Source organism: Medicago sativa, chromosome 8 (assembly GCF_051527215.1).
Source record: "Medicago sativa cultivar Bolivia chromosome 8, Bolivia_mono, whole genome shotgun sequence".
NCBI lineage: Eukaryota > Viridiplantae > Streptophyta > Magnoliopsida > Fabales > Fabaceae > Medicago > Medicago sativa.
This window is the reverse complement of record NC_140756.1, coordinates 13,107,542-13,179,630: the sequence shown is the minus strand read 5'-3', so window position 1 is coordinate 13,179,630 and position 72,089 is coordinate 13,107,542. Positions and strand designations below refer to the sequence as shown.

The window sequence follows — 72,089 nt, the reverse complement described above, 5'->3', positions numbered from 1 at the left end:
ATTATTATTATTTTCACCATTATCAGGTATTTAAAATTAAATACCACTATTTAAACACTACTAATGTGTGTGTTCTATTTTATGTGGGACCCCCACACTCTATTTTTTCAATTCACACAACACTAGATCAAAGTTTAATTCACACTCTATTTCTTTCCATCTTCACACCAATGTTCCAACAGAATGTGATACTGTGTTGAATCTTATATACACGTATGAAATTAGACTACGTGAGCACGAAATTACACTGAAACGCTAAATGTAAATGTGATATAACTTGTAATTCAAGTTAAGCCTCTTAAGCCTGTTCAAGTCCCTTCTCCATATATGCCAATCTCTTAAGCAATTTTATTAGCATTAATGTTTATATGGCCAAGGTTGGGGCAGTTTTATTAGAATTTTAGCGTGGATTTAGTGAAGGCAGTGGCAGATGTTGCTATATTTGTTTTAGACGGTTGTTTGGTTGTTATTTATGTTATACACAGCACTGTTTGAATATTATGCTGATTTTCGGTTTCATGATGACCTCAGCGATAAAGATTGTGAAAAATGTAAAGTATAGCAACTCATTAGCTTGTGTTATTGTGAAGTAGCTGCTGTCACATGCTCTGCTTGATTCAATTTTTTACGAGGAAACTATACATAAGTTAGGTAATTATGCATCACTGCACTTCAAAGCTGAATCTAACATTAGATAAGTTGAATTCCACCTAGTTTCTACATCAAGACACACAAGAACTTTGGACTCGGTGTTTGAATTTTGCAAACCTATGAGGAGAGGATCTGGTATATTTCACTGCACCTCTGAATTTTAAAACAGACTTCTCAATATCTTTCAACCCTTCCTTCACAACGAGGTTTAGGATATGCGCACAACAGCGCAAATGTATGTACTCCCCCAACATAAGTAAGCTATTACAAGATAATAGCTTCTTCTTCACATGTTGAATTCCAAGATCGTTTGAGGAGGCGTTATCAAGTGTGACAGTCAAGATATTATTAAGTCCTCATCCTGTCAAACAATTATCAATAGTGTTCGCCATAACCTCTTGACAAAAACTTAAAACCCTTTTTTGCAAGGTCCAGTTACTGTCAATAAAGTGGGCAGTAACACACACGTAGCAGAGATTTTGGATAGATGTCCATGTATCAGCAGTTAGACAAACTCTTCGGGAGTGTTGGGCTAGAAAGATCTTCAGTTTCGCCTTTTCTACATCCCATAGCAACAGAGAATCATGTGCAAGTGTAGTGCAAGATATAAGATTGAACTTTGGGTTCAAGTTAGTTACAAATTCTTGGAAATCTTGATGCTCAACTTTAGTGAAAGGAAGTTCCAAGCCTATAAACATCTTCACAAGTAAATACCTCAATTTCTGTTGATCGAATTTAGGCACTAAAGGGGATGAGGACGAAACTGCTCTTTGCCTCTTGTTAGCTTCGTTATTCGGGTTATTCTTGCAAATCTTAGAATGTGATGCCATCGAACTAGTCCCACTTCAGTTCTGCGTAGAATAGTGATATAAAAAGCTAGGCAGTAGAATGAAAATGATATAAAAGTTCTAAAACAAAACAAAACACAATAAAAGAAGTAAAAGAACCAAAACAAAACAATTTTCAATAAATAATAATTGAGTTAGAACTTGTAATTGCAAACACAGTTATGGCTTCTTCACTATCCAACACAAAATCATTACTTCATACTCATTTGAAATAGTGAATTTCTCAGCAGTTTCTATGGAAAGTAATGAAAAATTGATCACATTCATTTGATAGAGTATTTAAAAATTTATAAAAGACTTTGCTATCTATATAAGTGAATACGCTTGTCTCATTTTTGCATTCAAACAAAATTACTCCTATGTAAATACTATCTATGTAAATCCAAACAAGAACCTATAAATTATATCAATTGTCCTCTCTGACTCCCACTTCTAAATACCAATCATAGTGTTCAAAAATTAGTGAATCTACAAAGAACTCCTTTTCCTAAATAATCATAGTGGTCAAAACCAAGAAAAACACTAGTAAAGGCTTCAATAAAATTTAATGAGACCATCAATTACCAATAGAGACACAAATAGAGACACAATAAACTTTTTGTTTCGTAGGATTTCCCATAATTATTCTCTCTTTTACATCATCATAATTTAAACATAACCTCTTATTTCAACTAAAATTAGTGTAGAAACTCTTATTTCCTATAACCTCTTATTTATAAGCTTATATTTTGGTTTATTTATAAAATCATTGCAGGGTAAAAGCAAATGAAAATTAAACTACCAACACATTAAATACTAATTCCTTCAAAAGAAAGAAGGTTTTCCTTATAAACTATAATTTTCAATCCAGCTGACTCTCCTTTGACCTTGATCTCCTCAATCCTTTGGGTACTTAAATCATACCAAGCTATCTCCTCATCATCTTTTATGATGAATACAAAGCTCTTTATGCCTACCCCAAAAGGACGCATTATGCAAGGTGTAGGTCCAACAACAAAGAGTTTAATCCACGATTCTTTAACACCAAGTTCACCCAAAATCCATATGTCATAAAAACATGACCCCTTAATATGGGAGATGTAAGCAATAGACCCATGTATCAACACTAAGTACTTTTCCAATGTAGGTAACGAATAACGACATGGGAATGAGAATCCTAATTCAAAGGAAGACTTGTTGCTTAAGCGCTCATCCGGGGGTAAAGGTGTAGTAGAGAATATCTCATTGATAAAGTCAAATGACACAATATCATCAGATGGGCCTAACTTATGGCAAAATTCATTCAAGTTCACGGGATGACTATCATCTGGCCAAAAAAAACTTATCTCAATGCCATTGATTTTCCTCCAAGAGTTACTTTTGAGGCTATATATCTCCCAGAAAGGGTCATTCATCTTCACTACTAGTCTATCCCAAACTGCGTGATACTCATCATAATCCACATCCCACAAATAGCTATCCTTATCAGGTACTTCAACCCAATTACCTTCAAAGTCTGAGGGATAATATGCCGTCCGAATCAACTTATAGTCATATCTAACACGATCATAACCAAATGCCATAGGACGTGTCTTCAACTCAATGTTGTCATACATTTGAAAGCTAGGTGGGACAACCTTAAATTCTGTGGTAGCAGGATTCCACAACACAATTTTTGTGTTATCGTAATTTCCTTGGTAGAGACAAAGAGTGCCATTAACACTAGCAAAACCTAAAATCTCAATTTTTGTGCCATGAATTAATGGAGGTGGACAATCTAATCTCTCCCCATCCTCCAACTTCTCACCAACATATGTGCAGAAGGTGCAGGGAAAGGGAATCATTAGTGTCCTTTCCATTAGGATGAGAAGTGTATTTTCGTTGTCCTCATCGTGTTTGGATATGAAATTGGTGCGAAACATGCTCATAAAATCAGGGCTTTGGAAGAAAACGGAAAATGATTTTTTAACACATGTGAATCGTTTGAGGGATTTAAGAGGCAATTTGGAAAGAATAGGGATAGCAAGGTCGTTAGGAATGTAAGTAGTACTCACCAGCTTATGTGTTGCAGCAGCCATGGATTAAAATCTCTCTATGACGAAGGATAGAGAGGTTTGTATGCTTGTTGGATTGTGGTTATTAGATAAATTTGCAAATAATTTATAAACCAGAAAAGATATGTTTACTTAGTTGATAAGAAATTTTAAAATCTAAATGAATTTTATATTTCTTAATATATCATATCTTTTTACTTAATTGAAAAGATATTGTAAAAAATATTTGATTTTGTCTTTATAAATTCAGAGTATCTTTTCATTTCTTTTCTTAACTTTTTGGGAAGATTGTGTTTGAAAAGATATTGTAAAAATATTTGATTTTGTCTTTATAAATTCAGAGTAGCTTTTCATTTATTTTCTTAACTTTTTGGGAATATTGTGTTTTCTTGATTATTATTATTAATTACAGTTTTACTTTATTTTTTGAAAGATACATTTTTACTATATTATTTATCTAAAAGTTAATTATTAAAGTTTGTACCGAAATTGATATGAAGGATAATCGAACCTCAGACATTCAAAGTATCATATTCTAAGCTTTCAAATCAACACCACCAGAAAAATGATATAATATATTTTTTGTAACCTCCAACATTTTGCTTGAAGATATAATGATATGATTATTTTCTAAATTGTTATTTTTTTAATAAAGTTATACATATTTATTTAGGAAAGTTATGTACTGTTTTTTTTTTTTTTTTGACAAAAGGAAAGTTATGTATTGTTATATTGTTTGTATAAAAATTTGTAATATATTATCTTGCCACTAATAATTTATAAAATCTTATATTATAAAATTGGGTTGGAATATAGACTCAATTAATTTTTTTACGATGATCGTAAATAGAATTTATAAAATCTTATATTATAAAATTGGGTTGGAATATAGACTCAATTAATTGTTTTACGATGATCGTAAATAGAAAATAGTGAAATTGTTCTAAATTAATTCAAATGTATGAAAAATTTGGAAGAAAAATAATAATATTATATCAACTTTATAAAGGTAAAGATAGAGATACAAAAATTTTGATAAAATTTATTTGGAAAAAGAACGATAAAATAGTAAATCTTTAACCGTAGGTCAAAATTATAAGAAAGATATATAAAAATATTACCTTTTTTTAATTACTTTATCTGTGAAAATTGACTATTGAGGCAAGTCCGAAAAAGGAAAAGAATAAATAATATCTATTCATTGCATTCAAAAGTAAGAGAAATTTTTGTCTAGGTGCTCTGATACGTAACAGGATGGGACTTACTTTCATATCTATTCCTTACGTGTCTTTTATGAACTTTTTATGAATAAATATTGAACCAAATTATGAGATTTTCTGATAAGGCCTGCGTGCCAAGACTTTATTCATGTCGAACTATTTCCGCTGCGTATTTCCAGACTTTTATGATGTTGAACCTGGAAGGATATTTATTAATATCTATTTTATGACTTTAAAGTAGTATGTGACATTCCGTTTATGATTTAAATACTCTGATTTAATATGAAATTTTTATCTTGGGAAAACGGGGTGTTACATGTGGAGAAGTGGGGAATCCGGGGTTCGAACCTCGGCCTCTGCACAAATTATCCCTGGTAGCTACCAACTGATCTACACTTACGGGACGAGTTATCTTATCTTCTATACTAAACAATTGTGACACTTATTCTTTAATAAATTTCTATTTTTTCACACCACACTTACTCTTCAATATATGTTGCTGAAAAAAATTCATGATAAACTCACATTTTTTCATATTGCTTCTTCAATGTATTTTCTTATTACTTCTAATACCAAGTTGAAAGTTTTTATATGTTTGTTGTTCATTCATTTGTCATATATATATATATATATATATATATATATATATATATATATATATATATATATATTCTTGGTTTGTATCAATTGTTGGGAAGGTTCATAGATTTTGTAGATAGGTTATTTTATTGAGAATAACTTGTAACATAGGTGAACCGATGGAAATACAAAACTAGTCAAACTGCTAATTATCAAACAATACAAATTCAATCAATGCCTGTCTAACTTCTAAGTTATCTAATATAAAATCATCTGTTATAAGTTAAATTATAAGCTATCCTCTATTATTGTAACGTGAAATCAACAATAAGTTAATCCAAAAGTATACCAAAAAAATTAAATAAAAGAATATTGAATGTATTACCTTGGAATTTTGTTGAATATGCTGATATCATACAATTATTTAATATCATGTTATTTAATTATTTTAAAATAAATTTAAATTTGGAATTAATTTTGTTAACAAGATACCATATCCAACCAAAAACTTGTAACCACAAAAAAAAAATATCTAACCAAACTCTAATTACTGTCTAAAAAAAACTCCAGATATCAAAGATTTTTCCTAATAAAATACAATGAGTTAGTAAGTCATAATAAACATCAAAGGCCACATTATTGAATTAATCAATATGAAAACTATTTTATAATTTTCTTTAACTTTAGTGATACTATAAATTTTATGCAGAAACCAAGAAAGTCTTGGTCTTTGATCGCATTCATATTGTCACCTAACAACATGTTATTTTCTTGAGCGTTATTTTATATCAGTGTCGTGATATATAATAAAAATGTTTAGATGGGATGACTCAAGTCTTTTTAACTTAATCAAGATTATAGATTCTAATCAGACATATACATGCAACAACGTTAAAACTAATTTGTCAGTCATTTGGATCCACAAGACTCGAGGGATTGATTTTTCCATATGTAGCATTATTGTTTATAAAATCCAATAAAAAATATATTTTTATTGGTGAACCTAAAGCAATGGTTTTAGTAGTTGCCCTACCTTGAGCCCTGCAGCTAAGGGTTTATGAAAAACCACCATGAGTGGTGGGGCACTGTGGCCTCAGGCGGGTGTTGCCATGTTGGGCACACCATTATAGTATCTTATCTATGTTTTGTTTTGATCATATGATAGTGACAACATCTTACTTTAATGTTAAAGTGAAGACTGAAGCAAGTCTCGGACGCTCGGTCATGGTATTCAAATTAAACAATCTGCTCAATTTGTTTTTTTGTGTTGTTTTATCTAAAGTTAAGACTAAGGTTGCTTTCAGACCATAAAAAAACAAAAAATAAGACTAAGGATGATGCGTTGACCGTGAAGATGTATAGAATGCAACAATATATACTTTGTTCCTGTTCTGTTTTCTTCAAAAGTGTTCAGTAGTAGGTCCTTCTTCCTTGTAACTGGTTGTGATAGCTAATCAGAACATGTCTACCTCTTTGAAAAAGTACGATGTGTTCATCAGCTTTAGGGGCCAAGACACACGCGAAACGTTCACAAGCCATCTTCATTATGCTCTCTGCAAGAAGAATATCATGGCATACGTTGATGATAATCTTGTAAAGGGAGATCAAATTGGTGAAGCACTTGCTCAAGCAATCCAAGACTCACGCATATCTCTCATCATTTTCTCAAAAAATTATGCAACCTCAAAGTGGTGCTTGAATGAACTTCTCAAAATACTTGAATGCAAAAAAATTCATGGTCAAGTAGTTATACCTGTCTTCTATAACACAAGTACATCACAAGTACGTGATCAAACAGGGAGTTACGAGGAACCATTCAAAAAATACGAGAAAGAAGCCATCAACAATGAATCCTTTGCAGGCACTGTTTCTCAGTGGAGAGCTGCTCTTACCGAAGCTGCCAATATACCTGGATGGGACTCTAAAAGTCGTACCTACAAGTAAGCATTAATTTTCTTGTTATTACCTATTGAACATGTTGATTCTTCGAAACTAATATGGTAAAATAATTATATTTCTTCCAATAATCCTTTACAAGAGAAGGCCTAACCAGTTTGAAAAGGGCTACCTGAATGGAAAAGGCTGAGTGAAGCATCTCCGAGAGACGATACTATGATGGGATTTGAATGGGATTTATAATACCTACATTAAGTAATATGGAATGCTTGGTGGAGAACTTAAATAATTTGATGCTTTCCCCTTAATAGAAGTGCTTAGCTAATTATGAATGACCTCTAAAAAAATTGTATCTTAGCTTTCCATCCCATCCTACCTACCAGCTACCACACCCAAGTATCCAGTGAAAGTGTCAAGAGTCAAGTGATATTAACAAGTCATCTCTTCAGTTAAAAAGAAACTCTTAAAAAAATTTATAGTGGTAGGTTATTTATATTCAAGATTCACATATACTCTTTATTCATTATTTCATATCTTTATTTATTGGCTAGGGACGATTCTCAAGTAATTGAGAGCATTGTGAATGATGTTTGGAAAAGGCTAAGCTCGATGTATCCTAATCAACTGAAACACCTTGTCAATAGTGATGAAAAAGGTAAAAATGTTGAGTCACTACTGAAAAGATATCGTAGAATTGGAATTTGGGGTATGGGTGGGATAGGGAAGACAACTATAGCCAGACAGATGTTTGCAAAACACTTTGCACAATACGACAGTGCTTGCTTTATGGAAAATGTACGTGAAGAAGTACAAAAGTTTGGACTAACATACGTCCGTAATAAGCTTTTCAGTGAGCTACTTAAGCGAGCAATCACTGCATCTGATTTTCTTGGAGCCGCATTCATTGAGAGGATGTTTAGCGGTAGAAAAGTTTTTGTTGTACTTGATGACGTGGCTAATGCTTCACAATTAGAAGATTTGTGTAAAGAACTTGATGAACTTGGACCAAACAGTAGGCTCATTATCACAACAAGAGATATGCAAACGCTGAGGGGAAAAGTTGATTGGATATATGAGGTCACAAAATGGGAATTTGAAGAATCTTTGAGGCTTTTTAGCTTAGGAGCTTTCAAGCAAAACCATCCAAAAGAGGGTTACAAACTTCTCTCGCAAAGGGTGGTTGAATATGCAGGAGGCGTTCCGTTAGCTTTAAAAGTTATGGGTTCACATTTTTATTCTAGAAGTTCTAAATTCTGGGAATCTGAATTGAAAAATTTGGAGAACAAGGGAGAATCCTTTCGTGAAATTCAAGAAGCGTTAAAATTGAGCTATAATGGATTAACAGCCCGAGAGAAGGAAATGTTTCTAGATATTGCATTCTTTTTCAAAGGTTCTGAAATAGAGTTTGTGAAAAGGATACTAGATGCCTGTGACTTCAACACTGCTAGCGGAATAGATATCCTTGAAGATAAAGCTCTTGTCACTATTTCAGATCAAACAATACAAATGCATGACTTACTACAACAAATGGCTTTTGATATAGTTCGGCAAAAGGAAGACGGCACTAGCAGAGACATGGGAAAACGTAGCCGATTGAGAGATAATAAAGAAGTTTGTGATGTATTTGAAAATAGCAAGGTAATTAAGGAGCGTCAGCCACATATTTATTGTCAAAATTTATTCTAGTAGTTGATCTGATACAGTTTTTGTTGTTTTTTTTTATTTTCCTTTTGACATGTCAGGGGACTCATAAAGTTGAAGGGATAATATTTGATTTGTCCCAAAAGGTAGATTTGCATGTTCGGGGTGACACATTCAACATGATGACTAAATTAAGATTTCTAAAGTTGCATGCCCCCTTCAGTGAGAACATATCAACTACCATATATCATCCTGAAGATATGATGCCATTTTCTGATAAATTGAGATATCTTGAGTGGAATGGATGTCCTTTGAAGTCTCTTCCACAACCTTTTTGTGCCAAGCTACTTGTTGAGATTCACTTACCTCACAGCAATGTAGAACATCTTTGGCACGGGAAGCAGGTGTGTAGCTTGTTTGTGTGCATTTGCGAATCAATTAATTGAAAATTGATGATGGATTTTTTATTTTTACTTGTGACAGGAACTTGTTAATTTAGTGAAAATCAACCTAAGGGAAAGCAAACAATTGATGAAACTCCCTGATTTGTCTGGGGCCACAAAACTGAAATGGTTGTATCTCTCAGGTTGTGAAAGTTTATGTGAAGTTCATCCAGCAGTTTTTTCCAAGGACACGTTTGTTACTTTGCTTGTGGATAGGTTCACATGGTTGGAGATTCGTATAATATTTGAGTTGGATTTAAGCAATACAGGTATTGAAATACAGCACTCGTCCATCGATCATTTTGGCAAGCTTAGGATGCTCGACTTACAAGGTTTAAGAATTACGAATCTACCGAAACAAATGCCTTGCATGAGATCATTTTTTATGCTTGAACTTTCCAGTTGCAACGTAGTAACTAAATCAAAGTTAGAAGCCATATTTGATGGTTTAAAAACGTTGACAATACTAAATTTGAACGATTGTGGTAACTTGGTTGAACTCCCCGTGAACATCGATTTCTTGTCATCGTTGTCTCAATTAAGGCTAGATGGAAGCAGTGTGAAGATGTTGCCTACAAGCATTAAGAATCTTCCAAGCCTAACTATTCTGTCCTTAGACAATTGCAAGAACCTTGGTTGTCTGCCGGAGCTTCCTCCAAACATCAATGAACTTCGTGTCAATAACTGTATCTCATTGGTGAAGGTTTCGAGTTTGAAGGCTCTTTCACATAGTATGAAGGGATGGAAGAAGGACATTTCATTCAAGAATAGCATAAAATTGGATGCACCTTCACTCGACCGTATTACGGAAGATGTCATATTAACAATGATGAGTGCCGCATTTCACAATACTACAAATGTTGATGAGCACGGATACAGTCATAACAGTGTTCATATTTGGTTACCGGGATGCACTGTTCCAAGTCAGTTCGAATTCCGAACAATAGGTTTCTCTTCCTCCATTACTATTGAACTTCCTCAAATTTCCAAATATGTTGGATTCATTTACTCGGTCGTTGTCTCTCCATCCTTTGGAATGGAGGAGCAAGATAATAATGTTGAAATCAGATCTGTATACTATTCGGAAAGTGGCAAGGGAAATTTTATAAGTAGTCATGATATTAAAGATGTGAGCCTGGATCATGTTATAATGTGCTATAATCCAACCTATTGCATTGGAAATGTATTTGAATTCTATGTTACAGATTCTAGTGGGTATCTTAATGGCTCTTATATTTTGAAAGAGTGTGGGGTCTATCCAATTTATTACTCAGAATTTCCAAGGTTTGCAGCCACCATGAATTTGGATGAAGACTTAAAAAAGGAAATTGAATTGGAGTTGTCACGGAGGTCCGAATCAGATTTGAATGAATCAATGCAATTTGAGTCTGATTCAATTGAAAGATATGTTGATGATGACGATGAGAGGGGATTAGGCAATGAGATTGACGAGTCAGTTGAAAGATGTGATGAAAAGGAAAGCACATGCATACAGAAGAACCAACAAGATTCGGACTCGAATGAAAAATGTAGCTATTCGTCAAATGAGTGCTTAATGGGTCTGAAAACTTTTCACCCTCTTTCACAAATCTCACATGTTATTATGTTCTAGTAATCTAGTCCTTCTTTCGTCAATGTCATAAAATTGTCCAGAGACTTCCTTGACTTGAAAATAAGTAACATCATTATTCATGGTATATATTTATAAAATTCTGGATCAATGATTACTATAAGCAGGTCCATTGATCTATTTTTGGAGATTAATCCGCCGCACATAGGAGCATGTCAGGACCTACAATGAAATCCAAAAGATTCTAGTATGTTTTTTTTCCTCCAATTGTATATTATGAACTCACAAGAAGATTATATGTTTTGTTTTTCTTGATTAACTGATGAATTGCATGTCTTGACTTGCAGAGACAAATGTGTCGTATGTGCATCCAGAGACACCAATTCAAGACATACTTCATCTTGTGATGGTGTCAATGACATGAATCATCCTTATCATAGGCACATTTTTAACCTTCCTTCTATTTAATTATAATAACTAGTTTCTCTCCCTTTAAAATTATTCTCAATGTTATTCTTTCGAATGACCAAGCAACATTAGATGCAAGCATTTTGAAATCACAAATATTTTTTTCATTTTGCATTTTTTATGTTGTGATTTCTGTTAAAATTATGTTTCTTTCAGGATGATTTTTCAGTTGTGGCCAGTTTGATACATTCAAGAGAAATAAACTCAGATCAGTTCTAGTTAGTCTCTGCTTGCCAATAGTTCTCACCATGGTTCTAAATTGCAGTTGCTTAAGCTGCAAGTCTTGATAATGTGGCAAAATGTGTGCAACTGTGGGAAAACCACTTAAACTTTTACAGGATTAAGGAAGTATATATATAGCTGATACAGGACAATTATTTTGTGTCAACACTACAATTGATGATCTGGCTCAAATAATTGTCAGCAGATTGGGTTGGATTGTTCACTTATAGCTGATACACATTGTTGTATTTCTATTTGATCATTGTAAGCATGTCATTTGAGGAAATTTTAAATGTTACTTTACTATTTCTCTTTCTGTGTATATATGGTTTTACTATATATTTATTTGGGTTCTAGCGGCTTTGTAAGTTGTGTTTGTTTTTCTTTTCAAAACCAGTAATGTAACGCCCTCCTTTTTATTTAATTATTTTAATTAGTTTTAGAATATATTTATAGATTTATATGATTAGTGTGATTTATATGATTTATGTGATTTATATGATTTTAGAGAAATTTATGAGACGTTGTGACTTATTTTATTGTTTAATAAAATAAGATTCGAAAATAAAATAAAAATTAAGTTGTGGGGTTATTTTGTGTAGAAATATATTTGTTAATTGATGAAGAGATATATTTGTTATTTAGTGTAGAAATATATTTGTTATTTTGTGTGGAAATATATATGTTATTTGGTGCAGAAATATATTTGTTAATTTGTTATAGATATATATATATATATATATATATATATATATATATATTTGTTATTTGGTGTATTATTATATATTTAGTAGAGAAATATTATTTATTAGAATATGAGGATTATTAGTTTGAGTGGAATTGGGGGTTAGAATAGAAAGAAGAATAAGTTGTTGGGCCTAAATAGATTTGGGAAGAATATTTTAGTATTATAAATAGAGAAGCTTAGGTTAGGAAGAGTTTACCGGAAACCGCTTTTTGGAGAAAGAGGAGAACTCAGAGAGAGAGAGAGAACCCTAGGAACGAAGAACGCTGCTTTTGATTTCAGAAAAATAATCTAAGGTAAGGGTGAGACTATCTTGCATTAATATTAAGTTGTTTACATCTAACAAAGTTGGGAAGAGTTTGTGAGATTAAGAGGATTAGGGTTTATGAGCGATTTTGATGATTAGATGATGAATATAATTGATATTCTTAGTGCTTAATAAATATTAACTCGAAGCGTAACAAACCCTTTTCCTTTTCTTCGTTCCTGTTGACCTTCACCGCATCTTGTAGTTTACTTTACTTCTTTGATTACATAATATACTTCTGTTCCTTCGATTTGTTATTCATCTTTGAAAATTACGTGCATGTTGAATTACAATTCTTAATCTAATCGTTTTTATCTATTTATTCATGAATCGATTATATACATATGCCATTCGATTTTGGTCACTGCCCTTTATAAATGTGTTTTTGGTTTTGTTATTTATATGATATGATAAATCTATACCTTCGTTGCTATCTAGTGTTAAGGCCTATGCACCGTGTATATGTATACTTCTTTTTCTTACCGAAAACCGTATATAGGCATGTTCACCATTAGCTAGTTATTGCTATTTTAATGTTATAAGCTTGCATATTGTATATATAATATATGATTATTAATACAGAATCATAAACGGGTTATTATATGTGGTAAAGGCTTAGGCACTATATATATATATATATATATATATGTATATATTCAATGGGAACTGTCAGTATGGTAGGTCCAAATAATATGTTCTATTTTAAAAGTGATTTTTTTTACAGAGATGATTATTATAATCAAAGTATTCCTACTATTTCTTTTAATGTATTTGATGATGTGTGTTGATATGTTAATTATTATTAAATGATTTTTTTGATGTATACTTGATGAGTTACTTGACAATGCGAATTAAATGTGATATTTAAAGATGTGTTACTATTTAAAGATCGTGTTGAAGGTGAGAAAAACACAAGAAGGGGGGTTGAATTGTGTTTTAGAAAAATTCTTCGTTTCTCCTAAAAACTGAACACACTGATCAGAAGCTAAGCGAGACAGCTTCTGAAGTGATAATCAGAATCTAAATGCAGCGGAATAAAACAGAGAGAGAGAGAAGAAGAACGACACAAAGCAATTATACTGGTTCCTTCCACAATCCGGAAGTAGTCCAGTCCCCCTTGCACTTCCAAGGAGATTTCACTATGAGTAATATCTGATTACAAATGCTCAAGCACACAAGCAAGAGACTTCCAATGCTCAAGCACACAAGCAAGAGACTTCCTTTGCTCAAGAACACAATCAAGAGACTTCCTGCTCAAGCACAACTGCAAGAGACTTCCTAACTAAACAAAATTACACAGAAAATTGTTTAAGGTTGAACACTTGATATACAATCAGAGGTGCTCACAATACAAATCAGATACAGACTCAATGGACTTAAGAATTTCTAAGATATGACTTTGAGACACAGAAATTCTAAGTGAATGCAGAACAATTTCAGCAGAGGTTTGGTACTTGTGAAAATCTTGTGAGTCTTTCGTTCAGCGTTCTTGCATTACCAATTCTCTAGGTCTTCACTCCTTTATATAGAGGTGTGAGAGAGACGTTGTGAGATTGCCAGCACACCAAAGAGTCGTTGTTGAAGCTTGATCTTTCACCAATAATCTTTTGCCTGATTTGGCTGTTGTCCTATGAAGAACAAATTTGAAATCCATTCCTTATCCAAAGGAACATCTATGCAGGCGAAACCGTATTCTGGAGCTGTTTTCTTGTCCTGTAGCGCGGACACAAAACAGAGTAGTGGAGAACGTGGTTGTACAATTCGTACAAAGTACAATGTCAACGCTTTCGTCCAAATTGCAAACACACGCCTTCAAACACCTTTGAAATGACCGTTGCAAACTCCACTAATCCTTTGTTTGTGTTTTCGAATCCAATAGACAGCTTTTGCATTGATAATTCTTCAATTCTTGATTCTTTGCAAATCCAGTTGATATTCAGCTTCTGGTGAAATGGCTTCTGATGAGGCAGCTTCTGATGATGCAGCTTCTGATGATATGACTTCTGCAGCTTCTGATGACGCAGCTTCTGATGATGTGGCTTCTGGACCTCTTGTCTTCAGAAGCACTATTCTTCAGGAGCAGCTTACTTCAGGAGCGCTATTTCTTCAGGAGCAGCTTGACTTCAGGAGCGCTTTTTCTCTTCAGTAGCAAGTTGCCTTCAGGAGCGTCCAAGCTTCAAATTTTTGTTGTTTCCATAGCTCTTTATTTGCTCATTCAGAACCAATGATGATGTAACTTTATAATTATGGTCCTGTACACTTGAACAAATATTAGCTAGTCCAATTTACAATTTTTAATACCTTGTTATCATCAAAACCCTTTAAGGTTCATTGTTAAACACATTTTGTTCCAACAATCTCCCCCTTTTTGATGATGACAAACAAAAGTATTTAAAATTGATCAATTGTTGTTAATCTAATTAACAATTTGACTTTGGGGTTCTGAGGTTTGTAAGCTCAGAATCTGAGGTTTGTAAGCTCAAACTCCCCCTGAGTCTGATAGTCTTTAAGGTGAGGTTTGTAAGCTCCCCCTAAGTTCTATCCAGGTTAATTAAATTCATTTTTCGCGCAATAATATTATCAGAGCTTAAAAACAAAATTGAATCATTGAAAGAATTAACTTATAGATAAGAAGAATGGTTCAATTAATTTTACTTGAATTTTGATACTCCTTCGTTCGTTCATAGCTTATACCAATAAGGTAAAAAAAATGATAGAAGGTTTTCAAAAATTTCAAATGCCATTAATGGGGCTCAGAGCCTTTAAATACTTGTCACATATACTCCCCCTTTTGTCATTATCAAAAAAAAATTAAAATAAATTTAAGCATAAAAGACAAAAAGATATGAGAAAAACTCAAACAGGAGAGAGTATAAAAGAAAGTGAACTAAATAAGTCAGAGCAAAATATATGAACATGTATATCAATTGTCAGAAGCAGCTAAACAGTCAGAATCAGTAAGCATTCAGAAGCAAGAGAAATAAGACAAGATGGTTTCAGAAGCAAGGACTAAGAAATTTTAAAACAGACAACAAACAAAGAAAAACACAAGGGTGTGCAACTAAGGGTTGGTTTGTTGTTGTTTCTTCATCTCTTCCATTTCTTCAATCTTCTTCTTCAACAGTTCTTCAAGTTGTTGTTGCCTCTGAAGAAGAGCTTGTTCCCTTTCTCTAGCTTCTTGCTGCTGCTGTGCCATCTGTTTCTTCAGAAGCTTACACAGCCTTGCTTCTCTGGTCAAGTAATCCGTTTCAAAGAAGAAAGGCTGGTTTGCCAGGAGCAGTGTAGAACTTCTTACTCTAAGACTCTGATTCACTTGCTCCATTAGCCTTCTGACTGAAGCTTGCTTGACTCTGATGCATTTGGCCTTGATTTCTTCAATAACCCCAGCTGCCCGGTTTTGAAGAGATGCCCAGGAGTCTTCATATGCACCTGTGTGATCAATTGTCCTTCTTTGATCCACCAGATTATGCATCTGATTCAAGATTGTGAGAAGCTCAGAATTAATATATCCAGATTCCAGGATGTTTGTGGGTGGATGATCAAGGGTTTCAAGATCAGAATCACTGATTTCTAAATCTTGAATGGGGTTAGGAATTGGAAAGGTAAGGTGTGTTTGTGTGTTTGAAGATGAAGGCTGGTCAGAGGCAATGTGTGTGGTGGAGGTTGAGGCTTGAACATTGATTAGAGAGATGTCAACATCCATGGGAGTTGGTTCTGGAGAGTGTTCAGGTAAAGGTTGAAACTCAGTTTCAGTTGGTGGTTGTTGTGGTGAAGCTGATGTTTGAGTGTTGAGTTGGGGGTCAATGGTAGCTATTGGTGATTGAGGGGGTGTTGTGGGTTTATGTGGTTCAGGTGTTTGTTGATGGGGGTTTTCTGAAACAACATTTTTAGAAGCAGCTGCTTCTAGAGTTGTTTCAGAGGCCTTTTCTGAAGTTTTGTCTATGGGTAATTCACCTGAGTAGTGGAGAGCAAGATTGTCTAAGACAGAAGTGTCTTCTATTTGTTCAGGTGCTGATGGTGAAGAGGGTGAAGTGGGGATAGAGGTGACTGGAATTTGGATTACCTGATCTGCAGGGTCAGCTTCAGAAGTGATCTTCTGTGGATCAGCAGATTGAGAAACTGCTTCTGAAGTTCCCTCTTCTGGAGCATTTTCAAAGACGAGCATCATATCGTCTTCCTCATTGTCTTCAGTAGGTTTACCAGCAATGGCTCTTACTTCAGCCAGTTTATCTTTGTAGAACCTATCACAGTCCTCCAATCCCAAAGCCTTGAGCTTTTCATCTCTTTGATGAATGTATTGAGCTTTTTGATCCTTTCTTTCTGATATAAGATCAGCAGCACGTTCATCTGCCATCCTTTTCCTTATTCGAGTCATCTCAACCATAGGACTCACAAGTTGAAGGGGAGCCTTCTTCTTCTTCAGCTTGGGATCAGCCTCCTCTTTCTCTATTTCTTCAAGAGCTTCATCCAGCTGCTCTTGAGTGATTACCAAGTCTGCCTTACCTTTTCTCCTCTTCTGTGGAATAGAAGCAGCACCAACCTTCTGCATCTTTCCTTTTTCCTTGATAAAAACAGGTTTAGCAGCTTCTGACTCAGTACTAGTTCTGGCCTTCTTTCCTTTAGTAGGAGCAGCTTCTGATTCAGAACTAGTTCTGGCCCTTTTCCCTTCAGGTGCCTCAGAAACAGCAGCTTCTGACACAGCAACTGCCTTGGCCTTCTTGCCTTTCCCTTTAGCAAGAGCAGCTTCCTCCTGAGACCTTGCATCTTCCTCCAAGACGTACTCAGCTACTGATTGAACTAGGAAATCAGAGTCACTTTCCTTAAAGATGGGAGGAAAGTCCCTGATTATCTCAGTTTCAGCAGTTGTCATCTCTAACCACTTTTCATCTTTAGGGGCTTCTTTGATGAACTTCATAGAGCATAAGCTCCTGCTACTGATAGTCCTTTCAGCAGTAGAGACTTCGAAACATTTATCAGAAGCACTCCTTGTCCTTTTTAAGAACTCCAGCACCCTTCCTTGATGAAAGATTTCAGAAAGCAATCTTCCATAGGGTACTTGTTTTCTTCCTCTTGTAGTGCTTTCGTTTATGGCCCAGCAGAGATGATCCATTACATATCTGGGGAAGTTTATCTTTTCAAGATTGGTCATGAAATAAATTGCTAGCTTCTGTTGGTTGTTGGGTTGGTCAGACCCTCCTGCTCTTTGAAAGAAGCAATCATTACTGAATTTCACCAACATTCTGTTGTGAATCTCCATCTCTGAAGGCTTGGCATCTTTCTTCCCACCCAGAAGAGAGTTGTAGTAACCTTTTAGCAGGACATCTTCCTTCCTGACTATTTCTTGGAATCTTCCCTCTGCATGCATCCTACAAGCTTTAGCTATAACGTCCTCAGTGATGGTTATAGGAATGCCCATCACTTCAGACCTTATTTCTAAGCTATCAAATGATGTAGGATTCATATCCATGACCATTTTCCCTTTCTTTGACCCCGCTTGTTTGCTTACGACTTTTGCAGGCTTTTCATTGTACACTTCAGCTTTTAACCAAAAGTCCTTGACCAAGTTCACATATGTTGGCCCATTTAGCATCTTGAAATACTCAGACATCATTTGAGTTTCTATCAAACCTTCCATGTTTACTTCATACTTCTTGAGTGAAGCAAAATCCACCGGTGACTCTACTTGAACTATTAAGGATTCCCATGGAATATCCATAGTCTTCTCTTTGTAGATGGACCCAGATTCTGATACGCTTTGCTTGTTTGATGTAGATTCTGAAACTTTTGAGCTTGATGATGCCATTTGATGATTTACGAAGATTTGAAGAAGATGAAGATTTTAGGGTTCTAAGGTTGAGAGAATGCGCTTACTTCGCAAGAGGTTTGAGAGCAAATGTGTTTGTTGTGAGTGAGTAGTGTGTGAATTGACAAAGTGTTAAAAGTAAAACGATTGCAATTCAAAAGAGACAAACAAACATAACATTAATGACAAAATTGGGGGCGCGTGAAAAGTACTTTCAAAGCTATTAAATCATCATTGCCCTTTTAGTTATACACCAACACATACAGGCCACGTAAGAAGTTCACAGAGTAACTACCAAGTTAGTGGGCCAGAAGTTACTTTTTAAAAGGTAACTTCCAACGTTTCCACTAATTCAACTATTCAGAAGCAACAAATCCAGCTTCTGGACTTCAGATGCTGACGTCATCATCAGAAGCGAGTTTTCCTCAGAACCTCCATAAAGAGCTTCTGATGGACTACTGCTTCTGAACTAACTTCAGAACCTAAAATCATATTCATGAGCAAGCAAGCATTTAATCAGATACGAAGTGCATGTTCAAATTTTTCTTTATAAAATCAAATCTTTCGACAGTTAAAGGCTTAGTAAATATATCAGCCCATTGATTTTCAGTATCAATGAATTGTATATCTAAAATTCCTTTTTGAACATAATCTCTGATAAAATGGTGTTTGATTTCAATGTGCTTCGCTCTTGAATGCAAAATTGGATTTTTAGACAAACAAATAGCAGCAGTATTATCACAATAAATGGGAATACTGTTAGCAGTTATCTGATAATCTTCCAACTGATGTTTCATCCAAAGTAGTTGTGTACAACAACTTGCAGCTGAAATGTATTCTGCTTCTGCTGTAGACATAGCAATAGTTGTTTGTCTTTTGCTAGCCCAGGATATAAGATTATCACCCAGAAATTGACAATTGCCACTGGTTGACTTTCTTTCAATCCTATCACCAGCATAATCAGCATCACAGAATCCAATTAGCTTATAATCTAAGGATTTCCTATAAAGGAGTCCAAGATTGGTTGTTCCTTTCAAATACCTGAAGATTCTCTTGACAGCAGTCATATGAGATTCTCTAGGATCTGATTGGAATCTTGCACACAAGCATACACTGAATAAAATATCTGGCCTAGATGCAGTGAGGTATAACAAAGAACCAATCATACCTCTATACAGCTTCTGATCTACTTTAGTTCCTTCATCTTCTTTGCTCAGGTTGCACGTAGGATGCATTGGAGTGTTCATCACTTTACAATCTTCAAGTTTGAACTTCTTCAGAAGCTCCTTTGTGTACTTTAATTGATGAACATAGACTCCATCTTTGCATTGATTGATTTGAATGCCAAGGAAGAACTTCAGCTCTCCCATCATGCTCATTTCAAATTCATCCTGCATTAACTCAGAAAATTCCTTGCAAAGAGATGCATTAGTAGAACCAAATATTATATCATCAACATATATTTGCACAACAAGAATATCTTTCCCAAGGGTCCTTCTGAAGAGTGTAGTGTCAACCTGTCCTCTCTTAAAATCATTTTTGATTAAGAAATTACTTAGTCTATCATACCAAGCTCTGGGAGCTTGTTTCAAGCCATATAGTGATTTCTTCAGTTTAAAAACATGGTCAGGATATTTAATATCCTCAAATCCAGGAGGTTGCTTGACATACACTTCTTCTTCTATGACACCATTTAGAAATGCACTCTTGACATCCATTTGATGTAATATTATGCCATGATTAACTGCATAGGAAAGAAGTAACCTGATTGCTTCCAATCTTGCAACTGGAGCAAACGTTTCAGTGTAATCAATGCCTTCTTGTTGACTATACCCTTGTGCAACAAGCCTGGCTTTGTTTCTTGTTACTTCACCTTGCTCATTCAGCTTGTTTCTGAATACCCATTTTGTTCCAATAATGTTCTTGTGCTGAGGTTTGGGTACCAGATCCCACACATCATTTCTTTGAAATTGATTCAACTCTTCTTGCATAGCTAGGATCCATCCATCATCTGAAAGTGCTTCATCAACTGTTGTAGGTTCAATCATTGAGATTAGTCCAATCATTGACTCTTCTTGTCTGAAATGTGATCTTGTTCTTCTTGGACTATCTTTGTTTCCAATGATTAGCTCTTCAGGATGTGAAGACTTGTGTTTGAATGTGTTTCTGGGAGGATCTTTTTGATGTGAGTCATCTTGTGCTTCATCAGAAGCAGCTTCATCTTGTGCTTCTGATGTGGGTTCAGCTTCTGGACTATCTTCAGACTCAGCTATCTGATCAGGTTCTGGAGTAGCCTCAGGAACCTGTATCTCTGCAAAACTTTCACCTTGCTTTGAAGTTTTATCTTCAAGCTCCTTGTCATCAAATTTAACGTGCATAGATTCTTCAACACAAAGTGTTTCTGAATTATACACTCTGTATGCCTTTGACCTTTCAGAGTAACCTAAGAAGATTCCTCTTTGGGCCTTGGCATCAAATTTCTTTAGGTAGAGCTTGTTGTTCAGAATGTAACATGTACATCCAAATTGATGAAAGTAAGATATATTTGGTTTTCTTCCTTTAAAGAGTTCATATGCTGTTTTCTCCAAAATAGGTCTAATATAGATCCTGTTTTGAACATAGCATGCTGTATTCACTGCTTCTGCCCAAAAATGTTTTGGTAAATTGTTTTCATGAATCATGGTTCTGGCCATTTCTTGTAAAGTTCTATTCTTTCTCTCTACAACCCCATTTTGTTGTGGTGTTCTAGGAGAAGAGAACTCATGGAAAATTCCATGTTTTTCACAAAAAGCTTCAAATGGCTCATTTTCAAATTCTCCACCATGATCACTTCTGACTTTCAAAATTTTTGATTCTTTTTCAGATTGAATTTGAGTGCAGAAGCTACTGAATACATCACATGCAACATCTTTACTCTTTATGAATTTCACCCAAGTCCATCTGCTGTAATCATCAACAATGACTAATCCATATCTACTTCCATATAAGGATGCAGTACTTACTGGTCCAAATAAATCAATATGGAGTAATTCTAAAGGTCTTGAGGTTGAAACAATATCTTTTGTTTTAAAAGATGATTTCACAATTTTCCCTCTCTGACATGCACCACAGAGTGCATCTGAATAATAGTCAATGTCTGGTAGCCCTTTCACAAGTTGTAACTTACTAAGCTTAGAGATTAACCTCCAGTTAGCATGTCCCAACCTTCTGTGCCACATCCATTTCTTATCATTCACTGATAGTAGGCACATCACCTTCTGATCAGCCAGTTCAGAAAAATTGATTTTATAGACATTGTCAACTCTCTTTCCTTTGAACACAATGGATTTGTCTTCCTTGTTGATTACTGTACAGTTGGGTTTTTCAAAAAGCACATCATAACCATTATCACAAAATTGACTAATGCTCAAAAGGTTATGTTCAAGACCATCTACCAACCATACATTATTAATTGAGGTAGAGGAGTTACCAATAGTTCCTGTACCTATGATCTTGCCTGACTGGTTGCCTCCAAATTTCACATTTCCTCCCTCTTTCATTGTTAGGCTGAGGAACATGGACTTGTCTCCTGTCATGTGTCTTGAGCAACCACTGTCTAGGTACCATGATCTTTGCTTTGGCACTGCTCTTAGACATACCTGCATCATTGACATTTTTAGATTTAGGTACCCATTGTTCTATGGGTCCTGGAAGGTTAGTACTTAAGGCTTTACTCTTCACTTCTTGTACCTTGTGCTGTGAGTTGGGTTGCTTCTGATTAACCATCACCTTAGGTTTTGGTACTTCAGAAGCAGTAACTGTCTTCTTCTGAAACTTAGACTTCAGAACCCCAGATTTTGGTTTCACCAGACTCTGAGGAATAGGTTCTGATCTTTTCAGGATCCTAACCTTTGAAGTTTTGGAATCAGATTTGATCATAGCCTTTGACTTAGAGTTCTTTGGCTTTGAAGTAATCTTAGCCTTAGAACTAGAAGCTTCAGGTTCTGATTGAACAACAGTTTCCAACTCAGCCCCTTCTGGTACAAAGAATGTTTTCAGACCTTCCTTGATGCATTCACAACAAGACTTTAGATTGGTTTTCTCCAGTTTCACTTCTGGAAAACCAATTCCTCTGCCATTGTTCTTGTAAATGCTATAAATTATAGAAGCCACTCTGCTTCTGTCAATGCCAGATATAATAAAATCTTCAAGAGCAATTTCATGGTTACTTAAAGGTTTTTCATTACACTTTTCTTGTAGCTTCTGACATAAGAACCTGAGCTGATCTTCATATGTTTTACACATGAAGTCAAAGCCCCTAAGTCCTTGTTCAGAAGCTTTCAGATCCAATAAAGTTGATTTTTGCTGTTGTACCAAATCAGCATATTTTTCTTTTAAATCCTTCAACTCATTGGTTCTTACTTCAAAATGTGTAAGAAGTTCTTTAAGTGACTCAACAAGTTCATCTCTGGGAATTTTGGAATATACCTCGTTTTCATCTTCTGAGTCTGAATCTGACCCAGCTTCTGAAGTTGCTGTTGCTACCAACCCAACAGCTACCTTTGCATCTTCATCAGCTTCCTCTTTATCAGATCCAGATTCACTACCCAAATCATCCCAGGTTGCCATTAAACTCTGCTTAATCTGCTTCTTGAATTTGCTTGGTTTGAATGTAGACCTCTTTGACTTGTCCTTTGACTTTTCTCTTTGAAGATCAGGGCATTCAGCAATGAAGTGACCTGGCTTCTTACAGTTGAAGCATCCCTTCTGATCTTCTTTCCTTGAGCTTCTGGAGTTACCCCTTCTGGAGAGAAACTTTCTGTTCTTCTTGGCCAGATATTGAAGTCTGTTTGAGAGCATGGCCATTTCTGCAGCATCTGGTTCAGAGTCTGAACTTGACTGTTCTTCCTCTTCAGATTCAACCACTTTGAGAGCTTTTGATGACTTGCCTTTGGATGGAAGAGCTATTGATTTACTCTTCTTAGTAGACTCATGTTCATTAAGACTTAACTCATGAACTTTGAGAGAACTAACAAGATCTTCGACACTTAAAGTGTTTAAATCTTTAGCTTCCTCAATGGCAGTCACTTTTGGTCTCCATCTGGCAGGTAAGCTTCTGAGTATCTTGCTTACATGATCAGAAGCAACATAGCTCTTCTTTAGAATCTGTAGACCAGAAACTAAGGTTTGAAACCTTGAGTACATCTCCTCAATAGTTTCATCATCCTTCATTTTGAATAACTCATACTGATGTACAAGCAGGAGAGCCTTTGCTTCTTTGACCTTCTTGCTCCCTTCATAATTTGAACAGAGAGAAGCAAACATAGCTTTAGCAGTGGATTTGTCACTCATCTTCATGTATTCTGCTTTGGGTATGGCAGTGACAAGAGCTCCTCTGATAATATGATGCTTCTTGTAAAGTTTCCTCAGTTCTGGAGTATGTTTCTTTCTATCCACAGCAGCTCCTTCTTCATCAAGGACTAAATCACCAACACCATCTTCCAGAATATCCCATAATTCTTCATCTAGGCTCATGATGTAACTGTAAAAGTTGGTCTTCCACCAAGAGAACTCTTCAGCATCTCCATTGAACTTTGGAACTTTTCCAATACTGGTTTTCTTACTATCACTATAATCATGTGAGACATGTTTATAGCTAGTATCACCAGGACCAGTAGGAGTAGGAGTAGACATGTTTTTCTCAGATCTTTGACTGTTGCACGGTTAAGTGTTACACAACAGACCAAGGCTCTAGATACCAATTGAAGGTGAGAAAAACACAAGAAGGGGGGTTGAATTGTGTTTTAGAAAAATTCTTCGTTTCTCCTAAAAACTGAACACACTGATCAGAAGCTAAGCGAGACAGCTTCTGAAGTGATAATCAGAATCTAAATGCAGCGGAATAAAACAGAGAGAGAGAGAAGAAGAACGACACAAAGCAATTATACTGGTTCCTTCCACAATCCGGAAGTAGTCCAGTCCCCCTTGCACTTCCAAGGAGATTTCACTATGAGTAATATCTGATTACAAATGCTCAAGCACACAAGCAAGAGACTTCCAATGCTCAAGCACACAAGCAAGAGACTTCCTTTGCTCAAGAACACAATCAAGAGACTTCCTGCTCAAGCACAACTGCAAGAGACTTCCTAACTAAACAAAATTACACAGAAAATTGTTTAAGGTTGAACACTTGATATACAATCAGAGGTGCTCACAATACAAATCAGATACAGACTCAATGGACTTAAGAATTTCTAAGATATGACTTTGAGACACAGAAATTCTAAGTGAATGCAGAACAATTTCAGCAGAGATTTGGTACTTGTGAAAATCTTGTGAGTCTTTCGTTCAGCGTTCTTGCATTACCAATTCTCTAGGTCTTCACTCCTTTATATAGAGGTGTGAGAGAGACGTTGTGAAATTGCCAGCACACCAAAGAGTCGTTGTTGAAGCTTGATCTTTCACCAATAATCTTTTGCCTGATTTGGCTGTTGTCCTATGAAGAACAAATTTGAAATCCATTCCTTATCCAAAGGAACATCTATGCAGGCGAAACCGTATTCTGGAGCTGTTTTCTTGTCCTGTAGCGCGGACACAAAACAGAGTAGTGGAGAACGTGGTTGTACAATTCGTACAAAGTACAATGTCAACGCTTTCGTCCAAATTGCAAACACACGCCTTCAAACACCTTTGAAATGACCGTTGCAAACTCCACTAATCCTTTGTTTGTGTTTTCGAATCCAATAGACAGCTTTTGCATTGATAATTCTTCAATTCTTGATTCTTTGCAAATCCAGTTGATATTCAGCTTCTGGTGAAATGGCTTCTGATGAGGCAGCTTCTGATGATGCAGCTTCTGATGATATGACTTCTGCAGCTTCTGATGACGCAGCTTCTGATGATGTGGCTTCTGGACCTCTTGTCTTCAGAAGCACTATTCTTCAGGAGCAGCTTACTTCAGGAGCGCTATTTCTTCAGGAGCAGCTTGACTTCAGGAGCGCTTTTTCTCTTCAGTAGCAAGTTGCCTTCAGGAGCGTCCAAGCTTCAAATTTTTGTTGTTTCCATAGCTCTTTATTTGCTCATTCAGAACCAATGATGATGTAACTTTATAATTATGGTCCTGTACACTTGAACAAATATTAGCTAGTCCAATTTACAATTTTTAATACCTTGTTATCATCAAAACCCTTTAAGGTTCATTGTTAAACACATTTTGTTCCAACACGTGTAGTTTTAAGATGAACTTGGAGTAAGGAAGGAAGGATGTCTAGATTATTAGAAGCTGTCCAGGAACCCTAAGTTAAGATGACTAAGATTATTAATGATGTGATATTGTTATATATGCACTATATGTATTATTTATGATGCTTATGTTGATGTGATGCTTAAGATGCTATTGTTATCATTTGATACTGTTAAGTTATGATGCTAATATGATGTGACTTTATAAGTGATGCATATGTTGTTGTTGATCTTATTTAAGATGAAAATGTCGGTCTAAGTCAAGAAGTTATAGGATGTTCATGAGGTTTCTAAGATGTAAGATGTTGAGTCCATGCATACTCATTCAAAGTTGAGGGCTTGATGCCCTGGAGCTTTTGCTCAACCACGACGATGGAGCTTTTGCTCAACCACGACGATGAGGGCTTATGCCCTAAGAGTATATTTATGCTCAACGACGATGAGGGCTTATGCCCTAAAATGGTACCACATGCATTTGCATTTCATGATGATTCAAGATGGTTTAAGACGTTAAGAGTTGCATAGTCGAGTTTAGATGCATTGTCAAGTCAAGTTGTTAAGTTGTGATGTTTTAACGAATTACTTTGTGATGTCTTTTAGTATGATGATATGTGACGATGACTGTGACTGCTATATGATGGTATATTGCTAAGATGAAATGATGATGTCTATGTATTTGATTATAGTTGTTAAATTATAAGATGTTTATGTTGTTAAATGTAATTTATGATTTATGAGCTTAATATTATTGTTTGAGAAATCTCACCCCTTCTGCGTATATGTTGCCTCGACCGTGGGTAATGTGCAGGTAATAAAGACTAGCTGTGTTCGTGAGTAGACTCCTCACATCGTGTCTAGGATGCTCTGATACGTAACGGGATGGGGATTTTAATACTATTTTCTGTTCCTTTACGTATTGCTTTTGAAGTTTAAGAATTATTTTTGAACTAAGATTTATGAGACTTTTATGATGAGGCCTGCGTGCCAAAGACTTTTATGTTGTTGAACTAATTCCGCTGCGAAGTTTTAAAGATTAAGCTGAATAATTTTGAAGGATAAATATTTATTTATTCAATTTATGATTTTTATGAAATGTGACATTCCGTTTACGATGAATACTCTGATTTATTTACGAAATTTTCACGTTGGGAAAACGGGGTGTTACAATTGGTATCAGAGCAGGTCGGTCCGTCCGGCCAAGTAAATGAGTCGTTGTGTCGTGTCGTCATGTTTTCTAGTTAGTAGTTATGTTTTTTATGTGATCATGTTTAACTGACTAACTTGATGTGGTTTTTGTGTTTTGTTTGAAGAAGTAATGACTAAATTTATTTTCTATTGTGCTTGAATTTCGAGGACGAAATTCCTTTAAGTTGGGGTGAGTTGTAACGCCCTCCTTTTTATTTAATTATTTTAATTAGTTTTAGAATATATTTATATATTTATATGATTAGTGTGATTTATATGATTTATGTGATTTATATGATTTTAGAGAAATTTATGAGACGTTGTGACTTATTTTATTGTTTAATAAAATAAGATTCGAAAATAAAATAAAAATTAAGTTGTGGGGTTATTTTGTGTAGAAATATATTTGTTAATTGATGAAGAGATATATTTGTTATTTAGTGTAGAAATATATTTGTTATTTTGTGTGGAAATATATATGTTATTTGGTGCAGAAATATATTTGTTAATTTGTTATAGATATATATATATATATATATATATATATATATATATATTTGTTATTTGGTGTATTATTATATATTTAGTAGAGAAATATTATTTATTAGAATATGAGGATTATTAGTTTGAGTGGAATTGGGGGTTAGAATAGAAAGAAGAATAAGTTGTTGGGCCTAAATAGATTTGAGAAGAATATTTTAGTATTATAAATAGAGAAGCTTAGGTTAGGAAGAGTTTACCGGAAACCGCTTTTTGGAGAAAGAGGAGAACTCAGAGAGAGAGAACCCTAGGAACGAAGAACACTGCTTTTGATTTCAGAAAAACAATCTAAGGTAAGGGTGAGACTATCTTGCATTAATATTAAGTTGTTTACATCTAACAAAGTTGGGAAGAGTTTGTGAGATTAAGAGGATTAGGGTTTATGAGCGAGTTTGTGCTTAATAAATATTAACTCGAAGCGTAACAAACCCTTTTCCTTTTCTTCGTTCCTGTTGACCTTCACCGCATCTTGTAGTTTACTTTACTTCTTTGATTACATAATATACTTCTGTTCCTTCGATTTGTTATTCATCTTTGAAAATTACGTGCATGTTGAATTACAATTCTTAATCTAATCGTTTTTATCTATTTATTCATGAATCGATTATGTACATATGCCATTCGATTTTGGTCACTGCCCTTTATAAATGTGTTTTTGGTTTTGTTATTTATATGATATGATAAATCTATACCTTCGTTGCTATCTAGTGTTAAGGCCTATGCACCGTGTATATGTATACTTCTTTTTCTTACCGAAAACCGTATATAGGCATGTTCACCATTAGCTAGTTATTGCTATTTTAATGTTATAAGCTTGCATATTGTATATATAATATATGATTATTAATACAGAATCATAAACGGGTTATTATATGTGGTAAAGGCTTAGGCACTATATATATATATATGTATATATTCAATGGGAACTGTCAGTATGGTAGGTCCAAATAATATGTTCTATTTTAAAAGTGATTTTTTTTACAGAGATGATTATTATAATCAAAGTATTCCTACTATTTCTTTTAATGTATTTGATGATGTGTGTTGATATGTTAATTATTATTAAATGATTTTTTTGATGTATACTTGATGAGTTACTTGACGATGCGAATTAAATGTGATATTTAAAGATGTGTTACTATTTAAAGATCGTGTAGTTTTAAGATGAACTTGGAGTAAGGAAGGAAGGATGTCTAGATTATTAGAAGCTGTCCAGGAACCCTAAGTTAAGATGACTAAGATTATTAATGATGTGATATTGTTATATATGCACTATATGTATTATTTATGATGCTTATGTTGATGTGATGCTTAAGATGCTATTGTTATCATTTGATACTGTTAAGTTATGATGCTAATATGATGTGACTTTATAAGTGATGCATATGTTGTTGTTGATCTTATTTAAGATGAAAATGTCGGTCTAAGTCAAGAAGTTATAGGATGTTCATGAGGTTTCTAAGATGTAAGATGTTGAGTCCATGCATACTCATTCAAAGTTGAGGGCTTGATGCCCTGGAGCTTTTGCTCAACCACGACGATGGAGCTTTTGCTCAACCACGACGATGAGGGCTTATGCCCTAAGAGTATATTTATGCTCAACGACGATGAGGGCTTATGCCCTAAAATGGTACCACATGCATTTGCATTTCATGATGATTCAAGATGGTTTAAGACGTTAAGAGTTGCATAGTCGAGTTTAGATGCATTGTCAAGTCAAGTTGTTAAGTTGTGATGTTTTAACGAATTACTTTGTGATGTCTTTTAGTATGATGATATGTGACGATGACTGTGACTGCTATATGATGGTATATTGCTAAGATGAAATGATGATGTCTATGTATTTGATTATAGTTGTTAAATTATAAGATGTTTATGTTGTTAAATGTAATTTATGATTTATGAGCTTAATATTATTGTTTGAGAAATCTCACCCCTTCTGCGTATATGTTGCCTCGACCGTGGGTAATGTGCAGGTAATAAAGACTAGCTGTGTTCGTGAGTAGACTCCTCACATCGTGTCTAGGATGCTCTGATACGTAACGGGATGGGGATTTTAATACTATTTTCTGTTCCTTTACGTATTGCTTTTGAAGTTTAAGAATTATTTTTGAACTAAGATTTATGAGACTTTTATGATGAGGCCTGCGTGCCAAAGACTTTTATGTTGTTGAACTAATTCCGCTGCGAAGTTTTAAAGATTAAGCTGAATAATTTTGAAGGATAAATATTTATTTATTCAATTTATGATTTTTATGAAATGTGACATTCCGTTTACGATGAATACTCTGATTTATTTACGAAATTTTCACGTTGGGAAAACGGGGTGTTACAAGTAATATTGATATGATTTTAGTATTGATGTAAACATCATGTCCTTGACATTTTATGATGTATATGATTTCAAAACCAGGAGGTTACTCCTTAAAATCTTGCTGGAGAATTCGTAAGTTGATCGAACAGAAACGTAAAAACTGGTGATGCTTTATTCTTATCAAATTTATTCAGGTTCCTTGAAAATTTATTGTCGAAATAAGACGCGTTTGATTGGAAAGTTGAGGACCAAGAATGGTTGAGAATATATCTTTTTTTTAAGCAAGGAATATGGTTGAGATTAAAAGCACATGAAACTTATTTTAAGTTTAATTTTTAATCAAGAAGATTTAATTTGTTTTGCTGTCATTCATTTGTCATATATCTATCTATTTTATCTTGGTTTGTATCAATTGTTGGGAAGGTTAATAGATTTTGTTTATAGAATTTATTTGCTTAGTCCATTCTCGTTGATACTGACACAAGGACGTTGCTTCCTCAAAAACAGATCCTGAAAACCGACCTTGAAGCCATAGTGAGGACATGGATCTCAAGTGTCTGGTCTGGGATCATCTGCGCTCTAGAAGCAACAAGCAAAGACCACGATGCTTCCAGCTCTTCCAGTGCTCCACCATTATTGCACAATAAAGGAGATAAGAAAGAGAAACATAACATGAGAGATCGCTTGCATCACAAGCAAGACAGTTAGAGGGCATTTTAGGCATTTATCTTTTCTACTTTGTGATAGTTATAGTTAGTTAACTCTCTTTGTATATATACAGTTTGTACTCCTTCATTCATCAATAAAAAATTTCCCTCTTTTGTTCATTTCATATTATGGTATCAGTTTCTTCTCTCTCTAATGAGAGGAAGTTTGTTACGATTCAGTTACGTTTCCTCCATTGAAGCTTCATCTTCAAGCTTCTTCGTTTCTCGTTTTTCTCTATTGTTTGTGAAGATTCTCTGTGTTCTTCACCATTTCTTCATGTTCTTGATCTCAATTTTGTTTTGAGATTCTTGTTTCTTCTTCGTTAAGCTTCGCGATTTGATTCTTCACAGTTTTATCTATTCCTCTGTTTTCATTTTCATCCTTGATTCTTCATCTTTTTCACGATGCCTCCTCAAATTGCTCTAGTAATTGTTCAACCACCACAACAGAAAACTGATTCTGCGTTTTACGTTCATCCTAGTGAAGGACCAAACTCTGTTGTTGTTACTCCTCTTCTCACTGGCTCTAACTACCTTGCATAGAACCGTTCAATGAAGCGTGCTCTTGGAGCTAAGAACAAACCATAGTCACAGAATTCGTCATTTCACTGGAGAACCGCGAATTGGTTCGCACGAACCGGTTCGCGGTTCTTTATCGAACCCGGTTCTTCAAAATTCGTGTTGAATTCGCAGAAGGTAAGGTACCGGTTGAATAGAAGAGCAAACCGTGAAAAATGTCCCGATTTCTCCCTTTTCCAGATTCGAATTTCAAAATCATGAGTCCAGAAAGATGTGGAAGAAACAATTTCAGGTTGCATGAAAGATTTAGGGGAGAAGAAGAAAGGAGCGTGTGTTTGTGAAGATGGAGATGTTTATCTTATGGAACAGACGAAAGGTTAGAGAGAGAGAGCTTTCTCTTTTTCTTCTTCTTTCTCGGTAAAAACAATAGGAGAATGAGTTTAGTGTATTAAAAATATTAATTAATTGTACTGCCCAATGAGTCCTTACAGTGACCATTCTGAATGCTAATTAATTAATCTCTTTGATTCCTTCAAAAACAATTACTACTCTCTTTGATAAAACGATGCATCAGTAAGTGAATTAAACAAGAAAAAGCTGTTAAGAAATTAATAAATCTAGCAAATAGATTGACAAAAATATATGTAGTAATTATATAAGGCTCGGATTTTGAATGAATATAAGGATATTAATATTTTTATACATGTAGTATTTTAACTAAATAATTTATTTTATTCACAACGAACCGAATAACATATTAGAGCGTACCGCGAACCTAATTAACGTACCGACTATGTATACCCCTAACGAACCCAATTCTTTGAGAGTGACGTACCGCGTACCCGAACCCGTACCACGTACCAAGGCGAATTGCGAACCAGGTGACTATGGAACAAACTTGCATTTGTTGATGGATCTATTCCAATTCCTACACTAGATGATTTGGATCGTGGTGCTTGGGAGCGTTGCAATCACTAGATTCATTCTTCGATTGTCACAAGAATTCTTCTAGATATTGCACTTTTTTCCATAGAAATAATCACACAATTGATTATTGTTACCAAAAGCACGGTTACCCCAATACAAATAAGGGAAATGCTTCTTCTAATGCAGTAACTTCTAACACTCATTCTGATTCTCAGGTTGCTACTGAGGGTTCATCTGCTATTTCTCAAACTGGTTTGACTCAAGAGCAATATATTCATCTTGTATCCTTGCTTCAGCAATCATCTCTTCTTCCTTCAACATCTTCCAGTAATCCTGCTAGCACTAACCATATCACTTCTCTCCCTCATCAGGTATAAACACTGTCATTTCTTGTTCTTTGAATGTTCAGTCACATAATTTGCTTATTGATTCAAGTGCTAATGAGCACATTTGTTCTTCTTTACAGTTACTTCATTCGTTTTATCAAATTAAAACCCATCAATGTCACTTTACCTAATGATTCATCTGTGGAACTGCTATATTTTCACCTTCCTTTCACATCACCAATGTTCTATATTCTCCACATTTTAAAGTTAATCACATTTCTACGTAAAGGATTGGTTCTAAACCTTCTTAGCATTATCCTTTTGTGGTAGTTGTTGTAGTGCCTCGAGTTATCCGAAGGGATTTAGATAGTCTACAGTATCGTTATCTTGTGTTTGTTTTGGCTTAGCCTTTGTTTGGGTTCGTTTAGCTATTTTTTGTCTCATTGGGTTCAGGCTTTAGTCCCCCAGTTTTTCTCTGCACCTTTTTTTCACTGCAATTTAATTTTCTATGTCTTTATCAAAGAAAAAAAAAATTATAAAAAATGAAGTAATTTAAAAAAAAAAAAAAAACTTAGGAAATTCAAAAAAAAAAAATTAATATCCACGAAAGAGAATAAAATATGGTGTGGTGGGTGTACAATAATTTTGATGAAACTTTTATATTAAAGGTAGAAAAGAGGGTCTATGTGTTATGTAGTGATTTATGCACAGTAGCAAGAGCCAAATTTGTATATTTTTTTAACGGTTGGTAGAAAGAGCCAAAATTGAAACCTAATCAATTTGTTTTTTGTGTTGTTTTTCTCAAGTTAAGGATAAGGTTGCGTTGACCTTCAAGGTGTATAGAACAATATATACTCTGCTGCTATTCTCTTTTGGTCAGAAGTGTGTTGATCCTTCCTCGGTACTAGTTATAGCTGATCAAAACATGTCTTCCTCTTCAGAAAATTATGATGTATTCATTAGCTTTAGGGGCCAAGACACGCGTGAAACATTCACAAGCCATCTTCATTATGCTTTACGCAAGCAAAAGATCAGAACATACATCGATGATAACCTTGAAAAGGGAGGTGAAGTTGGTAAACAACTTGCACAAGCAATCCAAGACTCAAGCATATATCTAATCATATTTTCTCAGAAAACTATGCGACCTCTACGTGGTGTTTGAACGAACTACTTAAAATACTCGAATGCAGAAAAAACAATGGTCAGGTAGTCATACCTGTGTTCTATAACATAGATCCATCACATGTACGTAAGCAAACAGGAAGTTACGCAGAAGCGTTCGCCAAATATGAGGGGGAAGTGATTAACAGCAATGAATCCTTTGCAAACACTGTTTCTAAGTGGAGAGCTGCTCTTGCTGAAGCCGCTAATATACCTGGATGGGACTCTCAATGCCGTAACTATAAGTAAGTGTGAATAACCATATATACTTTCATTTATTGTTGAAGATGATTTTGTGATAAACATGTTGATTCTCATCTCAAAATGATATGGTAAATTAATTATATTTGTCCCAGTAATCCTTTACAAGAGAGGAAGGAATGATGTTTACATGTAAAACCTTATTTCTAGTTTCTAGCAATACTTAAATCAGGGTAATTAGAAAATGGATTATGATCCTTAAAGTGTATAGTAAGAAAGTCAATGATTGTTATTTTAACAACCTCGTTATTTTTTGTGATGTACGATAATATTTACCTTTGATTTGTTAATTAACAATTGATGTTATTCACTTTACATTCTAAAAAGAGACAGATCCTTAGAAATTAACAACATTTAAAGAATATATCCCCTGAGATTGCTCTTGAGGGGCACAACTCACTCCAACAAATTCTAGTTAATGCATGATTGAAATAAAAAAATTCACACTATATTGAAAATTGATAGTGTTGGATATAGGTTTTTTTCATTTTTTTGGGCTAAAGGGGAAGTGGGTCTGGTAATCCATATCTCAGCTGGAGATAAATAAAGTCTGACAAATGATTATTTCATCTACCATTCAGACTCAGGGACGTTGGATCTCAGGGACGATAGGATTATAGGGATTTGAGTATATGGGGTGTCTACGTCTTATATCGACTAGTATAGATAGTTTGGTGGAGTACTTAAATGAATTGATTGTTTTTCCATAATAGCTAGCTTTTAAAGGAGGATTCTCAAGTGCTTGGCTACCTATAAGTTACAACACAAAAAAATTGGTATCTAAGATTTCCATCCCATCCTACTAATAGCCATCTCACTCTATTGTGTATGGTCGTCCATTGCATGAAGTGTTCGTTACTGTGAAAAACGTCAACAGTCAAGTAATTTTAACAAGTCATCTCTCCTGTTAAAAAGAAACTTCTAAATATCCAATGGTTGATCATATTCAAGATTCATCTCATATTTATTCTTTATTTTGTATTTTTATTGATTATTTATTTATTTATTTGGCTAGGGATGATTCTCAAGTCATTGAGAGCATTGTGAATGATGTTTGGAAAAGGCTAACCTTGATGTATCATAATGAACAGAAAGGCCTTGATCATAATGATAAACAAGGTAAAAAATTTGAGTTACTACTGGAAAGACATCCAAGAATTGGAATTTGGGGCATGGGTGGAATAGGGAAGACAACTATAGCCAGACAGATGTTTGCAAAACACTCTGCACAATACCACAGTGCTTGCTTTATGGAAAATGTAACTGAAGAAGTACAAAAGTTTGGACTAACATACGTCCGTAATAAGCTTTTTAGTGAGCTACTAAAGCAAGAAATTACTGCATCTGATTTTCTTGGAGCAGCATTCATTGAGAGGATGCTTAGCGGTAGAAATTTTTTTGTCGTACTTGATGACGTGGCTAATGCTTCACAATTAGAAGATTTGTGTAAGGAACTTGATGATCTTGGACCAAACAGTAGGCTCATTATCACAACAAGAGATATGCAAACGTTGACTGGATATATGAGGTCTCAAAATGGGATTTTGAAGAATCTCTGAGGCTTTTTAGCTTTGGAGCTTTCAAGCAAAACCATCCTAAAGAGGGTTACAAACTTCTCTCGCAAAGGGCGGTTGCATATGCAGGAGGCGTTCCGTTAGCTTTAAAAGTTTTGGGTGCACATTTGTATTCTAGAAATACTGAATTCTGGGAAACTGAGTTGAAAATTTTGGAGAACAAGGGGGAGTCCTTAAGTGGAATTCAAGAAGTGCTGAAAGTGAGCTATAAGGGATTGGCAGTCCGAGAAAAGGAAATTTTTCTAGATATTGCATTCTTTTTCAAAGATAAACAAAGAGATTTTGTGACAAAGATGCTAAATGCCTTTGGTTTCAACGCTACCAGTGGATTAGTCACGCTTGAAGATAAAGCTCTTATCACTATTTCATTAGGCAGTATGCAATTTATACAAATGCATGACTTACTACAACAAATGGCTTTTGATATAGTTCAGCAAAATGAAGACCGCACTAGCAGAGACCCGGGAGAATGCAGCAGGTTAAGAGATACTGAAGAAGTTTGTGATGTATTTAAAAATAGCAAGGTAATTAAGTAGAGGCAACCACGTATTTCTTGTTAAAAGTTATAGTTGATTTGCTTCGTTTTCACTGACTTTCTTTTGATTCGTCAGGGTACACATAAAGTTGAAGGCATAATATTGGATTTGTCTCAAAAGGGAGATTTGCATGTTCGGGCAGACACATTCAACATGATGACTAAATTAAGATTTCTAAGATTGTATGTCCCCTTGACCAAGAAGAGATCAACTGTCATACATCATCATGAAGAAATGATGTCACTTTCTGATAAACTAAGATATCTTGAGTGGAACGAATGTCCCTTGAAATCTCTACCACACCCTTTTTGCGCAAAGCTACTAGTTGAGATTCACCTGCCTCACAGCAATGTAGAATATCTTTGGCACGGGATGCAGGTGTGTGTGTGTGTGTGTGCGCGCCTGTGTGTGTGCGTGGGAATACATTTGTGAATCAGTTAATGAAAATTGATGATGGATTTTCCATTTTGACTTGTGATAGGAACTTGTGAATTTAGAAACAGTCAACCTAAGGGAAAGCAAACAATTGATGAAGCTCCCTGATTTGTCTGGGGCCACAAAACTGAAATGGTTGTATCTCTCAGGTTGTGAAAATTTATGTGAAGTTCAGCCATCTGTTTTTTCCAAGGACACGCTTGTTGCTTTGTTTGTAGACAGGTGCAAAAAGTTGGAGATTTTTTTTAGTGAGAATCATTTAACATCTCTAGCGAAGATCAATGTCGAAGGGTGCTCAAGTCTTAGGGAATTTTCGTTGTCCTTGGATTTGATTGAAGTATTAGATTTAAGCAATACAAGTATTGAAATACTTCACTCATCCATTGGTTGTCTGAGCAAGCTTAGGAAGCTCAATTTACATGGTTTAAGACTTAAGAATCTACCAAAAGAAATTTCTTGCTTGAGAACAGTGTATAAGCTTTTTCTTTCTAATTGCAATACAGTAACCAAATCAAAGTTAGAAGCCATATTTGATGGTGGTCTGGAATCATTGGGAGTACTAACTTTGAATGATTGTGGTAACTTGCTTGAACTACCCGTGAACATTGATTCCTTGTCATCATTGAAATTTTTATATCTACATGGAAGCAATGTGAAGATCTTGCCTACAACCATTAAGAATCTTTCAAACCTTATATATCTATGCTTGAACAATTGCAAGAAGCTTGGTTGTCTGCCTGAGCTTCCTCCACGCATCAATACGCTTCATGCTAACAACTGCATCTCATTGGTGAACGTTACGAGTTTGAAGACTCTTTCACAAACTATGAGAGGAGAGATGAGTTGCATTTCATTCAGGAATTGCATGAAGTTGGATGGACCTTCCCTCGATCGTATTATGGAAGATGTCATCTTAACGATGAAGATTGCCGCATTTCACAATACTATAGTAGTTGATGACTACTTCGACGATTATAACAGTGTTCGTGTTTGTTTACCTGGACGCAGAGTTCCAAGTCAGTTCAAATTCCGAACAATAGGTTCCTCTTCCTCCATTACTATTGAAGTTCCTCACCTTTCCAAATCTATTGGGTTAATTTTATCAGCTGTTGTTTCTTCATCCTACGGAATGAAGGAGCGTAACAATGATGCCATAATCAAATGTCAAAGCTATTCGAAATATAGCAGAAGACAGTATGGTGTGGGAAGTGTGCGTATACAGGATGATGAAAAAGATTTGAGCTTGGATCATGTTTTTGTGTGGTATAATATTCCATACAAGAGGGGTAACCTTGGCGCAACTGCTAAAGTTGTTGTCATGTGACTAGAAGGTCACGGGTTCAAGTCTTGGAAACAGCCTCTTGTGTAAAAAACAAGGTAAGGTTGCGTACAATACACCGAATGGTGGGACCCCTTCCCGGACCCTGCGTATGCGGGAGCTTTAGTGCACCGGGTTGCCCTTTGCCCTTAATATTCCATACAACTATAAGAATTATAAAGCAAAGGCATTTGAATTCAGTGTTACAACTAGTAAAGGGAAACATAATGGCTTTTATAGTTTGAAAGAGTGTGGGATCTGTCCAATTTATTACTCAGAATTTCCAAGGCTTGCAGCCACCATGAATTTGGACAGGGACTTGGAAAAGGAAATTGCATTGGAGTTGTCTCGGAGGTTTGGATCAGATTTGAATGAATCAATGCAATTTGAGTCTGAATCAATTGAAAGACGTGTTGATGATGACAATGAGAGGGAATTAGGCAACGAGATCAATGAGTCAATTGAAAGATGTGATGAGAAGGAAAGCACTTGCATACAGAAGAACCAACAAGATTCAGACTCGAATGAAAAATGTAGTTGTTCATCAAATGAGTGCTTAATGGGTATGAAAACTTTTCACCCTCTTTCACAAATCTCACATGTTATATCTTCTATTGTCCTTCTTACGTCAATGTCATAAAATTGTCCAGAGACTTCCTTAACTTGAAAATAAATAACATCATTATTCTTAGTATATACTTATAAAATTGTTTTATGGATCAATGTTTACTAAGCAGGTCCATTGATCTATCTATGGGGATTAATCTGCCGCACATAAAAGCATGTGAAGTCCTACTATGAATTCCAAAAGATTCAAGTATGTTTCTTTTCTTCCAATTGTGTATAATTAACTCACATGAAGAATATGTGTTTTGTTTTTCTTGATTGAGTTGATAAAATGCATATCTTGAGTTGCACAGACAAATGTGTTGTGTGTTATGTAAAATGCAGAGACACCAATTCAAGACAACATACTTCTTCTTGTGATGGTGTCAATGACATGATTATAATAGGCACATTTTTTTTACCTTCATCCTTCTATTTAATTACAATAACTATTTTCTCTCCCTTTAAAATAATTCTCAATGTTATTCTTTCGAATGACCAAGCAACATTAGATGCAAGTATTTTAAATCACAAATATTTTTTCATTTTGCATTTTTTTCTTGTGATTTCTGTTCAAATTCTATATGTTCTTTCAGGATGATTTTGCAGTTGTGGTCGGTTTGATACATTCAAGAGAAATAAACTCAGATCAGTTCCAGTTAGTCTCTGCTTGCCAAAAGTTCTCACCATGGTTCTAAATTGCAGTTGCTTAAGCTGCAAGTCTTGATATTGTGGCAAAATCTGCGCAACTGTGGCCATGCGTTAGGGAAACCTCTTAAACTTTTGCAGGATGAAGGAAGTATATAGCTGATTAAGGACAATTATTTTGTGTCAACAATACAATTGATGATCTGGCTCACCTATTTGTCAGCAGATTGAGTTGGATTGTTCATTTATAGCTGATAAACATTGTTTATGTATTTCTATTTGATTACTGTAATAATGCCATTTGAGGAATTTTAATTTTAAAATGTTGCTATACTATTTCTCTTTCTGTGTATGTATGGTTTATCATACGTTTATTTGGGTTCCAAGGCTTTGTAAATTTTAGTTGTTTTCTTTTTTAAAACTATACAGTTTATATGATTTTAGTATTTATGTAAAGCATCATTGCCTTGACCTTTTTATGATGTACTATATTTTATGTTTCACAATGAGTTCCACTGATTTATGAAGCTTGTGTTACCCTGTTCTCTTTGAATATTTGAAAGATTATTTTTTTAGATAATCGTAAATTAAATCATGATTAATATATTTTTAATTTTAAAAATATTATAACAACATAGATTGAATTTAAAAAATTCATATAAACTCTTCAAAGCCCTCCAAAATCATCCTCAAATACAATTTTTGAATTCTCCAAAATTAAAAGAATTTTTATATTATGAAGAAAAATAAACCCCCAAAACCCTCCCTTTTCAAAGTCGTCTATTTCTTCCACTTGCTCCTTTTACTACAATTTTTCTTAAACAAATTATCTTGATATCAATCAAAGAACAAGAGAAAATCCTTAATGTGTATGTATGCGAGCTAACGTATTACAAGGATAAAGCAGTATAAAGTTAGAACTTTAACCACTTGTTCAGTTGTTTCATGTAATCTCTGCTTTGAGCTATGGAAGGAACCACAAAGCTTAGAATACATGAGTGCCCTAAATTGTTTTGCATGGTTCCCAACGTTTGATATTTGGGATTGAAACGACCAGCAATCAAATAATCACATCCCCTAGATGAATGTAAGTAGGACTTGCTAAATTATGCCAAGAATCCATGGGATTTGAAAGTCAATTGTTTGGAGTAAGTATTGCAACATTGACTCATCGACGTAATCAACAATGGCATAACATAGTTCTATTAGAGGTCTAATACCATTCGATAAAATGATGCTTCGAGGATGAAATGAACAGAAAACTTATTCATGAACAGTACACATCTGCCTCAACTGTTAATAGGTGTCAGATTCAGTTACAGCCACCAATTGTTAAAACCTTGAATATTTTGATTTTGGAGTTAAACCTGAAACAGCTGTGCTTTCTGTCAAAAAATACTGAGGAATACTCCTTGATGATACTTATGCACAGACATCTGTTTCATGTTGAAGTGAGTCTGTGTGTATACTATATACCTAAGGTAAATACTTATTGATGCAAGGATGGCTTGATATTGGATTCAACAAACTTCATTAGTAGCTGATATATGATGTGGAACTAAATCTTCACATTAACCTGGATATCCAAACATCTAGGTTGCTTTTTTTTATCCAATCATTGTTTACCTAAAATTATTAAGTTCTTCCATACATTGGAAAATAATACCAGGGGTACAGGAGAAGGAAGATCATTGAAATAAAAAAAAAATAGTACAACTACCCAGTAACTTGAATTCAGAAAAGCAATTCCAGATCTTAGCAGAAGACTGGATTTAATATATTGTTCTTGCTTTTGTAAAAAAAAATACAGATTCAAATGGAGGGATAAAATAAAACAATTCTCATAAACAGAAAAACTTAACTACTAAAATATCAGAAACACATTTAAGTACATCACCATGAGTGCATCATGTTAAAAGAGTTCTTGTGAAAGTGTCTCTGGCTGTAGCCCATGCCTGAGTTAGTGTCTGCAATATCAGAAAGTCATTGTCAGATTGAAGATGGTGTAATATGCCATTGTGCATTTGTGTTGCAAAAATCAATAGAAAGCATACATTATTGATAGAAACTAAACTGAAAGTTACGTAAACGTTACCTGCTCTGATAAGGGAGCATCAGCATCCATGTTATGGGAGGTCACTTTTTCAGCAATAAGAGGTCCATTAGTTTCAAGTATAATCCTTCAAGCAAAAAATGAGGTGTTAAAAGAATAAATAAACTTTCATGGAAAAGACAATTTGTGGCTAATAAATGTATACATACCCTCCATCAACGATCTCGTCAAGACATAAAAGAATGAGATCCAAGTTCTCAAGTGCCTCGCTTTTGTCAACATTGCTCCTGTAAAAGGAACACAAATATGAGCAATACCCATCTGATTTTAATTCGGAAAACAAATAACAAAATACGACCATAAATACCTCAGCAAAAGGGTGACTGCATCAAAGAAACCTTGAAGAACAGATGACAAAATGAGCTCATTTTCATCATCACCACCGGTGACAAAGAAATGCAAGTCTTGCACAAATTTGTAAACAATGATATTGTTCTCGAGTAGTGTTATCTCAGCTGCAGACAATAATTTAACACTAAATCAGTCTTAAACGAAACATGATAACCATGAGTGCTCACATAAGTTTTTCTACAATAAAACAACAGATACCAATGGTATATTGAAGAGTGTGTTTTTTACTGCATCTTGATTTCCCGAAAGGGAAACAAATAAAAGAGCAAACACACCAGGGGTCTTGGGGAAGTTCATGTTCCATTCACATGTTAAAAATCACTAGAACAGATGCTGCTACCACTACTAGCAAATGCCTTGTGAACTTCTCAATCAGTTAATATAAATCAAAGGCCAAAAAACTGGTGCTACAGTAGAGTGCTAACTTGGATGAAATTTTTTTGATACATTCAAGTAAAGGTTTCTGTAAGAATTTTATTTCGCCTAATACACTCGAAAGGATGTTTGATTAAGCACTTCAAAATTGAAGGCGGTGTCATAAAGGCATGCAAACTTTAGTAAAGAATGACTAGGTCTTTTTCTTAAATTGTTAGGATGCTGGCTCATGAGAATGTTTCAAAATATAACTGAACCGTTTACACATATGCAAGACACCAACTGATTGGACTGAGATAGACGCAAAATCTACTTTCGTCTATGACAGAAGATAGTCATGAAAAGTCTTCATTTTATCATTACGTCAAGGTAACACAATGACTTATCGTCTTATGAGGTCAAGTATTGACAAATAAGTGAGAGAAAAAAAAATAGAACTATTGGCATGAACGTCGATAAGTAAAAGGATTTTTAAGACCAAACCAAAATGCATAATATAATAACCTAAAAACAAAGTTGCATATCCGTTACATCAAGAATTGTGTTGGATTGATACCCCTACAATTAAGCATTACACTAGAAAACAATATAAAATTAGTTGACTTCATATCATGTTGAGTATTTCTCAACATTGATGCTTACCTTCTGTCCTTGCATTTGTCTTAACAGTCTTAGTGAACACAAACTTCTCAAAAGCTAACTTTGAACTGTTTGTTGGCCAGTCATCTGAGTAATACTTGACTGCCACACGCTTCCCTTCAGAGTCTAAAAGAAGAATGTTTTTTATTGAAGGACACAAGCCCTACAGATATAAAAATATGGCAACATGTCAAAAAAGAACTGCATTTTTCAGACACTTGAAGCTCTCCCTTTTTCAAATTTGTAAAACTGATAATCATCAAAACAAAATGTAAGCAGAATTGATGCGGAACAACTTGTTCAATTTCACGCGCTATTCATAAAAGAGCAATTTTCAATAATCAACACTTTCCTCTTATTCGTTCCTAATTCCTGGCTACGAAGCACTCCCAATGACACCAGATACGACAATGACACATGGACACCAATAATAATTGGGAAAAAATAACATAATTGAATGTAATCACATGTTTCGGTTTCGAGTCACCGACATATGTCGGACACTGGAAACGTCTTTGATTAGAAGTTTCGGTGCCACAGAGATTCATGGTAGCGATCTCAGCAGTAACTGCAGATCATGGCCTTCGCAGTGCTGTCAATTACAGATAATAGCAGCTTGTTCAAATTTTGCTATGCTACAATGCTATAACGCCGCTATAGCTGCTATTTGACAACACTCTAACCTAAATAGTGTATCACAGAACAAATGTGATTTGTTCAAATCTGCCAGCGCTATATACCACTATTTGACAACACTGGTCTTGGCATTCGACACTCAATATTAAACACAAATCTTCAACATAGAACCCACAGCAAAGTTCATCCTATTATCCCTAATCATCAGATTTTAGTTTACATCAAGACAAAAAAACCTTAACATCAATTATAACAAATTGTTAGAAAAAATTGCTATAACCAAAGCATAAGAAACAATCACTACAGGGATAGACGTTTTAAACGGATCTGAAATGGGGCAAACAAAAAGATCTCAAATGTAAACAACCATTCAAAGTTAAATCACTCCAAACTCCAAATCACTAAACGATCCAACCAACAAACACAAAAAATAAACTTTTTCGAAACCCAATTCATAAAATATGATTCATATGGTTATTGATCCATCAGAACAGAAAATAACTTAAAAACAGAAACTTTTTTGAAATCCAATTCGTAAATTGATTAGAATAAGCTGAAATAAGATCCATCACAACAGAAGAAGAAAAAAATCTCAAAAAATTTCACCCATTACATTGTGATTGATGCGCGTATAAAGGAATGATAAAAGAGAAAGGGACTTACGTTGGATGCCATATCTGAGTGGGGAGAAGAGAAGAGAAGAGAAGGAGGATGAAGTGTGAATTTGGTGTTTGGAGATCTGCGATATATGAATTTGAGGAGAAGGATCAGCGACCGCCAATTTAATATATCGGTGCTTAATTTTTTTTATTTTTTTAGAATAAATCATTAATTTCAATCATCTAAAAAATTTAGCTCAATTGATAAGTGAATAAACTTTATTAACTCAGTTGGCAGGAACAATACATAAAATATGCAAGGTTTAGGGTTTGAACCCAGTCACCACCAAACAAGTGAATAAACCTTATTTTTCCTAAAAAAAAAAAAAGGGTGAGTAAATAATTTTTTTTGTTACAAAAGAAGACATAGTCCAAAGTGAATAAGTAAATTTAGCATAAGTTTGTAAAAAAAAATATCGTTTAAGGTTATACACAAATTAAAAAAAATGTAATAATAAGGTCGAAAGAGATGACAATTTTATTAAATTAACCTAATTTATTATTTGTGTAATACTTTAAAAGTGGTTTAAACTCAATTAATTAAATACTACAATTAAAAGTAAAATAATTTTTTTTTGAGGGAATTAAAAGTAAAGTAATATTTTTACATTGAAAAGTGCAAGTAACATTCATTTTAAAAACAAGTTTTTTTTTACATAACATTCATTTTAAAACAGATGGAATGTTTTAGAATCACAGTTTACCAACTAGCAGGAGTTAAAAAGGCAAAACAACCTTTTGAGCTTGGTTCATGAATGATCTATGTGTTTTGTTGATCATGTCTCGTTAATCTTAGTGTCTTTTTTATTTTGTGACGATAAAAATTGATTTTGAATAAATTAATTTTAGTTAAAAGTAAATTTAATGTAACTGTTTATTTAGATACATTCATGTAAAAATAAATTTAACAATAATTCGAGTATAACTTTTCAAAAATATTAATTTGAAAGGTTTTTTTTTATAAAAACAATAATTCGAGTATAACCTTCTATAGTTTCAAATTAAAATCAGCTGTAGAAGCTATATTAATTCTACTCAAAAACATTCTAATAGTCAAGATAGATGATTCTGAATTATAGGTTCGGCACAATCCCCTTACTCTAAGATTCCTTCGTAAAAAGAATGTAGGCTATAAAATGCTAGGAGATTAGTCACTTTAGTCCTTGAATAGGAAAGGAGTCGCCACTTTAGTCCCTGAATGCAGATAAATTGCAAAATAGTCCTTGAATGTAGACTCTATTAGTTAATTTAGTCCATGAATGCAGACTATGTTAATCAACTTAAACCTTGAATGTAGACTCTGTTAGTCACTTTAGTCCCTGAAATTGACCAACAGAGTCCACATTCAAGGATTGTATTACAATTTCTCTGCATTCATGGACTAAAGTGACTACTCATTTTCCATTGAGAGACTAAAGTGACTAATTCCCTAAAATGCTCGAACAAAGTTTCCTCATTTTGATTTTACTTTACTCGTATATGGTTTATCTATTGAATAAATTTGTTTATCGTAAAAAAAAGTTTAAAAAAAACATGTGGAATTTTTTTTTTTGAAAGAATGTGGAATATTTTTATAAAAACAAAAAAAGAGTACAAAAATGTCATATGACAAATCAAGACATCTCAACTATTAACAACCTTTGCCGCCATATATTATTTGCAACACTCTAAAATTTATATTAAGTAAAACCGAGAGAACGATGCAAAAATCACTTGAGAGGACTATACTAGAACTCAAGTCTGAATAACTAAGAGAGTTCATCATCTATCTCATTAAAAACTTTGTTAGAAAAACCCAAAAGGATTAAACCTGACAAGAAAAAATGTGTACAAAGCAAACAACAACAAAAACAAAAAGGGAAAATAGAACTGTTACAAAGAGCAAACATCAACAAAATATGAATTCAATACATCCTAATTTATTACAGAAATGATAACTAAACACAAAAATCCAAACACAATACAGACACCATACGTTACTGTAGCTTTATACATCTTTTTTCATTTTTTTTTTTTAATTCCTTTCCTTCTCTCTTTGCCATTTCTCTGTTCAATACCATCTCTCGCCATCATCCCCGGCGACGTTTACTGAACTTATCCGTCCCTACTGCCATCATCTCCACTTCTCTCAGTCATGCTCTCTCTCAATCACCGACGACCACCGCCGTTATCTTCTTCGACAAAACAGATTGGAAGTCCGATGTGAGGGTAATGGTGAGGACGAATCTGGTTTCTTCATCTCTATCTCACCGGAGTTCTCTCTCGCGTGATCTTTCTCACTAATGACGCGGTGGTGGTGAAAACGGGTCTCCGGCGAGAGGGAGAAGAGGACTTCAGCGGCGACACGTTCAGATCTGAACGAATTTCGTGAAAACGGGTCACTGATAAGGACGATGGTGGTTGTGATGGTGGAGGACGCGGTGGCGATGACTGCGGTGAGTGAGGACGGTGGTTGGGAGAGGCGGTGATGTGGACTGTGGGGAGGAATAGAGAGACCGTATGGAAGATGGGGAAGATGAGAAACAGGATGGGTGTATGCGGATTTGACAAAATTGCCCCTAATTTATGGTTGAAATGTCTAAACTACCCATGGTGTTGTATTTGTGTTTGGATTTTTGTGTTTACTTATCATTGCTGAATTTATTAGGATTTGAGAAATCAAAAATGCAAAGCATAGTAGAACTCATCCAAAGCGTCCAATTCTGCTTAAGACCAAAATAATATATTTTGTCTCCACACTAGTTTCCTTCTCTTGAAATTTGAGAAATATAGAGCTTCGTATTTTTTGTTAACCTCATACTATATAACCTCATGAGCCCATAGAGCCTAGTTTGAAATTGATCTATTTATCATGCTAAAAAATTGATGTGCTCGCCATTGTCAATAGGTCATTATTTTTCGACCTTATGAGTTTATCGCACGCTTCATTCAGATTCTAAAATCTGAAATATTTCAACGTGTTTTTGGAAGTTTTATGGCGTTTTTATGTAGTTCAGATTCTAAAATCCGAACTGCATAGGGCACATGAAAACCTCATAAAATAGGAAAAGAAACAGTCTTGTCAATAAATCACTGCCCATGCTCCTTGACAATGGAGAACTTGAGTTTCAAACAAGTCCAAATAAAAGGAAAAATATGATAGGAAATATGTCCATTTGATCTCAACACACTAGCTCTTAGAAGAAAGCTTAAGGGTGGCATCCTCATTGATGTCCCTTATAGATCCCAATTCTCAATCCAATGTCACCCTCCTTTGTAGGAGTGTACATCTAATGCCAAACTACATCATCTTTATTTGATCAGAGTCACCGGATCACGTAAAGTTTATAATCCATCTGCCAATGGTGTTGATAAGAAATTAATTAGGCCATGAATAAATAAGAAAGCTAAAGATAAAAATACTATAAATCACACTTTTAAGTTTAAGAACTTGAAGTCTTCCCGTAATAGAAAGTAAAGAATCCTACCCGTAAAAAAGTATGTGGATTATGACACACAAAAATTTTGATTTTTCTCTTCTATAGTGAAGTGTGTAATTTCAATTTTAAAACTTAATCGTTAAAATTATGAGGTACGTGCATAAGTATGAGTATGTTTAAATATTAATCGTTACTTTTTTTTTCATATTAATCATTAATCAAATCTCAAAAATTTATATATGTCCATTTGGAATTGAAAGTGTTGGGCATGAAGAAGAAGAAGAAAAAGGGAATTGAAATTGAAAGTCTCTTAAATATTGACTCATATATATAACCATATGCGTGTCTAAGTGTCTTTGTATGTGAGACGGTGACTGTTAAAAGAATCTCACATCGGACAAAAGATTGCCTGAACACATATTTATAAATGGAAATGGTATATATAGCGAAAGGTTTATCACAACGGCATAGCGAATTGTTTTTTCACATGTTATCAAACTTTAACTACCCATGATCTCCATGAATTCCCATGATTTACGGAACTGCAAATTTCTTTACACGGTTATACGTCACTTCTTGATGGATTCGTGAAGCAAATTTTGGCTTAATATAGCATTGCTCATTTATAAATAGGAGTAATCCTCACTTTACAAACCGATTTTTTAAGATGAGTTAGACCTCAAGTTTCAACATGGTATCAGAGCTTTCAATAGGATCCATTGGGTCACCCACTATCAGAATCAGATTTCCGTTATCGGATTGGACAATCCTCACCTCACAAGCTAGTTTTGTAAGGATGTGTTAGGGTCACAAATGTTATCTAGGGAAAAAAAACAACTCAAGTGGGCGGTATCCCTAAAAAAATTCAAGTGGATGGTAGGATATCTCCTTTGGTTTAAACAAATGATTTTGGTTAGAATCTAGCTCTGAAACTACAATAATATTAAAGCTTTTAACTTTTGAGAAAGAGTTTTTCATCTTGTGCGGTCCTGTTCGATTAGAGTGATTAATCTCTACTATTATTTGGTAAAGAAAATTATGTGTCTTTGTGGGCAAATTTTATTTTTTTTAGAAGCAAACTACTAGTTTATTGAAATTAACAATCGAAACCTTAAGAGGAACACTCCAAGGACCAATCCAAGTGTGTATAATTATTTATAATCATATTTTTGGTAAGTGTAGCACAATTAATTACTGCTCGATGTAGCATCACGCCTCAATACAGGTTTGATAAGTAGCAGTTTCAGTTCTGAGCTGATGCACACAGGTTTAATATATAGCAATGGTTTTGGACTCTTGGCTATAAACTTTGAGATAATACCATGACCATGTTTTGTTTTGTATCCTTAGTAGCTTCGAATCGAGGCACTAAGCTATCATAGACTTTGCCTCTACCCAAATGGTGTCTATGTAAGAGAACAAAAACAGAACAGATTTTAACGAATGTGTAAAAGTGAGTATTGACCTATGCCTAATGTTGCCCAAAATGGTGAAATGAAAATGGTTCATTCATTGGAGACTGGGCCATTAAGTATGATCTGGATTTGATTTGTATTTGTTTTAGTTTTTCTAGGCTAAAATATTTTCTAATTGTGGAAATATTTGACTAGGTTAAATTCTCAAATGACTTGAAGTGGATATGCCCTCTAACTCCACCCTCACCAAGAGAATGTAAATTTGAATTTTAGGAGTTATTCTGATTATAAGGTTAGTAAAACTTAATGGGTTGTTTCATTTTAGTGCGCCTATACAATTAAACTAAATATTAATCTTATTAACGAGACTCCTTCAAAAAAAAATCTTATTAACGAGACTTGAATTTAATCACTTAGTTAATTACTTAGTGTATGTTTGGTTCTACTTTTAGAAGGATCAAAATTGATTATAGATGTGAAGAATCGATTCTAACATGTTTGATTGTTGTTGAGTATAATTGATTTTACATCCATAATTGGTTATACTTGAAGCTAGAGTTTGTAGCTTTTAATTTTAGAATTGATTTTCATGCACAAATTTATAGTTCAACTCATTTTTACATGAATGTATTCAAACATAAATCGTTTTTAGCTAAAATCAATTTTATAGAATCAATTCTATCAAACTCAATTATCACGGCCAAACACACGCTTAGTTTTCAACTAGTCTATCTAAATTCTCAAGGCCATAAACTTTTAAATTTTATGGTATTTACATCATTCATACTTATTTAAATTTTAGTTTCAATCTCTATGTTGTATATTTTTAAATTTAAATTTGATAAATAAAATGTATTGTTAAAGACATATTTGAATTACAATTGGTAATTCCCTTTATATTATGAATGATGATATAGATTAATTAGGCTTAATTTTGCATTCAAACTTAAAACATTCAATAAATCATTTCAATTGAGTCAAAATAAATTTTACATAATCTTCAAAATCAAATTTATTATACATTCACATAAACTCACACCAACTGCTGCTAGCTATCTAATAGATGAATGATGGTTTAGACTGAACATTGCAAAGTTTGGAACGACATATCTACAACTCCTCACTCAAGAAACATGTCCTCCCCCAAAGACTATACTTCCATTTTGCCACATGCTTGTGGATATAATACATGCATACACTTTTCTTTTTCAATTTCACCTAGTAATCTTTAGTCAAAGGTGACCATAACCTATCAAATCATCATAAATGACCATTTTGAATTCTGACTCATAAGTAAAAATATTAAAGAGATGATTGCTCCTTCTTAGAAATGTATGATTTGTTTTGAGCACATTGTTTAGGAATAATAATCATAAATAACCAAAACTCTTTGAATATGAGAATTGTATAAACTACATAAGAACTAGAGAATGAGATAAAAGATTAACATTCTGGCTCATAATACAATGTAGCAGATAATTAAAATGGAAAATAACACAATATTAATCATGGACTATAGAATGAAGGACCACACTTGCATTTCCAACTCTCAGGCTCATAATTTGCATACATAATCCCCAAATGGCTTGTTCTGCTTGGTACTTGAGTAGCTTCACATGGAAAACAACCATAACATTTATGCTCACAGCTTGGTGGACTTGACCCTATTTTACTCACTTCTCTATCATTTTCTACCTCCCTTTTCTTTGACATACTTTCTGTTCCCATTATACCCTTTAACTGTTACAGAAACATAAACACAATGAAACAATTGTACATGCTTTGTCACTATAAAACAACAAAGAATGGAACAAACTCTTATAGTCATGTACATTAGGATTTAGGACATACCTTTTTCGATTCAATGGCATAAGGTGGTGAAGATTTTGAAGCATTTTCTTGAGCTGCAAAAAATAAAAGTTGAAAAGAGTTAACATTAATGTGTCACTGAAAATTAGTAAGTTGAAGACTTGAAAATGGACTTACCTGAATGTGAAATATCATGAGTTGAAAGAAAAGGCCTCTTTGCAACAGAAACCAAACTCACTATTTGAAGAGTTAGCAGAAAACAGAATAATCTTCCCTTCATTTTTTTTTCTTTCTTCAAATGATGAATGTGATGATGTGAGAGAGGTTATAGAATTATTTGAATAAATTATAACTAGAATAAATGGTTAAGCAATATGATTGATGCTATATATATAGATAAAGGCTACCAAATGAGTTTTGAAGCTGCAAATCCCAAAAAGCAGGCCAGGACCCCCAAACATTCCAAGGCTACTGTTTAAAAGCTTTGTTTTGGCCGAGAGATTTTGATTCACAAGCAAATGATTTTTTGGTTTCTTGTCAAACAGTTAAAAACCTCAGAAATTTTTTTCACCCCTCATTTGACAACTCAATAGGTACTACAAAAGTCTAGTTTTTTTCCACTGTCTATATGCCTCTAAGGCTCTAGCCTTGGGAGTGGCATTGTGTTCGGTGTGACCGCATGCAGTTAGACACATCTGTATCGTCTGATCAAGATTGAACAATTTAAATTTGATTGTTGATTTTGATTTATATTTAAGATACTGAGCTTGAAATCTGGATCATCCGATCAAAACATCGAACTTAAAATCTGGATCGTTGATTTTGATCGGACATTTCGTATGTTCGGAATTGTGACAGCACACAATCCAAATCCTTAACCTTGGATAACTTAACTTTCAATACAAGCCAAAATTAGCTTTCTCTTTCAAATCAATCCAAAGTAGTAGTACTATATATGGTGGTCCATAAAATCAGAATAACAGCACCCCTTTTGAGTCTGATCTGTCAGAACAGCCTGCAACACCTCCATAATTATCTGATATTTCAGATTTTATCTTTTTCTTTTAAAATATAAAATCTTTGATGCATATACAATACACTTTATAGCACCTTTCCTTTTTTCTGATGCTTCATTACCATATAGAGAAGAAAGAAATTCAAGGACAGAAAGCCAGTCATATGAAGTAGAAAAATCATCAGGCCTGAGACATGCAGTTCTGTAGAGAAAAAAAATAAAATATTTAATGAGTTTGTTAAAGAATTAAATAAGGTACTATTCTTAACTTTCTTAAGGTTGGTTGTTGAAGAATAGTATAGAAATATATTCACTAACTTCTAATATGGACTATGCTTTTACTAGTTGGTATTAAATTTGTGTGTGTATTCTGCATTGCTGGATATTTTACCACATTTATTGAGGACCATATTCTGGTTACATCATTTATTATGATTCATAAGCCACTGATGATGAAAGTGAAACTAACATGCATGCGCAGTTTGAGGTTGTTATACATAAAGGGCTCAGTTTCACTAGTGGAGTAATAGGAGAAATTGTAATAAAAAAAAAAGTAACTGACCAAGAAATATCAACTTTATATCTCTAAAACAAAAAATTATGAAGACTTCAAATAATGTGGTTTTGGATATAATGATGTGGTTAATGAACTTCAGTTCAAGAAAAAACGTTAAGAGAGAATTCAAATCATAGTTTGAACAATCGTTGTAGCCTTTACTTATCTCCGACCAGACTTTGAATTACTATGACATTTTTCTCCTAAAAACCAGGGTTTAACACAATTTTTTTTAAAAGTTCGGTTAGGGCGTCTGAGTTAAGAGAAACCTAAGTAATCAGCTTCACGATGAGGAGTCGAGAGTGGCGCCAACCAAGATGAGGGTTGGCCATAGGAGAATATGAGGGTATATTTAGGTGGGAATGAAGAGGGGTAGGGGAGGGGTAGGAATGGCGGATTTAGGTCGTGATGCAGCGACGGGAACAGGGAAACCCATTGTGTATCAACACCTTTGATCATCTATTATCAGTCGATTGTATGGTGCAACTTACCATAGACAATTATATTTTTTTTTCTCTTAATCTAATGGTCTACAATGAACTGCCCCATACAACCGACTGGTTATAGGGGATCCAATATGGGGTACCTATAAATACCATATTTTTTTAGTTGTTTGTGTATCTTAAAAGCATCTGAACTTTATTCTCTCATTGTTTAAGTTAATTAGGCATTATAAAGTAGAATACTGTACATTGAAGTAGACTGCGGCCAGGTCATTTGTGTGATAACTTACATTTCATAAAGATAGACAATAGATAAACTTGGTGATGTTGTATAAAGGTTGGTCAAAATGAATCAAAATAAGTCATCAATCAGTCATGTTAAAGAGCAAACCAGGAGGAAGGTACAAGTAAACAACAAATGAAGCTATAAATACACTCTTTCTTAACGTGGGGGTATACCATTGTCTCAGAATTATTTACTTATAGGTCAGCTTTATGATTTGAGTAAAAGGATCTTTCATTCATGAGTTGATGTGCTATGTAGTCAAGGAAGAAGCTGATGTTACCTACCTACTGACCTACGATAAGTTTTTGCTAAAAAAAGTGATTAAAAAATTCCCCTAGTAATGGTTTAGAGTTTATAGGGCTGCTGAAAAGAAGTTAAGACTTTGAAGAAGAGAAATGATGGTAAGTGTTATAGGTTGGATATTGTGCATGAATGTTTGGTCACTGTGGTGACGTTAACTAGGAAAGAAAATTACAAATGCTGTATTTCAAGTAGGTTTATGTCTTGAAGACAAAGAAACTCTACTTAGGTGCAGTTTTTCTAGTTGTTTTTGGTGTTTGCTTCTGTATTACTAACTAAAAAGGATTCCTTGCTCTTGTGCTCTATATATTTCTTTGAAAGCAAAAATGTTACAATGTTTTTATTTTGACATCAAAATTCGACACCGTATAAAATTCAACTTGATGGAGCGTTGGTTTTGATCCGAGAAAAGAGAAAATAATTTAAAATCAAAACCGTATGAATATAGGGTTTGATGTCGGATTTTGTCCAAAAAATAGATTCTAACTGTGGTTTGCCGCATTATAGGAAACTAGCTCCTTCCGTCATATATTTAGCCATTATAATTCAATATAGTTAAACATGCATATTAGTATTACAGAATACCAGATATTCTATTCATTTACAGGAGTCATGTGGTGAAAAATGTGTTGTTCTTACAAACTAAGCACCAATAAAGGGTAACTTTACTGATAAACTATAAGAAACAGAAACAGTCTACACAGAACTTCAGCATTGATAATGAAACACTCCAAAGTGTAATTTTTTCCTTTGCTGAAAACAAAAGGATTCAGCCTCCAAATGAACAATCAAAATAAGAATAATATAATACTTTCCATATCTAAAGGGAACATCAACAGAAACAAAAACACAGCCAAGGCAAACATAGTAGTATAGTTTAGATGATTAACACTGTTGAGAGCATTTTTGGAATCTCGGTGTAATTTAACCAAACCATGGTAGCATGGCGATTTTATTGAAATCCTAAAGTGCAATTTTTGTCAAAATCACAGTAGCACAGCGTAATTTTACCAAATTCATCGTCAATCTAAACATAAGTAAGAGGTTGACACTCTTTGTTACATAATAAAAGGTGAAACCTAGCTAATAACTATGATTTGCTTAAAAAAACAGCCAACAGCTATGATCACTTTGATGGAGAGTCCTTTGTGTCAGATACTTTCTTGGGGTGAATGGCCTCAACTACAGCTTCAAGCTCTTCCTTCACCCTTTCAAACACACCGGGAGCTTTGACTTCTTCAACAGAAGTTCCCTCATCAATGTCATCATTCCTTCCATGAGTTTCTTTGTCATGGCGAGGCGATTTGTCATGATGAAAAACTGCCTCAGTCTCCTCCTTAGCCCTCTCAAGAATGTTTGGAGCTTTCACATCTTTTTCTTTCAAATGAAACAGAATATACAGAAGGGGTTTAGAGTTTAAAGTTTGAACCAAATCATTTATAAAATACTCATTTGTCATATCATATATGTTTAGAATGTACAATAACTAGTTCCCACATATACCTACAACCAATAATTACTTATCATGTTTCTTCTAATGAATATATCCACATGTTCTCTCTTTCGGAGATAGACCTGTCAGGAGTTAGTACTGATTCATCTGCTTGTTACAGGATTTGAGTGCATATTGGATTAATGGTGAGTTTGGCAAAAACTACACTTTAGAGCTTCAACAAAATCGTAGTGGCACCGTAAAATTGTCAAACTCGCCAACAATCCAAACTTGCAATGAACCAAAGACCTCACACTAAGTGCATTTGATGGTGAATTTAACAAAGTCACGATGTCAACATAATTGACAAAAGCTACACTTTATAGCTTCAACAAATCACGTTGTCAACATGATTTCGTCTAGCTTATTGTCAATCCAAACATGCATTAAGTCAAGCAACTTAGGTAATTATTTATCATCTAGTAAATCTTAATATAAGATACAGAAGAAAACAAATAATCTCCATAAAAGTCATTAGGATTGGTCTAGTGCTTAGAGGTTTTTGTGTAATATGCTTGAGTTCATAGGTTAAAATCTTATTGCCTCTATACTCCTTTCAAAATAAAACCTCCATATCCCTTTCAATACATTAATATAACAAACATGGTGTTATAAGAGTTGGCAACATGACGTTACAAGGCCTGTTAGGAGTTGTCCATTTGGAAAGTACTCCAACTCTAATTAAAGAAAAAACTAGATGTTCCGCTGCCAATTCGAGAATTAGGCTCATAGCATACCTAAGTTATAGGTATATCTGAATTGTCTGCTTGAATCAACGATACTAATTATTGTGGTTTAGAAAACAAACATCTCAACCATCTGGGGTTGGCCTGGAGGTGAAGGCTTAGGACCTAGGAGTGTACCCCTCTATACATCTTAGGTTTGAATTCCGTCAAGTGCAAACAATTCCTATGTTTGATCAGTCCATACAGAGCTTTGCTCCGACTTCAATTGAGCCTACCACTACTGGACGGTGGATTGGTTTTCCGGATTAGTCGGTCTTAGGACCGGATACTAAACTTCAAGAAAGAAAAAAAAAACTCCATGTCTCCTACATAAGACCACAACCAAAAGGAAAATAACTTTCAACAATGGAGTTTTAGAGTTTAAAGTTTGAACCAAATCATTTATAAAATAGTCATTTGTCATATCATATATGTTTACAATGTAAAATAAGTAGTTCCCATATATATCTAAAACCAATAATTACTTATCATGTTTTTTCTAATGAATATATCCAGTTGTTCTCTCTTTTGGAGATAGGCCTGTCAGGAGTTTGTACTGAATCATCTGCTTTTCACAGGATTTGTATAAGAATTGAGTGCATATTTGGATTTACAGTGAATTTGGCAAAAACTACACTTGCTTCAACAAAATCATGGTGGCACCGTAATTTTGTCAGACTAACCACCAATCCAAACTTGCAATGAACCAAAGACCTCACACTAAGTGCATGTTTGAATTGATGGTGAACTAACAAAGTCATGGTGTCGCCATAATTTTGACAAAAGCTACACTTAATAGCTTTAACAAAATCACGTTGTCATCTTGATTTCGTCTAGCTCACCGCTAATCCAAACATGCATTAACTCAGGCAACTTAGGCAATTATTTATCATCTAGTAAATCTTAAGACAAGATACTGAAGAAAACAAATAATCTCTGTATAAGTTTTCGGGATTGGTCTCGTGCTGAGAGAGGTTTTTGTATAATATGCATGAGTTCATACAAATCTTATTGCCTCTATACGACTATACTCCTTTCAAAGATAAAACCTCCATGTCATTTTCAATAAAATATAATAACCAACACGGTGTTAGAAGAGTTGGCAACATGACTTTCAAAGCCTGTTAGGAGTCCAACCCTGATTAAAGAAAAAACTAGATGTCCTGCTGCCAAGTTCATGAATTAGCCCCATAGCGGACCTAAGTTGTGAGTATACCTAGAGTGCCTAGTGGGTCAAAGATCCTAATTATTGTGAGTTAGAAAACAAAAATCTCCATGACTCCTCCATAAGGCCACAACCAAAAAGAAAAGAACTTTCAGAAATGAGGAAGCAGAAAAAGTCATTAAAATCCAGAAACAAGAGCCACAAATAGATTCTTATCATGTTTTTTCTCATGAATATCAACACGTTCTCTCTTTCGGAGATTGACCGGTCGGAAGTTTGTACCGATTAATCTGCTTCACAGGATTTGTGTAGGACTTGAGTGTATATTTGGATAAACGGTGAGATTGACATTTATATTGGGCCACCTCGAGTTAGGAAAAGGTACACTTTAGAGCTTCAACAAAATCATGGTGCCACTGTTATTTTGTCAAACTTACCACCAACCCAAACCTGCAATGAACCAAAATCACTACGTGCATGTTTGTATTGATGGTGAATTTAACAAAATCACGGTGTCACCATAATATTGACAAAAACTACACTTTATAACTTCAACAAAATCACGTTGTCATCATGATTTCGTCTAACTCACCGTCAATCCAAACATGCATTGAGTTAAACAACTTAAGTAATTAGTTTTCATCTTGTAAATCTTAAGATAAGATACATAAGAAAACAAATGATCTCCATATAAGTCATTAGCATTGGTCTATCATTAAGAGGTTTTTGTGTAATATGCATGAGTTTATAGGTTCAAGGCTTAGGACCTAAGAGTGTGCTCCTCTCTACATCTCAGGTTTGAATCCTGCCAAGTGCAGACAATTCTTATGTTTGGCGAGTCCATACAGAGCTTTCCTCTGACTTCAATTGAACCTCCCGCTAGTAGACGGTGGATTGGTTTTCCGGATTAGTCGGTCCAAGGACCGGATATTGAGCTTCAAAAAATAAAATAAAAAATTCCATGTCTCCTCCATAAAACCACAACCAAAGGGAAAATAACTTTCAACAATGGGGATGCAGAACAACTCATAAAAATCCAAAAACAAGAGCCATAGCTTAGATTATACACCCGCTAATTTCTATAACTAAAAAGGGTATTATGGCGTTATGATAAATTTCAACAATAACATCTAATTAATTAATCATGTGAGAAACAAAGCCACAAAATCTAAATCAAGAATAATAAGAATATTATTTGTAAAACGGAACATAGAAAAGATGATAGTGTTAAATGATGATACCTGAAACCGAATCATTAAGTTTGGGTTCCTTTTCTGCCATTGAATTTGATCCAAACAACGTTTGAGTTTGAGGTTACGATAAAACAATGTATTTTTAGTACTATATTCTGCGTTGTTGTTCCAAAAAAAGGTTCGCTGTTATTGTTCAAAATGTAAACGAATAAACCAAGTTTCTTTAGTTGATAAGAAGTTTATCCATTGGCATTTCTTCTATAAAAAAAAAATATATATATTAATGAGTAAATAATCAAAATTTAGTACTTAAATTATCACTTTTCGACAATTTGACTATTAAACGATGGGTCTTGTTAACGAGTGCTCACATAATACTCTTTAGCATATCAACTTTAGCAATTATTTTTTAAAAAAGTTAACTATTACAATTTTCAATGCACTCAATACACAACTTTTCATAACGAACTTACTAATTAAAGTGCTTAAAGAGTGCTCCAGAGGCACTCGTTAATATTTCCCTTAAACTATTAATATCATTATCTATTTCCACCCATCAGTTTATGAAAATTGTTTTTTTCCCAAACAAATTTGCTCATTTCCACCCCAAAGTTTCCTCACGTGAGTTTGATATATCTAGCGTGACTTAATTCACGTTGATAGATAAAATGAGTTAACTCACGTTCGGTATAAATTAATGTAAGTTAACTCACGTTGCGTTCTGTTATAGAACTGCATAGACAAAACACATAAGTCATAATGTTTCAAACTCAACCAAATCGAATTTTCTCCCAAATTGTGCGAATTTCATCAAACTCATCCAAAACAACTTCTAATTCAATTACAAGTAAATGTTTATGATCATTTGGTATTGCCTTTTCTTATCTAAATGTTAGATTTTTTTTATAAAAGTTGTGGAATTTCAAGGTTTTAGGGTTGATTTGCATGTTAGATTTTTTTCTTCGTAATGATGAAATTAATTAGAAATTGTACTTTAGATGTTTATTAGAGTAAGTTTCACTTAAATGTGGTAGTTTAGAGATTGAAATGACACAATTAACTCATAATCTTTATGTTGAACTCTAGGTGTTTGATAAAAAATTGTTTGATTTTTTGCATGTTAATGATGAAATTAGTTAGAAATTGAATTGTTAATGTTGATTACTATGAGTTTGAGTGCAATGTGGTAGTTTAGAGATTGAAATGACACCATAACTCATCATGTTTATGTTGAACTCTAGGTGTTTGGTAAAACGTCTCAATGAAAGTTTGATTGATTTTTTCATTATTTTATGTTTGTGTAGATATGTCTGACAGACCAAAGAGGCAGAGGCTCGGCAAGAAGACGATGACCATGAGTGCATGGGCACATAGGCAGGTTGTGCGCCCTTTTGTTAGAAGGGGATGCGGTGGCGGACGTAGGAATGGGGTGGGCACGTCGTCTCAAACGGGTTCGTCCCAGATAGTGGACCCTACACGACATCACGAGGGAGCCTCAGCATTAGCATCCGCATCATCAGGAGGATGAGGCTGAGCAGCAGACGATACCGGAGTTTGCACCCGGATCAGATGGTTTTCTTGGGAGCTTTACTGATCTCTCGCCTGCTTGTTTTGGACTGACGTCGTAGTAAGTATTATTTTTTTATTTTATTTAAATACCTTCTATTTTATGATTCAATTGTTATCTTGAATTGTTTATATGTTTATTTTAATTATTGGTTTTTTAACGATTTAATTATTATATTAAAGTGTTGATTTACGATCTAATTGTTATGTTAAAATGTTTATTTGAATTATTGTTTATTTACGATCTAATTGTTATGTTAAAATGTTTATTTTAATGATTATATATTTACGATTCTTTATCATGTTGTTAATGGAAGCCCAATTTTTACATATGTCACCTGTACTATTACCCATATGTTTTTTATTCGATTGTGAACATATTCAACTCTGTTTGTTGTTGTATTTTGAATATGCATAACACAGTGGTCCAGTACCTTACACATTTCTTTTTGACCGGTTTGAGATTAGTTGTTTCCACATATTCCAAAGTTTTTGGAAAGTTTGTGCATACAATTTTGTACAAATGTCAATTATCAACATATGCTTGCTATATCACACTGCATTATAGCTTCCCATTCATCTGTGATTGTCTTACATGCATATTTATATTTGATCTCTTTTCCATCTTTAGATTTCAGATCCGTAACTTTGTTATATGTCTTACATTTTGCTACGTCAATTTTAAAGATGTGATACTCACGCAATAGAGCAGTACACTTTGTGAAAATTGTCTCAACAACATTCATCAAAGCATTGTCCCGATCAGTGACAATGACTTTGAGAGAAATATCTGGAGAATCGATATTAAATCAAACTTAGAGATCAACTCATAAGCTTTTTGATTGAGTACATGCCACCTTGATAAATGTCCCTTTGCCAAACATCATCCACTTCATTCTACAAAGAAAAATTAACTAATAAAGTTTTACATCCCTCAACTAACTCTTTCTTCCAAGCAAACAAATATTTTCTCCAACTCCAGGCCAATCATCCAAACCACTCGAAATCGTTGTATCCTTCATTGAAGCTTTTTATCAATTGAAAGATCAAAAAACCTACTAAATGATCATTACAAAGTTTGAGTTTACAAGAAAGCGATGTTATTTCTTTACGACCTCCACTTTTAAATATAGGATAGTTTTAAGTCCTTACACTCCTAAACTAACTCTTCCTAACGAGAAAATAAACTTTCTTCAACTCCAACCCCTCCTCCAAACCACTCGAAATCACCATATCCTTCACTAAAACCTTTTTATCAACTAAAAGATTAAATAATATACTAGAGCCATCTTTACGAAGTTTGAGTTTAAAGTTACCATAAAACGATGTAATTTTTGTATTGCCATCAATTATAAATGTAAGATAGTTTTCCCCTAAAAAAAAAAAAATGTAAGATAGTTTTAAGCCCTCCCCATCCCCCTAATTTTTTTTTACAAGACCACTTTCAAAGTTTTTATGTTAATTTTTTATATACCAACACACCATTAATCGTGTTACATATTTTTTTCGCAATCTGTAATAAATACTCAGATTAAAACATTAATAAGAAGGTTAAACTTATAATATCATATCAATTGTCACCAAGTTTAATATAAAAGTGAATTTTTTTAATTTATGCGATTTTCTGAAAGTGATCCTATATGTAGAAAAAGAGGTAGTAGTTCTACACTACCAAAAAAAGAGGTAGTAGTTCTATTTTTACTTTTCCTTTTTTTTTTGAACAAGTCTATTTTTACTTTTCCTAATACCGTGTAGCTCAATGGTTGTTCATTTTCTTCACCTGTTTTATCTTTTAAAGGAAACCTTTTAAAAGAAGGACAAATAAACTTTAGAAATATTTAGAAGAAATAGGAAGTAGTGCAGCAGTCAAATTAGTGTTAGACCTTTTAAAAAAAGATGTGTGTTATTTGAACAACCATTAATATGATAAATTATGAGACAACCACAAATTTAAAAAGAAAAATAGATATTGATATAAAAATCGAAGCAATAGAGGGATAAAGTAAAAATATAATATAAATATAAAAAAGAAATTTATCACAAATATTATAACAAGATGGTTGTATAAATATCATTTGTTTAGAAAAAAAAGGTTAATAGACTTTTACCCCCTGTAATATAGATCACTTTTGGTTTTTCCCCTGTAAATTTTTTTTGTCAGATTCCGTCCTTGTAATTTTTGTTTTGTTTTGGAATACCCCCTAGGCCAGCTGACTGTGCATTTTCGCTGATGTGGCACGTTGAGTCACCGTTTTCTGATGACGGGGTGCGTTGACTGTATATTTTTTATTTTTTTATTGTGTACACGTGGCATTTGTGATTTTTAAAAAAAATATTAAAAAATCTAAAAAAAATTCTAGAAAAATTAATAAAAATGAAAAATAATGAAAACAAATGCTGAAAAATAAAAAAAATCTGAAAAATATCGGAAAAATTAAAAAAATTAGGAAAATTAATAAAAATGATTAAAAAAATAAATAAATCAGGTAAAATGAAAAATAATGAAAAAATTCTAGAAAAATTAATAAAAAATCTGTAAAAATTTTAAAAAAATCTGGAAAAGATTAATATATATCAAAATTATCGAAAAAATTATAAAAAAAACTAGATGTCCTGCTGCCAAGTTCATGAATTAGCCCCATAGCGGACCTATGTTGTGAGTATACCTAGAGTGCCTAGTGGGTCAAAGATCCTAATTATTGTGAGTTAGAAAACAAAAATCTCCATGACTCCTCCATAAGGCCACAACCAAAAAGAAAAGAACTTTCAGAAATGAGGAAGCAGAAAAAGTCATTAAAATCCAGAAACAAGAGCCACAAATAGATTCTTATCATGTTTTTTCTCATGAATATCAACACGTTCTCTCTTTCGGAGATTGACCGGTCGGAAGTTTGTACCGATTCATCTGCTTCACAGGATTTGTGTAGGACTTGAGTGTATATTTGGATAAACGGTGAGATTGACATTTATATTGGGCCACCTTGAGTTAGGAAAAGGTACACTTTAGAGCTTCAACAAAATCATGGTGCCACTGTTATTTTGTCAAACTTACCACCAACCCAAACCTGCAATGAACCAAAATCACTACGTGCATGTTTGTATTGATGGTGAATTTAACAAAATCACGGTGTCACCATAATATTGACAAAAACTACACTTTATAACTTCAACAAAATCACGTTGTCATCATGATTTCGTCTAACTCACCGTCAATCCAAACATGCATTGAGTTAAACAACTTAAGTAATTAGTTTTCATCTTGTAAATCTTAAGATAAGATACATAAGAAAACAAATGATCTCCATATAAGTCATTAGCATTGGTCTATCATTAAGAGGTTTTTGTGTAATATGCATGAGTTTATAGGTTCAAGGCTTAGGACCTAAGAGTGTGCTCTTCTCTACATCTCAGGTTTGAATCCTGCCAAGTGCAGACAATTCTTATGTTTGGCGAGTCCATACAGAGCTTTACTCTGACTTCAATTGAACCTCCCGCTAGTAGACGGTGGATTGGTTTTCCGGATTAGTCGGTCCAAGGACCGGATATTGAGCTTCAAAAAATAAAATAAAAAATTCCATGTCTCCTCCATAAAACCACAACCAAAGGGAAAATAACTTTCAACAATGGGGATGCAGAACAACTCATAAAAATCCAAAAACAAGAGCCATAGCTTAGATTATACACCCGCTAATTTCTATAACTAAAAAGGGTATTATGGCGCTATGATAAATTTCAACAATAACATCTAATTAATTAATCATGTGAGAAACAAAGCCACAAAATCTAAATCAAGAATGATAAGAATATTACTTGTAAAACGGAACATAGAAAAGATGATAGTGTTAAATGATGATACCTGAAACCGAATCATTAAGGCTTTGTTTGGGAGTTTGGAGCGGAAGGGAGGGGAGGGCTTTGGGGGGTTGGAAATATATAGAAAAATGGACAAAAAATTCACATTTTTTGAAAGAACAGTTTTTTAGAGAATGATAAACTAATACTTATGATTAATATACTTTTAATTTTAAGAATATAATAACAACATAGATTGGATTTGAAAAATTCATATAAACCCTCCATAACCCCCCAAAACCCTCCCCCAATACAATTTTTGAGTTCCCCCAAATGAGGGGGATTTTTTATTATGAGTAAAAAATTAACCTCCAAAGCCCTCTCCTCCCAATGTCTTCTATTTCTTCCACTTACTCCTTCCTTTTTTCCAAAACCCTCCCCTCCTCTCCCCTCCAAACTCCCAAACAAAGCCTAAGTTTGGGTTCCTTTTCTGCCATTGAATTTGATCCAAACAACGTTTGAGTTTGAGGTTACGATAAAACAATGTATTTTTAGTACTATATTCTGCGTTGTTGTTCCAAAAAAAAGGTTCGCTGTTATTGTTCAAAATGTAAACGAATAAACCAAGTTTCTTTAGTTGATAAGAAGTTTATCCATTGGCATTTCTTCTATAAAAAAAAAATATATATATATATATATATTAATGAGTAAATAATCAAAATTTAGTACTTAAATTATCACTTTTCGACAATTTGATTATTAAACGATGGGTCTTGTTAACGAGTGCCCACATAATACTCTTTAAGCATATTAACTTTAGCAATTATTATTTTAAAAAGTTAACTATTATAATTTCCAATGCACTCAATACACAACTTTTCATAACGAACTTACAAATTAAAGTGCTTAAAGAGTGCTCCAGAGGCACTCGTTAATATTTTCCTTAAACTATTAATATCATTATCTATTTCCACCCATCAGTTTATGAAAATTGTTTTTTTCCCAAACAAATTTGCTCATTTCCACCCCAAAGTTTCCTCACGTGAGTTTGATATATCTAGCGTGACTTAATTCACGTTGATAGATAAAATGAGTTAACTCACGTTCGGTACAAATTAATGTAAGTTAACTCACGTTGCGTTCTGTTATAGAACTGCATAGACAGAACACGTAAGTCATAATGTTTCAAACTCAACCAAATCGAATTTTCTCCCAAATTGTGCGAATTTCATCAAACTCATCCAAAACAACTACTAATTCAATTACAAGTAAATGTTTATGATCATTTGGTATTGCCTTTTCTTATCTAAATGTTAGATTTTTTTTATAAAAGTTGTGGAATTTCAAGGTTTTAGGGTTGATTTGCATGTTAGATTTTTTTCTTCGTAATGATGAAATTAATTAGAAATTGTACTTTAGATGTTTATTAGAGTAAGTTTCACTTAAATGTGGTAGTTTAGAGATTGAAATGACACAATTAACTCATAATCTTTATGTTGAACTATAGGTGTTTGATAAAAAATTGTTTGATTTTTTTGCATGTTAATGATGAAATTAGTTAGAAATTGAATTGTTAATATTGATTATTGTGAGTTTGAGTGCAATGTGGTAGTTTAGAGATTGAAATGACACCATAACTCATCATGTTTATGTTGAACTCTAGGTGTTTGGTAAAACGTCTCAATGAAAGTTTGATTGATTTTTTCATTATTTTATGTTTGTGTAGATATGTCTGACAGACCAAAGAGGCAGAGGCTCGGCAAGAAGACGATGACCATGAGTGCATGGGCACATAGGCAGGTTGTGCGCCCTTTTGTTAGAAGGGGATGCGGTGGCGGACGTAGGAATGGGGTGGGGACGTCGTCTCAGACGGGTTCGTCCCAGATAGTGGACCCTACACGACATCACGAGGGAGCCTCAACATGAGCAGCCGCATCATCAGGAGGATGAGGCTGAGCAGCAGACGACACCGGAGTTTGCACCGGATCAGATGGTTTTCTTGGGAGCTTTACTGATCTCTCGCCTGCTTGTTTTGGACTGACGTCGTAGTAAGTATTATTTTTTTATTTTATTTAAATACCTTCTATTTTATGATTCAATTGTTATCTTGAATTGTTTATATGTTTATTTTAATTATTGGTTTTTTAACGATTTAATTATTATATTAAAGTGTTGATTTACGATCTAATTGTTATGTTAAAATGTTTATTTTAATGATTATATATTTACGATTCTTTATCATGTTGTTAATGGAAGCCCCATTTTTACACATGTCACCCGTACTATTACCCATATGTTTTTTATTCGATTGTGAACATATTCAACTCTGTTTGTTGTTGTATTTTGAATATGCATAACACAGTGGTCCAGTACCTTACACATTTCTTTTTCACCGGTTTGAGCTTAGTTGTTTCCACATATTCCAAAGTTTTTGGAAAGTTTGTGCATACAATTTTGTACAAATGTCAATTATCAACATATGCTTGCTATATCACACTGCACTATAGCTTCCCATTCATTTGTGACTGTCTTACATGCATATTTATATTTGATCTCTTTTCCATCTTTAGATTTCAGATCCGTAACTTTGTTATATGTCTTACATTTTGCTACGTCAATTTTAAAGATGTGATTCTCACGCAATAGAGCAGTACACTTTGAGAAAATTGTCTCAACAACATGTTAGAATTTCTTCTAATATTTTGTGGGCTACAATCAATTGTTGGTATTGGTTTTAATAAAAACGGACTGATGTTGTGATCCATTTGATGATGCTTATGCCCTAATAAAAGTGATCAATAGATAATGGGCTTTTTGGACACTTAATCTGATTTGTGTAGAAACATAGTGTAGGCCCAAACACTAGGCCCATGATGGGTGGTACCTAGGGTTGAACGGTTATAAATAGAGAGGCTAGGTCCCCTTTGCCATCACTCTGACTATTCTGCTCATTAGTGGTTTGCCCCATTGAAAACCCTAAGTTTGGAGCATGTGAAAGCCGAAGGAAGACTTTGTCTCAAATCTCGGCGAATCCGGTAATCATCGTTTACAAGTAAGTGTGTTCTAATTTCATATAATAATTCGATCATGTTGATTTAATTCTTACATGTGGTATCATAGCCTAATTTTATATGATTTAGAACCCTAATATTATTGGGATTGAGATAGTATTCAATGTTTTCGGCTCGCATTTAATTTCTAAAAATTTTCTCACGGTTTCAATTTCAAACTGTAATTATAACGTGTAATTGGTTTAATTTTGAGATCATGTGAGTTATGTCGATTGCTTCACCAATTAATTTTGAGAAAGAAAACAAAAATTAAATTGTTTGTTACGGCTTCGGCAATTTTGATCCTTTGGGTTCCCTCACTATTCATCCTGATCAAATTTTTTCTTTCGGTTCCACTTTATTATCAAAGTGAAGTGAACTAGAATTATTATTATTATTAATATTATTATTATTATTATCTTTTTCGGTGGGAATCGGATCTAAAATTGTTATTGAACATGGATTTCTGCAATTTTATTGGATGAGAATTGATATCTCAAAGAATCAATTTGAACGCAAAATTATTTCACAACAAAATTAAGGACTTCCGAATATTTTTTTATTTTTTATTTTGTTTCCGTTGCCTTAACTATTTTCAATTGTTGCAATAATTATAAAGGGTTAAGGGCACCTGATATTGCTACTTGATTTCGGCACTAATTCACAAAGGCAGTTAAACAATGTGTATATGCCTATGTATACATATGCCTATGTACTGATAGGGGCATTTATGCTTTTACACAAATTCAATTTTATGGAATTTTTGTGAACCACAGAGTGATAATCATTTTCAATTTCATACTTTGATTATTTATGTTTTAATTTGGACAGAATTTATGTTCATATTTTGGATTGAATCTATATATTACAAAAGTGATTTTTTTTTGTGGATATTAATTTATTTTATATAAATATGGACCGGAAAAGATATGATTCTCATCATGCGATTGAATTCAAGTTCTTAAAGTGGATATGGATATCGATTAATTTTTGAGTGATTTGTTTCCAAAGATTTAGAATTAAATCTTTTCACTTTGTCTCATTTTTTTTTTCTTCTTCTCAAACATCGTTGCCATATCTTGGAATTTGATATTCTTTTCACCTTGGTATTTTTTGGGCTGATATATTTTTATATATGGTCTGTACTTCATGATGAATTTGCATATTTGTTTAAAAAGTTCAACTTTGCTTTCAAGAATTTGTTCTTGTTTTGAGCATTCAGTTTGAAGCTTTGAATTGAAAGATTTGGTTTTTCATGTTCAAAATGAATTATTGAAATTGTTTCAATTTTCAAAATTATGTGACTCATACTAAAATAAAATATTTCCTATTGTTGTATGTGCTCGGTCTTTGAATATGCAAACAATTTTCATTGAAATTACTTGAACAAGAGTTTTGATTGTTTTCTTTGTGGAATTTTGGAAAATTTTCTTGATCAATATGAAAGATGGTTTGAGTTTAATAATTGTTTGCTTAATTATTATTATTATTATTATTTTTATATGTGTCAAAGATGTATTAATACATGTGAAATTGGTAAATTGATCCATTTTTGTGTGGCTCCTTCTTCTGTTAAGTTTATGGATAGTTTCCTTTATACAAGACTATAGTTTCTATTCTATTATTTGAGTGGATTTGAGATTTGGTTTATGCATAGATTGAAGTTGCTTTAAAAATATGTTTATCATGATTGAATTACAATTGCATGTGTGGATCCAGAGACAATTTTGAGTAGTCATGTTCAAATTAAGACCATGTATTTTTGTGCTACTCCTTTTGATGTTGTTTTTGTCACTAAAAAAATTGATGTTATATTTGTTTATGTTGCCATAAGGTTTGCGGTTTTTGAAACAAATTTCACATGTTGTGATTCATTGTGCATGTGCATCTAATGTGAATAAATATTGGCATGATTATTATATTAATATTCCATCATGCATAATTTTATTTTATCTCAAATCCGGAAGGAAACACCATGATTAATATTTTATGGATCAAATTTTGCATTTTCAAAAGGATTTGATTTGATTTTGGTGGATTGATTTGTTTTAAAAATTGAGTAATTTGATTGGAAATAATTTCCAAACATTGTTTTCACATTTTTATTTATGGGAATAAATTTTTTTTTGTGAAATATGTAAATTTTTTTTTTTTTTGTGAGATATATATTCCCATGGATGAGTCTAAAATATTATTTGTGAAATTCTCTTTTATAGAAGTGAATTATTCTATTAAAGTGTTGTATTTGTGAAATTATTTACACTCAATTTTATCAATCATAGCACCAAATATCAATGTATATGATTTTATAATTATTTGATTATATGTTGCCTTGTTCTTATTTGAATGCTCAATTGTGGAAGATCGTAAAAGATAATTTTCGAGCAATTCTGAAGGTAATCAAAAAGAAATGTTATCCTTGTATTTTATTGATGTATTATGAGAGTCTTTCTGTTGCTATATTGGTTTGTTGTTGAATTATGAACCAATTGAGATGACAATATGCCAAATTGTGCGGAATTTTCTCTAAGTCATCGAAGCTTAATGACTCTACATACAAGGAGAATTCGTTACACCTTTTGAGGTTAGTCATGGTTTAGTTAATTTAAATTCTTTTTATTGAATTTGATTACACTTTGATTACACTTGTTCCCTTATTATATAAGGGATGTGGATATCTTATTGGTGTAATATTAATTGACATGACCATTGTGTGATAGAGAATATAGCTGAATATTTGTTTAAATATTTTAAAGTCTTGGATTGAAAATCTAACTATCATTCTCTATCAAGTGGGAGAATCTTACATGTCAATTATATATAAATGAGAAACAAACATCCATTGTTGATGAATACTCTTTTTTTTATTATGGAGACTTACATTGAGGATATTATAGTTTTTTCTTAAATATTTTTTTTTATGACTATTTTGTCTTTTATCCTCAATGGTGGTGAAATTTAAGTCTCACATATTTCCGCTGCGTTGGTAATTGATTTAAATATTTACTTGTTGATGAGATTATGAGTTTAGCGGTAATAGTTACTCTTCCAAAAGATAGCACATGATTACATGTTGATTTTCTTTTATGTGCTTTTAACGTACTATTCTACCGCATTGTATCAAACAAAATTATGATGAATGCAAATTGAGACGATATTGACCAGTTTAGATGCATTTAAATAATGCATATTTTTTTCTGTGTCGTATTTTGACAAGAGTTGTTGATTCCTATGCAAAAAGAATTTCTTGCATTAATATAGGTCCTTACCACCAAAGTGGGACCACCTTTATTGATTGATTGATGAAACTTCTTTTTGTAGCTTGAGGAATGTTTTTAATCGTAACATGTAGTTTCCTGCCCAAAGGTGGTTATTGCATTTTACAATTAAAAATTTATTTGGGATAAGTTAATGGAGAATGTTTTGAACTAAGGAATTTGTCTGCCCAAAGGTGACAAATTTCTGAATTCAATACATGCTCATTGATTAACTTACCTGAGGTTTTGACTAGGGTTATAACCTTAGTTTGTACATTCTGCCCAAAGGTGATTGTACAATTATATTGGCCTCATTATGATAGCTTGTTTATTTTGAGCTATATCTTGTCAATTGATATATTTTAATGCATTCATGTTTTGTCTCATATATTTCCTCAATGAATAATTATTGTGCTTTTATTATGCATGCTTATTGATTAACTTATACGAGATGGAGTTATTGGAGTATATGTCGAACCAAAGAATTTGTCTGCCCAAAGGTGACAATTTCCCAAGTTCAATGTATCCTCATTGATTAACTCATTTGAGGTTTTGGCTAAGGTTTTGACCTTGGTTTGTGCATTCTGCCCAAAGGTGATTGTACAATTATATTGGCCTCGTTATAATAGCTTGTTTATTTTAAGCTATATCTTGTCTTATGACATATTTTAATTCATTCATTTTTTTTCCTTATCAATGAATGGTTGTTTTGCTTCCATCGAGATCTTAACCGAGTCAAACTGTAAGAAATGGAAGTAAGATTTGGAGTTGCCTCTAGGAGAACATGCATGAACTGAAATAACCTTTTGGTAAGTGGGAGATGACTCATAAGTTAAAGCACCTTACCATATTGGTCTCCATGTGTCTAATGAAAAGTTATTGGACGTGAAAATATTACAATGTTGTAATTTAGGAGTAAATGTGAAGTCAGTGGGAGATGTCAACTTAATTTCAGTTTAATATGGTCAAGGAGTAATTGTGAAGTCAGTGGGAGATGTCACCATAATTTAACATTCTAGTTTTGAACTTGTTTTGAAAAATATCTTTCACGTAACCTTCATTTAGGATGAAACTTGTTTGTGTTACCTTGTTGGAGCAACTTTGTTTTAGTTTTACTCTTGGAGGTAGAAAACTAAGTTTTGTTGAGATAAAATCCAAAAATCCCTTTTTAAATTGTTTTAATGATAACAAAACATTTAAATTATATTAAATGAATTCTGAGATTATTTGTTATTTAACATGTGTTCTTGAGTGATTTAAAAGATAGGTTGCAAAACAAGCAAATATTTTCAAGAACATTCTCAGAACAAAGCTCATCACAACTCTCTTACTATGCCACGCCAAAGTGAGCCCAAGCAAAGACAAATAAGAAGATTTTGGTATTTAAGAAGAATTTATGTGTCAAGGATCTTTGTGGAAAGAAGGAACAAAAAGAACAAAAAGTTCTATGCTACAAAAGGAGCATATTTATTATAATATACCTTCAAGGGAATGAAGAGAAAATAAATAAATATAGATCCTATGATAAAACAAAATGGAACCCATGAGAATTAGACAACACATCAAGAATGAAGTTCCAAGCCAATAAGAAAGAGACAACACATCAAGCTAAAGTATGGGTTAATGTCAAATCTCCTTGTACTTGTTTCTTTACCTCCAAGGCGTGAGAAGTGGTTACAGCAAAACAAAGGAAAGCTTGTGGGCCAACTAACAAACATATTTCTGCAGAGTACTATTCACTTTGTTGCAAGCTGTCCAAGCAAATTTGTGAGAACGTTCTCAGAATGAACCAAAACTTCAGCAAAACATTTTTCACAAGAGTTTCTCACTTAAAGTGAGTTGGCAAACTTTTCTCTTCCTCTTTTACCCTCAGGAGCGTGTTTTTATTACTGCAGCAAGGGACTCTCTCCATCTATAAATACAAGGGCTTACAAAGAGAAAAATTATTGAGTCATCTAAGCAAATACAACATACTTGATTTTCAAAGCATCAAGAACACTTCAAAGACTCTTTCATTGTGAGCAATAGCAAAATCCAGCAGCAACTCTTTCTTTTTGAGTTCTTTACAAAGGCAAAAACATTTGTATATCAAAAGCAAAGATATTTAGGAAAATCACTAAAAGTGTCTAGTGATTTTTTTGTTTGTAAAAATCTAGTGAGTGAAACTAGTGAAAAGCCCAAAGGGGTGAAAAGAAAGAAATTGTATAGATCAAGGAAGTGATCTAAAAGAAAAGAAGGAGTTGAGGTTAAGTTATAACTCAACTACCTAGTGGATAATCTCACAAGTATTGTGGGGACTGGACTAACCCACATTGGGTGAACCAGGATAACTTCTCGTGTGTGATTTTCTCTTTCTCTATCTCTTTTACTTTAAACAATATCACACACCTCACAATATTATTGTTTATTAACTAACGCACTAACCTAATCCAAGTATACACTTGAGAATTTTTATTTGGTAATTTTTATTAGATCACAATTCAAACCCCCCCTTTCTTGTGATATTATTTTACTTCAATTGGCATCAGAGCATGGTTCTAAGATTCGAGCACTTAACAGTGTACGAGGAAAAATCCAGGAAAAACAAAAATGTCTAAAGTCAAGTTTATGTCTGAAGGAGGATCCTCAACCAGACCACCTCTCTTTGAGGGAACTGATTATTATTACTGGAAAGACAAAATGGAACTATTTCTACGATCACAAGACAATAATATGTGGCCTGTAATAGAAGATGGAAATTACATTCCATATGATGAAGATCTAAACGTCAAGAAAAAGGAAGACTGGTCAGAAGAGGAAGGTAAACGCGTTCTATTAAACTTTAAAGCTAAATTATTTCTAACCATGGCTTTAAGCAGGGAAGAATTTGATAGAATACAAGAATGCAATACTGCCAAAGAAATCTGGGAGACACTAAAAATACATCATGAAGGAACCAGTCATGTGAAAGAAACAAGAATTGACATAGGAGTACGCAAATTTGAATTATTCGAAATGAAGGAAACCGAAACAATAGATGAAATGTTTGGAAGGTTTACCATCATAACAAATGAGTTACGATCCCTTGAAAAGAGTTTTTCTGTTCATGACAGAGTCAGAAAAATTCTAAGATGTCTTCCAAAATCT

General features: G+C 33.8%; 5 protein-coding genes, 1 long non-coding RNA gene and 1 pseudogene across 8 annotated transcripts; 2 read left to right on the top strand and 5 right to left on the bottom strand.

Moving 5' to 3' along the window:
• Window positions 1-2,180: 2,180 nt before the first annotated feature.
• LOC146897093 (putative F-box protein At1g32420) lies at window positions 2,181-3,630 on the bottom strand. The gene has a single exon (XM_085731506.1). The coding sequence runs from the start codon at window positions 3,554-3,556 to the stop codon at window positions 2,288-2,290; it is 1,269 nt and encodes a 422-aa protein (XP_085587632.1). The 5' UTR covers window positions 3,557-3,630; the 3' UTR covers window positions 2,181-2,287.
• Window positions 3,631-6,715: 3,085 nt separating this feature from the next.
• On the top strand, window positions 6,716-11,924 carry LOC146897091 (disease resistance protein RML1B-like). Its single transcript, XM_085731504.1, has 7 exons — window positions 6,716-7,271; window positions 7,779-8,865; window positions 8,970-9,272; window positions 9,352-10,870; window positions 11,049-11,128; window positions 11,229-11,321; window positions 11,506-11,924. Exons 1-5 carry the CDS (start codon window positions 6,793-6,795, stop codon window positions 11,087-11,089), a joined length of 3,429 nt encoding a protein of 1,142 aa, XP_085587630.1. The 5' UTR covers window positions 6,716-6,792; the 3' UTR covers window positions 11,090-11,128; window positions 11,229-11,321; window positions 11,506-11,924.
• LOC146897092 (uncharacterized) lies at window positions 6,748-7,516 on the bottom strand. The gene is made up of 3 exons (XR_015021128.1): window positions 7,400-7,516; window positions 7,085-7,265; window positions 6,748-6,884 (listed from the first exon to the last, which is right to left on the bottom strand). It is a non-coding gene; the product is annotated as an uncharacterized LOC146897092 (long non-coding RNA).
• Window positions 11,925-33,043: 21,119 nt separating the features above from the next.
• Window positions 33,044-39,163, top strand: LOC146897090 (disease resistance-like protein DSC1; annotated as a pseudogene). The gene is made up of 6 exons (XR_015021127.1): window positions 33,044-33,574; window positions 34,606-35,688; window positions 35,776-36,078; window positions 36,182-37,421; window positions 37,636-38,016; window positions 38,191-39,163. The product of XR_015021127.1 is annotated as a disease resistance-like protein DSC1 (transcript).
• Window positions 39,164-40,415: 1,252 nt separating this feature from the next.
• On the bottom strand, window positions 40,416-43,577 carry LOC146897089 (coatomer subunit zeta-2-like). The gene is made up of 6 exons (XM_085731503.1): window positions 43,485-43,577; window positions 42,189-42,348; window positions 41,128-41,275; window positions 40,970-41,047; window positions 40,803-40,887; window positions 40,416-40,674 (listed from the first exon to the last, which is right to left on the bottom strand). Exons 1-6 carry the CDS (start codon window positions 43,494-43,496, stop codon window positions 40,615-40,617), a joined length of 543 nt encoding a protein of 180 aa, XP_085587629.1. The 5' UTR covers window positions 43,497-43,577; the 3' UTR covers window positions 40,416-40,614.
• A 6,132-nt stretch (window positions 43,578-49,709) lies between these two features.
• Window positions 49,710-51,700, bottom strand: LOC146897088 (uncharacterized). Its single transcript, XM_085731502.1, has 3 exons — window positions 50,301-51,700; window positions 50,166-50,218; window positions 49,710-50,054 (listed from the first exon to the last, which is right to left on the bottom strand). The coding sequence occupies exons 1-3, from the start codon at window positions 50,401-50,403 to the stop codon at window positions 49,821-49,823; spliced, it is 390 nt and encodes a 129-aa protein (XP_085587628.1). The 5' UTR covers window positions 50,404-51,700; the 3' UTR covers window positions 49,710-49,820.
• Window positions 51,701-53,646: 1,946 nt separating this feature from the next.
• Window positions 53,647-57,540, bottom strand: LOC146897087 (uncharacterized). 2 transcript variants are annotated; one of them, XM_085731500.1, is made up of 2 exons: window positions 57,347-57,540; window positions 53,647-54,100 (listed from the first exon to the last, which is right to left on the bottom strand). In XM_085731500.1, the coding sequence occupies exons 1-2, from the start codon at window positions 57,384-57,386 to the stop codon at window positions 53,850-53,852; spliced, it is 291 nt and encodes a 96-aa protein (XP_085587626.1). In that variant the 5' UTR covers window positions 57,387-57,540; the 3' UTR covers window positions 53,647-53,849. The 2 variants fall into 2 exon arrangements, with proteins under 2 accessions (XP_085587626.1, XP_085587627.1); XM_085731501.1 differs by having other exon boundaries at window positions 53,647-54,094; window positions 57,347-57,533.
• Between the last annotated feature and the right edge of the window lie 14,549 nt (window positions 57,541-72,089).

Coding starts and splice junctions, on each gene's coding strand:
- LOC146897093 (XM_085731506.1), bottom strand. CDS start 3,556: ATGGCTGCTGCAACACATAAGCTGGTGAGTACTACTTACATTCCTAAC.
- LOC146897091 (XM_085731504.1), top strand. CDS start 6,793: ATGTCTACCTCTTTGAAAAAGTACGATGTGTTCATCAGCTTTAGGGGC. Junction 8,866..8,969: donor ATGTATTTGAAAATAGCAAG/GTAATTAAGGAG, acceptor TTGACATGTCAG/GGGACTCATAAAGTTGAAGG. Junction 9,273..9,351: donor ATCTTTGGCACGGGAAGCAG/GTGTGTAGCTTG, acceptor TACTTGTGACAG/GAACTTGTTAATTTAGTGAA.
- LOC146897089 (XM_085731503.1), bottom strand. Junction 41,048..41,127: donor GCAGTCACCCTTTTGCTGAG/GTATTTATGGTC, acceptor TTCCTTTTACAG/GAGCAATGTTGACAAAAGCG. Junction 40,888..40,969: donor GACGAGATCGTTGATGGAGG/GTATGTATACAT, acceptor TTTTGCTTGAAG/GATTATACTTGAAACTAATG.
- LOC146897088 (XM_085731502.1), bottom strand. CDS start 50,403: ATGAAGGGAAGATTATTCTGTTTTCTGCTAACTCTTCAAATAGTGAGT. Junction 50,219..50,300: donor TCATGATATTTCACATTCAG/GTAAGTCCATTT, acceptor TATTTTTTGCAG/CTCAAGAAAATGCTTCAAAA. Junction 50,055..50,165: donor ATGCCATTGAATCGAAAAAG/GTATGTCCTAAA, acceptor TTTCTGTAACAG/TTAAAGGGTATAATGGGAAC.
- LOC146897087 (XM_085731500.1), bottom strand. CDS start 57,386: ATGGCAGAAAAGGAACCCAAACTTAATGATTCGGTTTCAG. Junction 54,101..57,346: donor ACTTAATGATTCGGTTTCAG/GTATCATCATTT, acceptor TTCATTTGAAAG/AAAAAGATGTGAAAGCTCCA.